Source organism: Schistocerca piceifrons, chromosome 6 (genome assembly GCF_021461385.2).
Source record: "Schistocerca piceifrons isolate TAMUIC-IGC-003096 chromosome 6, iqSchPice1.1, whole genome shotgun sequence".
NCBI classification, from domain to species: domain Eukaryota; kingdom Metazoa; phylum Arthropoda; class Insecta; order Orthoptera; family Acrididae; genus Schistocerca; species Schistocerca piceifrons.
The window spans coordinates 45,115,677-45,187,765 of NC_060143.1; the positions used below are offsets into that span (position 1 = coordinate 45,115,677).

Here is a 72,089-nt window from a genome sequence, read left to right on the forward strand (position 1 = left end):
AAGGGCGTTCACTTTCCTGGTGTGTTATTGCGATGTTAGATCTTTGGCCAACCTCCGTTCGAATCCTGCCTCAGACATGGGTGTGTGTGATGTCCTTAGGTTAGTTAGGTTTAAGTAGTTCTAAGTTCTAGGGGACTGATGACCTCAGAAGTTAAGTCCCATAGTGCTCAGAGCCATTTCAACCATTTTGAAGCAACCTCCATTCTTCCTCATTACCTCAAAAATTCTCTTCGGCATTAGTATTGTTAGAGTTTCTAGTTCTTGCAGTGAAATTGTCCACAAGCATATTGCTATTTCAGCTCACATTCGGACTCAAATTGCCGTCGATTACGATAAACACGCCTTGAAAGCATTCCTCAAAGATTTTCCACGCAGTTCAAATCAGTACTACGAGCAGGCCAGGGCAAGAAACCTAGCTTCATCTTCGGACCACTTCTTTGTTGTAGCCAAAACCTGTCCAGATGCATTATCTTGTTGAAACACTAGACTTTCGCCCCGTAAGTCCTCATCCATTCTAATTCATTCTGTCTCTAACATCTCTGTTTACATATTTTAGTTCATTCGCCCAAGCAAAGCATGATTCAACTTTACTGCAGAACACTGCCCAAATCATAAGACTTCCGCCACCAAAATTTCTGCTCATTCTTACCTGCTGCTCTGTTCTCGTATCATGTCTATCATAATGAAATCCATGTGGAGCATCTAAATTAAACTTCTTCCCATCACTGAAAAACAGTTTTTTCCCAGTCTGAAGTCTATGACATTTATGTTTTCCAGCACACTCCAATCTGGCCGCTTGATGTCTGGGTGTTATAGAAAGTTCCTGCAGTCGTTTCAGGAAAGGAAGATGTCTGTTATTTGCAAAATAATCATCGTATACATCTGTCAGTTACTGACAGCTGCAAATAAGCATCAAGATGAGAAGAATAGCAGTTTGTACTCTTTACTCTGTGCAAAGGAAACCGTTTCGATGCCTCAAATAATTTTCTACGTCGTCCATTTTTTCGATTATGTCAATATTGTGCGCCCAGTCTGACGAAATTATTAATCACTGTACTTGAACGGTTCAACTTCTTGGTGATTTGACGATTAGGCAGTCCCATTTCCTTGTACTCACAGACTTTTGCTTTTTCATCACATGGTAACTGTTTTCCACGTGGCAGTATCACAAGTGCGTTTTTTTTACACATTAAGCACAATCACTAACTGCATCTGTTTCCTATTTGCAGTAAAGGCAAATAAGAGAACATTAACACCACACAGAAGGGACTGCCTTTATTCTGAGTTCCACTCTCTACCAACTGAATTGTTGATGTTCTGTAATATACTGTACTACTGACATCAATTGCGTGCGATACCATCTGACTGAATTTATCAGTATGCTGCATCTCATACCACAGCATATACACTCTGCACAAGTATTCCAAACAACAATGTTAAATGTCCTACAAGTATTCATGCCTTTATACTGAACTCCACTTCTGAATTTCGTGAATAGTTCCGTCCACTTGTCGCGACACTAGCGCGACACACAACTTGCGAGGAATTTCTTGAGTCGGGGAAAATCAGCTGTGGAGTGTTAGATGGTACACTGGTTAGAATCGCGGTGGAGAATGGGAACGAGAATGTAACTGCTTTTAATTTAGGTTAAACATCTGAAAGCCTTCTGTACACGAACGTGTATTTGTTGTTATGTGTGCAGATTTAACTCGGCATTTGCGGTACAACTATGACGCCGCCAATCGACGAATCACTCATTAATGCACTGAAACAGTGCCACATTAATTGTATCACTGTCGAAAGTGCAAGTGCGAGTCAATGTTCTGGCGTAGTTCCAACTCGTTCGCAGACTCTTACAGAGAGTCGTTATGTTTCGCTAATGCTAGTGATTCGCTGATACATGGCCAATTCGGAAAGTAAGCTGTGATGTTAGCCACATTGAAACAACAGTGAAAATACTATGAAGCTTTGCACAGATATGGTGGGCATAGAAGGATGTGCTACGATTACTTGCCTCTCTTCGCGTATCGACCAGACGAAAATCTTGAAAGCTACAGAAACTTACAAAAAACAATTGCAACAATTATATTTTCGTAGAAGTCGTCTTAGTGATGTGGAATATTGCTCATAAAGTACTTTGTACCACTTGAAACCTTACTTTCACTATCTTTCGACTTGAATTGTAAACAGATTTGTTGCTGTCAATTTTGTACTTGCCTTGTAACATTTTTAGCAATGTTATATTTTACTCATAAATTTCAGAACTCTGAAAATTTCTCGTTTATTTCTCCGTTTCATCGCATTCATCTGAAGGTTACTAAAATCAGTTCGCCTTGTGTAAAGCGTTTTATGCGTCTGGAAATATTATGTAAGTATTCTAACGTAGGTACTATCACTCTTCTCTGTATTGCTTTACGTAGCTGCACAATGGCTTCTCTGGTGTCGTCAAATTTCCTTAAGTTATACTGTGCGTCGTATATCCTCTCCTCGCTTTCATTCCCTGGTCGTCACCATAAAATTAAGAAAAAGAAATCGTATTTTGATATGTCAAACTGATCATCATGACATCTCACATCTATCTATGCCTTCGTTCTTTAGCAATGAAAACTTAGTGTCCTTCAATAAATCAAATCAGTCTCCAATTTCGAAAGATTACATGCTAAAAGAATGAATATCGTTCCTATTTTCTGACCATCACTCACTTCCTAATTGGCTGTATTGAAGCATGGTACTAATGATCAACTGAAATGGTAGCTACTGCCTTACGTTTTCATTCTGTACCCGCTAACATTCCCGGCAGGCTACTAATAGTTTACAGTGAAACAAAATTGAATCTTACGCATTCACCAGATATAATTTTTACGCATAATGTTTGTTCTATCGAAAATACGATATCAGGCTTTTCAGACAGGCTGACGTGAATAAAAATTGGGCTCATATGGATAAGAAACGCTGAACGCATATCAGTCGTTCATACTCTACATCAAAAGCAAGCGTTTCAACTGTTGGAGGAGACTTTAGTTTGGGACCAAACCCTTATTGTGAAGAACTGCTAAATATTGATGTTTGGGTTCCACACATCATCTACATTACAGTACTTGGAGACTACGTTGCTAGCATCTGTTTTCTGTTCTTTATACAGTTTTGGGGTATCGTAAAGGCATTGTAAGACAAAGAAAACGCTGCACCACAAAATAGTTAACCGAATGTGACAGAATTCGGTAGATTCGATGTACATGCACAGATGAACAAATGATTACAATTTCAAAAGAAAAAAATGGATGATTGATTCAAGAGAAAGAGCTCCACAGATTGAGCAAGTCAAGGTAGCAAGTCCACGGTAGGGTTTGGAAACCACGAAGACAAGGAGAAGAAACTCTCGCCATGTGTGACCGGGCACTACCTTGCTGAAATGTAAGCCGAGAATGGCTCGCCATGGAGGGAAACAAAACGGGACAAATCGTTGACGTTCCGCAGTGCGTAATGATGCTGCGCATGCCAACCAAAGAGGTGCTCACAAGCTGCGACCTGGTCGTGGATTAAACAGTGACCCGAGTATATAATAAATTTCCTTTGCTTCACGTCTATGGCCACAATGTTTTTGACAACAGACTACCGGTTTCGGCCTATGATGACATCTTCAGATGTGTTTTAATAAAAATATGTCCTAATACACTGCCACTATGGCTCCAGTATATCAGGACACGTTTCTATAAAACAGATCTGAAGATTGTCATTAGAGACCGAAACCGGTGGTCTGATGACGAAAAGTTTGTGACCATAGAGGTGAAGTAAAGGAAATTTATTCAAAGAGGTCCCGTTATAAAACCAAGTGACAGTCCGGACCACCATTCCCTACTATCCAGTTGTATTTCAGGCGACAGTGAGGAGACGTACCTTCGACCGGGACACTCACTGGTTGGAGTATAACTGTCTTCAGTGATGAGTCCCAGTTCGAATTGACCCTCGATGGCCAGCGGTCTTTGGCCTGGAATCTCGCTGACTGGAGTATAAGTGTCTTCATTGACGAAGCCCGCGTCGAACAGAGTCCCGATGACCGATGAAGACGTGTTTGGAGACGTCATATGGCCTGACAACTGGGAGTGGTGGTCTGGGACGCCATTTTTTACATAGCAGGACCCCTTTGGTTGTCATCCGTGTCACCTTTACAGTACAGCGGTAAGTGAACGATATTCTACAACCCGTCTTGTTGCTATTCATCCAGCAAGATAATGTGCGGCCGCAAAAGGAGTGAGTTTCTACTGCATGTCCTCGTGTTTGCGAAGCCCTACCTCGGCCACCAAGGTCGCCTGAGCTGCCCTCAGCTGAGAATTTTGGAGGATTAATGGTGGGGACCTTCAACCAGCTCGGTATTTTGACGACCTAAGGCGCCAGTCGAACAATGTTAGGATCGATATCCCTTAGACGGACATCCCCCAATGCCAAGCCGAATAGCTACTTGCATATGCGCCAGAGATGCACCGACACATTAGTGACCTTCTCAGTTTTGTGAAGCTCTTTCCCTTGAATAAATCATCAAATATTTCTATGCATGTACATCTCCGATTTCCGTCCCATTCGGATAATTCCTTCACGAAGAGTATTTTTTGCTTTTTTTCTTGTCCTTATCTCACCAGAACGAAGTTTCCATTCTATCTCGAGTGCAATGGGTCAGAGAAAAGTAAACGCTGGGAAAAACGAGAACTATCTGTAGAGATAAAAGATGAGCACTTCTTACTGATAAACCCTAGTTTTTTTAACTTAAATTTATCTCTTTCTCAATCAGTGTATCGACACGAGAGCTGATACGCGTCACCACACATTGCTATATAAAGACAACAGCGCTAGTTGGTACAGTAGTCACGAGCCATCTTCTGTTCTCGTCACGGCACAGATATGACGTCACTTGTTTCCTCAGTATTTCTGCTAGTCGTCGCCCTGGCTGGCTACACGGTGAGTTCAGACATTGCGCCGTTGTCCAGCAAAGGGTACATAGTTCATTTTAACAGAATATTCCGTCGGTTCTTGGTAGAACGACATTATAATAATAAATGAAAAGCACCAGTTTGCTTTTGTTCTACAATATTACTTTTATTGCTAACCGGTTTTCGCCTTACAAGGCCATCTTCATATAAATGTCTGAAGATGGCCTTGTAAGCTTTAAACCGGTTAGCAATAAAAGTAATATTGTAGAACAAAAGCAAACGGGTACATAGTTCCTTGTTTCGTTTAATACAATCTTATTTTCTTATTCCTGTCAAGTTCAACGCATTATCTACACTAACTGTAATAAATTACACGTATAAGATCGACACGAATTTTCTTTAACTTGTCAGATTCACCTGTAAAACATCAATTATCCATACGTTCCAATGCATTTTCACTTCAGATTGCATCATTCCTGACCATTTTAATTTTCGTCTTTTTTACGATATTTCAGAGAGTTACAGGTTTTTGTGTTTCTCCACTGTCTACGAGTCAGTTTCATGCAGGTGTTTCTTCCGGATGAACAGCTTCAGGAAAGGATTGTCAGTTCATCATCATTACTGTCGACATTTTGCCATTCACTGCTGAATGATCGCCTCGCTCACTAGATGTAGAGGTCTCGCTCTGTGCACATCTACGTTGTTTCTGGATCACCTGCCAATAGTCGTCTTCAGCTATCACTTGGAATCGAGAAAGGTGCAACAGCGGTAAGACACTGGGCTCGCATCGGGAGGACGGCAGCTCTAAACCCTGTCCGGTCATCTAGGTTTAGGTAATCCGTGATTTATATACTTAAGCCACATGCTGGATGGTTTCTTCGTAAGGACATGGCCAATTGTCCTTCGCTATTCTTTCTCACACCGAGCCTGTGTTCTATCACTTACGACCTTGCCGTCGTCGGGAAGTCAAGCTATAAACTTCCTTCTATTCTCATTGATACGTGTGTCAACCAGTAGGTTGGCTAGATGTTCCGTCTATATTCAGTTAATTTTCACTATATTTATATCTATGTATTCAGCCTCAGTCTCTTTCCCAGTCCGTTTTTTGTTACTCTGTTCTGTTGGTAATTCAAAATACGCATTTCTCTACAGAATGTCCAGAAGGCCTCACTTATTTAATAATTTTCACACTACTTGTTCATGCGTCAGCACCGTAAGTTACACGTGTCTGCCATTCCCGATAAAGCTGAAACATTATTCCAAAAATGTACAGAGTGGTTCATGGATGTGGAACCACTAACCTAAAAGCAATTAAGATGGATAAATGAAGTCACTTAGTTTAAGACTGATGGGGAGGGAGGAAACCTATGAGGCTATGTTACCAAAGTTTCGGCCATTTTGGTAACCACTACCTTGGATACAACACGTAATTTCCGTACTGAAGAAGCGATTCATTTTCCATATCAAACACGTAGAGATTTACTCGAGCAAAACGATGGTGTCTTGGACAGAGTATTGCTTTCCTCAATATCGAGTTACTTCGCGTTTTGTACCAAACAAAGCAACTGCTGGTGATAACTCATAAAGGCTGCAGTATGTGCTCGACTCGACATGTTGGCCAGCACGTTGTAAGGTCTTTACTATGCGCTTCGCACGCTGCTCAAGGTCACTTAGCAAAACATATATGGCAATGCTGGAACGGGCAGCGACTATCCACTGTTCGATGTGTGTAGGGTTTATGATCTTCACTGCATACACAGCTTCACATGACGTCAAAGACAGCAATCTAATTAACTTAAAACCGAGGAACACTGCGGACTCTAGACCTCGACGACCTATAAATGTGTGCTCAAAAGTTTTGATATTGAGCTACTACTGACCCCAGTTCCCTGAGAGAAGCGATGAGCACTGTGCTCTGAACTGTTCCTGAAGGATGCCGGAACAGCTATTCACGTGGTTTCATGTGTAGCCGTTTTAGACCACCCAGCCTTCAGGTTACCGCGACAGAACCAGTTTCATGCAGCTTCTCGAGAAGTTCCATGACCGTATTGCGGATAAAGGCTGCTCTGAAACTTCCTGGCAGATTAAAACTGTGTGCCCGACCGAGACTCGAACTCGGGACCTTTGCCTTTCGCGGGCAAGTGCTCTAACCAACTGAGCTACCGAAGCACGACTCACGCCCGGTACTCACAGCTTTACTTCTGCCAGTATCTCGTCTCCTACCTTCCAAACTTTACAGAAGCTCTTCTGCGAACCTAGCAGTACTAGCACTCCTGAAAGAAAGGATATAGCGGAGACATGGCTTAGCCACAGCCTGGGGGATGTTTCCAGAATGAGATTTTCACTCTGCAGCGGAGTGTGCGCTGATATGAAACTTCCTGGCAGATTAAAACTGTGTGCCCGACCGAGACTCGAACTCGGGACCTTTGCCTTTCGCGGGCAAGTGCTCTAACCAACTGAGCTACCGAAGCACGACTCACGCCCGGTACTCACAGCTTTACTTCTGCCAGTATCTCGTCTCCTACCTTCCAAACTTTACAGAAGCTCTTCTGCGAACCTAGCAGTACTAGCACTCCTGAAAGAAAGGATATAGCGGAGACATGGCTTAGCCACAGCCTGGGGGATGTTTCCAGAATGAGATTTTCACTCTGCAGCGGAGTGTGCGCTGATATGAAACTTCCTGGCAGATTAAAACTGTGTGCCCGACCGAGACTCGAACTCGGGACCTTTGCCTTTCGCGGGCAAGTGCTCTAACCAACTGAGCTACCGAAGCACGACTCACGCCCGGTACTCACAGCTTTACTTCTGCCAGTATCTCGTCTCCTACCTTCCAAACTTTACAGAAGCTCTTCTGTAAAGTTTGGAAGGTAGGAGACGAGATACTGGCAGAAGTAAAGCTGTGAGTACCGGGCGTGAGTCGTGCTTCGGTAGCTCAGTTGGTTAGAGCACTTGCCCGCGAAAGGCAAAGGTCCCGAGTTTGAGTCTCGGTCGGGCACACAGTTTTAATCTGCCAGGAAGTTTCATATCAGCGCACACTCCGCTGCAGAGTGAAAATCTCATTCTAAAGGCTGCTCTGTTTTGGTCACATCAGTTTTAACTCATCTACTTTAACACGGGCGCTCCTAAACCCTGATATTTGTACGACCTCAGTGCGCTCGGCTTGGATTAACACGATCAGCTTCACGTCACCCGTAAGGAAGAAGTATCAGTTATGACTCGAGAATAAATGAAGCTATGCACAAATAAAAGGCGTCACTATTTTTTATCGTGTTATTCACTGTTTGGTATGAAAATCTACGAGTTGCATACAACATGGTGAGTTACTAAATGGCCATTGTTCTGTTTAGCCACCTGTGTCTGTTTTAGAAGGCCGATTCCACGCCTGTGAACGACCATGTATTTCGTTTTACAGCTGTACTGCAGGAAAATATTTAACCACAGTGCAATATTGAGGTATGGTCTCTAACTCTGTGTTCATATTTTTGTAGGTGGGGCAATACGCAACTGTGCAGACAACGTACGGTGCTCTGCGGGGCGTGGCTAACACCACACTCAACGGAACGTCGTACTACCAGTTCTCTGGCATCCCATTTGCAGCGCCCCCTCTCGGTGAACTTCGCTTCAAGGTGAGAACCAAGTCCTTTAGAATACTGAGTGGCACATTGCATAGTGGGTGTGCTATAGTGAGTTGGTGGTTCTGTGATTGATATCAAAATCGAGAATGTGAGGCTTACAGTTATTCGCCTACCTAGGACGCCCGATTAGAGAAACCACATTTCGTCCCAAACGCGCTCTTATATTCTACGGAGGAAATAAAAGAAATTTCACACCAGCAACAAGTATGAGGTGTTTTTGCGCAAACAAACAAAAATGTGTGTGAAATCTTATGGGGCTTAACTGCTAAGGTCATCAGTCCCTATGCTTACACACTACTTAACCTAAATTATCCTAAGAACAAACACACACACCCATGCCCGAGGGAGGACTCGAACCTCCGCCGGGACCAGCCGCACAGTCCATGACTGCAGCGCCCTAGACTGCTCTGCTAATCCCGCGCGGCTTTGCGCAAACAAATCTTCTGCAATCCATGCTGCTACAGGATCTAAATGACAAAATAGAATTACTCGTACATGTCACGAATGCTCTTCCTGTGTCTCTCTGAAGTGCTTTCAGAAAATGAGGCCGAATCCGGGGGAAAGAAACTTCCAGTCAAATTTACCGCATCGCATACTTGGGGGTGTGGAGGATAAAATTTTTTCATGACATTACTTGTCAGTATGGCTTATATCAAGGGGACTGTACGCTACGTACAGGGACGACGTGTCGATTACTAGCATCATACGTGTTTTTATAGTCCAATGAATCTATTGTTACTGAGCACTTAATTGCTACTAGGCACTGGATGAGGACAGTAATGTAATCTAGGCCTTCACGTCAAGTTTCTAGAACAATGATACCAAGAAAACTCTAGGAATACGGCTAGAAGATAATGCAACCATTGTGTTGGTTTTTGCTGATTTAAAACGTGATTCTCAACCTTCTCCCAAGGAAGACTTCTGAGTGTAATTTTACAGCAATTAATTTTTTGATAATTGGAAAGCACTGCCTTCAGCAAAAGGTATTGGTCCTTCGTAACAGAATATAGCAGCTATTTTCAATTCTGTTCGTATACATCTATGGATAATATATGAGATGAATACGATCCCCCTCCCCCCCCCCCCCTGCCTGCCTCTCTCTCTCTCTCTCTCTCTCTCTCTCTCTCTCTCTCAGTAACAGTAATGGCTGACGTGCAGGAAGCTCTCCCCAGATACCTCGTATTCACTGCAGGTATGATGACGAGTTTCCCATCAGGGAAATAAATGGAAGAACAAAGTCAATTTAAGCAGGATTCATACTCAAAATTTAATACATCATTCAGTAATAGCTCCCTCTTTACAATTTGATTTAGATGTTGCATAGTCTGTGTTTACAGAGAGCTACCAGAGTTTTTGGGGTATTTCATTTGTAGTCGAGCTTTTATTTTAATAGACCGCTTCAGCCTCACGCTACATCATCTTACATGCACTTGAGACTTGTTGAATATGACCTTGTATGTAGCCGAAACTGGACCTTTTTTTAAAATTAAAAATGAGTTCTTACGACTGGGACTGCTGCTACTGACACCGCATTGTAGTCAGCGCAGCGGTGAAACATCAGGCTAAAGCTTCTGTGAACGACTACACAGGTAATTAATACATCGATTCTTCCTTGGTTGATAATCCATGTTTGATAGCGTGTTATACTTCATCACAGAGTGTCTCGTTCAAAATTTTCTTTCTGTAATTTATGTTTTTTTTTCTATTTTTAGGTAATGTGCGTGAAAATTTACCTTCTTTTTATTTTGTTTCATGGTTTTCCTGCGTACGATAAACCGTCTGCCTTAATCTCATCTTCTTCTTTCATTCTCGAACGCAAGTTTCATCTAATTCCATCGAATATACAACAGAATACTCGCTTTATATACATCTTTTCGTAATAAATTTCTTACTGCCGTTTCTTGTTTTTCAAGGAAATGAAATAAAATTTATGTAGTATGCAGACACAACGTCCATGAGTTGTGGTTTACCTTTCAGCGTAATATCCATTCTCTTGGACAATTTTCTTAATATTTCCACAAAGCTGATGGGAAAAATCCTCGTCTCTGTTTTTCGGCTACTGGAGAATGTAAAATTTCTGTCTCGGCATTTCCAAAGCGTCGGCGACGTTTCACGTGCTTTAGTGGTAAGGACAGAAGGTAGGCCTGTACGAAATGTAGTCTTGTCAAAACCATACATGTCAAGATAACGTGGTAGTGTATGTGTATGAATTATACTCTGAAGTGCCAAAGAAACTAGTAGAGGCATGCGTATTCAAATACAAAGGAATGCAAAAGCCGCGTGGGGGAGACGCACTGTTTGAGGCGCCAAGTCACGGATTGTGCAACTCCTCCCCCAGCATGCCTCCCTCACGCTCGTGTGTGTGTGTGTGTGTGTGTTGTTCTTAGCATACGATAGTTGAAGTTAGTTTAAGTAGTGTGTGAGTCTAGGGACCGATGACCTTAGTAGTTTGGTCCCTTAGGAATTTACACATATTTGCAAATTTTTGGGGTATATAAACAGTCAGAATACGGGGCTGCTGTCGACAGCGCCTAAATAAGACAACAAGTGTCTGGCGCAGTTGTTACATCGTTTACTGCTGCTACAATGGCAGCTTTTCAATATTTAAGTGAGTCTAAACGTGGTGTCATAGTCGGCGCACGAACGACGAGACACAGCATCTCCATTGTAGCGTTGAGGTAGAGATTTTCCCGTAATACCATTTCACGAGTGTACCGTGGATATCAGGAATCCGGCAAAACTTCAAATCTCTGATATCGTTGCGAGGAGAGAAAGATCCTGCAAAAATGAGTCCATGGCGGGCCATCAACAAGTGTCAGCGTGCGAACCATTCACTGAAATATCATCGATACGGGCTTTCAGAGCCGTTGGCCCATTCGTGTAACTTTGATGACTGCACGACACAAACTTTACATCTCGCCTGGGCCCGTCAAAACCGACATTGCAATGTTGATGACTGTAAGCATGTTGCCTGGTCGGACGAGTCTCGTTTCAAATTGTATCGAGCGGATGGACGTGCACGGGAATGGAGACAATCTCATAAATCCATTGACCCTGGATGTCAGCAGAGGACTGTTCAAGCTGGTGGAGGCTCTGTAATGGTGTGGGGTGTGTGCAGTTGGAGTGATGTGGGACTCCTGATACGCCCAGATACGATTCTGACAGGTGACACGTACTTAAGCACTCTAATCACCTGCATCCATTCATGTCCATTGCTCATTCCGACGGACTTTGGAAATTTCAGCAGGACAATGCGACACCCCACACGTCCAGAATTGCTACAGAGTGGCTCCAGGAACACTCTTCTGAGTTTAAACACTTCCGATGGCCACCAAACTCCCCAGATATGAACGTTATTGTATATATCCGGGATGCCTTTCAACGTGCTGTTCGGAAGAGATCTCCACCCCCTTGTACTCTTACGGATTTATGCACAGCCCTGCAGGATTCATGGTGTCAGTTCCCTGAAGTACTACTTCAGACCTTAGTCGAATCCGTGCCACGGCTCATCTGCTCGTTTACGGGGTCCTACACGATATTAGTCAGGTGTACCAGTTTATCTGGGTCTTCAGTGTACAGTATAAGAGCAATCAACCATTGGTAATTTGTTTGAAACTAAACTTCTTGATCAAGAACTGGAGACCACGCTGCACAGCATGTGCCTTCATCTGGGTGCGATATGTAGTGGCATAGAGTCAGTACTTAGCTCTTCCGGTCGTTGTCGACTTTCCAGACCTTGGAGCTTCGACTTCCACTTAAGTAGTTCTGTGTTGGCATCATGAAGCTGAGTGCATCTCATTCCATTACTTCTTCCAAAGAAAAATCCTTGTCAGTGCCAGGAATTGTACGTAGGTTCTGCACATGAAAATCGGACTTGCTGACCACTCGGCTCACGTGGCGTGTAAAGTAAAAGTAAAGCTAACTCACTCTTTGATATTTGTTGATACTTCCATTTATCAACTTCTTCGAGGTAGTTTCCGTGGTTTCAGTTAGAACTATAGTGTAGAGGCTGCAGTTTTCTTAAACACACGCACTGTTTGGATGAGACCAGGCAGCAAGCTCTTTTTAGAATATTTGACGGAGACTACAAGTTAGTCGACAAAATGTTATGTAAAGAAATATAATAGTTTACTTTTTGACGCCTGTAACAATTTTCATTCATTTGTTAATAGATTTAACTTTTTTCTTTCTCCTTATCAACACTTGCTAGCGTCATGTTTCGATGAGATAAAACGCAACAATATTCTACTTTTCTGTCGATTATGGAGCACGTAATTGCACCCGTGATTTCGGAAATTAGCGTTTCCCCAGTGCTTAAAGGTTGTATAATTCGTATTCAGTAAGAATTGTTTAGTTGGAAATTTTAGAGAAAATACACAAGTAACAATCTTGTCGAGGATGCGTGACTCTCAAGTCAGCGTAAATAATTGATTTGTAAAGTTTCTTTCTTAAAAATCTGAAAATTGAAAGTCCTGGCCGTATTAAAAATATGTCAAGACTTGTCATCCATATCTTTAGGTCTCGTTGCTGCGGCGCGGTTTCTTTCGTCCATTACCTGCTCCTACCTGTGAACACGTTGCAGCAGATCGCTGTTAGAAAAGCCGAGCAGAAACCTACCGTACTGCAGCTCGTATCAGGCTGCATGCAACGTTACTATCCTAAGAACCGGAAAAGGTCTGAATTCTGAATGAAAAGTAGAAATACTGGCAAAACTTCGGTACATTCTGAACATTGAGATGTACACGTTCACTGGCAAGCCGGTGCTAATCTTAACACAGTCACGCACAAACCCTTTCATTCACGTTAGCAAGTTTATGGCAACGTATTTCGCAAAATCTGAACAGCTACTAAACAAGGATTCTTCTTCAATGAAAATGCTCGCCATATTATTAAATTTAGCGGTGTCTAATGCACTCAGGTTTTTAAGCACCGATGTGCTCAATATACCACACGGAATTACTGTCTTTTCTCATACACAAAATTACTTAAAATCCGTAAATTCTAAAAACAGAAACACAGGAATAAATATGCCTTCACCTTAAAACACTTTTGAAACATGTAGCACAAATAAAACCGACAAATTACAACTTCATTGGTAGCTCATACTACACACAACCGTACCATCGAAAGGCTGGGCTCCGAATCCCTTAGACTGCTGTAAGCATTCTATATCACCAAGAGGAAGAACACTCCGTTGTGATCGGTCAATTTCCTTTAAGGCCAATAGAAAAACATTATTCTCCCGCTTTATTCCGCACTTTTCATGATTAACCAATCAACAAATAACACACTTTCGAACTGTACTTTTTTCCCGAAATAAATATTAAAAATTCTGATATTCTGTTTATACTTAAACGTAATTAATATTTTCATTTGCACTCGAATTAGCTTTCCATTTACCTTAAACTTATTTAACATATTATGATACAAAATTCCCCGTAGTTTGTATTCACATTCTCTTAAAACTTCGTACAGCGTTCATCAGTATAACAATGATCTACATGTTTACTTTAGACCACATTCACGCATCAGTCAGAATAGTAAAAGCATATGCAACACTGTACAAACATAAATAAACAAAAAAGCCTTCAAGAAGTCAAAAGAACAATTCACAAAATCATTCTCTTGGCCTGTTTCTTGAATGTTTATGTGCATTACTGGACGCTGGTGGTCAAAATTTTTAACTACATCATAGTTCTTTCTGTTTAGCCCTGTCCGCTACTACCCTCTAGCAAATGAAAATTAGAACTACGTACTCGACTGAATCCGCTTCAGACCATCTGTCACTCTGCACGCATGAGTCATTCTCCCGATACACAGGCACTAAACGGGTGCGATATGAAGCGCCACACCTCACCGAGAGTCTGGTTCTTCAGTGTCATGCGAGAGGACAAGGTCATTTGACGTGGAAACTATGTACAGACATTCTCAATTTTTCATCGGGGGACTATTGTGTACTACAGACCAGATTTTTAAACTTTCTCTAAAAAGAAAAGTAAAGGCCACCATGACCATATCTTCCTTAGCCGACGAAACACAATCACCGTTACTTTTCCTGAGGGGTGCATGGTATTTTCCTTGGTGATATTTCATGACGCCACCAACCGCCTTTGCAACTCAGGTTCAAAACTACGAACCGACGTCTCCGATCTTCTACTCTGCGTAGTATAAGAGATTAGCGGTTGCTTTTTCCGTCTTTCACTCTGATCGGTCAGCATTTCCGGTAATCTACACGCGCAAACTTTGGAATACCCCAGTCGTCATTTGGCAATCAGATTAACTCTACCAGTGAAATGTCAACAACACATCTATTATACGATATACACTGTGGTGCAAAAAGTCGTGGGATACCTCCTAACATGGTGTCGAATCTCTTTTTACCCGGTGTAGTGCAGCAACTAGCCGTGGCAGGGGTTCAACAAGTCGTTGGAAGTCCCCTGCAGACATATTGAGCCTTACGGCCTCTATATCCGTCCGTAATTGAGGTAGTGTTATCGGTGCAGGGTATTGCGCACGAACTGACCTCTCGATAAAGCCCTATAAATGTCCTATGGGATTCGTGTCGGGTTATCTGGGTGGCCTAATCATTCGCTTGAATTGTCCAGAATGATGTCCAAAACCAATGGCGAACATTTCTGGCCCGGTGACATGGCGCATTGTCATTTCCATCGTTGTTGGCGAACATGAAGTCCATGCATGACCGAAAATGGTCTAGAGGTGTCCGAATACAACAGTTTCCGATGATCGGTTCAGCTGGACCAATGGGCCAAGTCCATTCCATGTAAACACAGCCCACACGATTGTGGAACCACCACCAGCTTGGACCGTGTCTTGTTGACGACGTGGATCCATGGCTGCGTCTAGTGTGTGCCACGCTCGAATCCTACAATCAGCTCTTACAACTAAAATCGGGACTCATCTGACGAGGTAACGGCTTTCCAGTCGTCTAGGTCCACCCAATATGGTAATGAGTACAGCAGAACACTACAGGTGATGTCATGTAATAACAAAAGTTCGTCGGCCATCTTCTACCTTTGCCCATTAATACCAAATTTCGCCGTTTTGACATAAGGGATACGATTCTCGTACGTCCCACACTGATGTTCAAATGTTCAAATGTGTGGGAATTTCTAAGGGACCAAACTGCTGAGGTCATCGGTCCCTAGGCTTATACACTACTGAAACTAACTTTAGCTTATGCTAAGAACAACACCGACAGCCATGCCCGAAGGATGACTCGTCGAACGTCCGGCGTAGGGGCCGCGCACTCTGTGACATGGCGCCCAATACCACGCGGCCTCTCCGCGCGGCCCAACACTTATTTCTGCGTTTACTTCGCGCAGTGTTGCTTGCCTGTAAGCACCGAAAAATCTGCGTAAACGCTGCTTCTCTCGATTATTAAGCGAAGACCGTCGCCCAATGCGTTGTCCCTAGTGAGAGATAACGCTTGGAATTTGGTATTGTCGACACACTCTTCGCACTGGGATTTCGGAATGTTGAACTCCCTAACGATTTCAGAAACGGCATGTCCCATGTTTCTACTTCCAACTACCATTCCGCGTTCAAAGTCTGTTACTTCCAGTTGTGCGGCCATAATCGTGTCGGAAACCGTTTCAAATGAACCACTTAAGTGCCAATGACATCTCCGCCAATGCACTTCTCGTATATTTTTTGTACGCGATACTACCATTAATCTATGTATATGCGTATTCGCATGACTGCTGTCACGTCAGAAAAAATGTATCTGGGCAGTAATGCGGTGGATACGTGCGCATTAAACGCTATGTTTTCTGCTACAAGGAAGATACAGGGCGTATGCTCTCTCTTATCAAAAAAGGACATGCCATCTCACCGTGGTTGGCACAAATAGTGTCTCGCATAGTACGGTTGCTATGTGGAACTACAAGAATGTTAGACCGGTCTCCGCGCTTTTCATCAGAGGACAACATTCACTTCCAGTTGCATACAGTGAAAAATCCAACGACATGTGCTGCTTTTTCCAGACTTTAATGTCAGTTCGAGTTTTACCCTCAGAATTGAAGTCGTTATTCATTATGTATGGAGCAACGGTAACCTGTTTGCCGATGATACAAACATTGCAATAAATAGCAAATCAAGTGTAGTCTTAGAAAGATCAGCCAATAAAATATTTGTGGACATTAATCACTGGTTCCTAGCCAATTCTTTGTCACTAAACTTTGAAAAAACACACTACAAGCAGTTCAGAACATGTAAGGGGTGTCCCAACAGTATATGTCTAACATTCGATGACAAGAAGATACAAGAAGTGGACAGTGTTAAATTCTTGGGATTACAGCTTGATAATAAATTCAACTGGGAGGAGCACACCACAGAACTGCTGAAGCATCTTAACAAATCTCTGTTTGCAATGCGAATTTTGTCAGACATAGGGGATATAAAAATGAAAAAGCTGGCATACTATGCTTACTTTCATTCCATAATGTCATATGGGATTATTTTTTGGGGTAATTCATCAAGCCAAGCTAAAGTTTTCCGGGCACAAAAACGTGCAGTAAGAGTTGTATGTGGTGTGAACTCAAGAACATCCTGCAGAAGGCTGTTTAGGGAACTAGGGATACTAACTACTGCTTTCCAATATATTTATTCCTTAATGAAATTTGTCATTAAAAATATATCACTTTTTCAAACCAACAGCTCAATTCATGTAATCAATACTAGAAATAAGAATAATCTTCACAAGGATTTAAAGTCACTTAGTCTTGTACAAAAAGGTGTGCATTATTCAGGAACACACATTTTCAATAACTTGCCAGCAGCCATAAAAAGCTTAACAACCAATGAAATTCAGTTTAAGAGAAGCCTAAAGGATTTATTGGCGGCCAACTCCTTCAACTCCATTGATGAATTTCTTAGTAAAACCAACTGATTTGAATATAAGTACAACATAACTTCTGCACAATTTCAGTGCAGTAATGTGTTCATTGAAAATTTGTGTGTGTGTGTGTGTGTGTGTGTGTGTGTGTGTGTGTGTGTGTGTGTGTATGTGTGTGTGTAAGTATAATCCAACTTCTGCACTATTTCAGTGCAGTAATGTGTTCATTGTAAATAAGTATTACAGTAGTTGTATTACATGTTTATTACCTTATAAATAAATAAAAAACTTTTTTATTTTAAATTCAGTGCATTAGTATTTGTAAAATGACTCTTAGTGTTCATTAAAAAATGACGATCGTTCCACTTGGGACCTGTGGAATGGTACATTAGCTTATTTGTTCTAGTTGTAAATATTTGTCATGTATTGTTGTTTTTCTGACATGTTCCACATCCTGGAGGACCTCCTCACTACGGATCAATTGGAATGAAAGTAAATCTAATCTAATCTAAACAGCCGCCACAGCCGCCAGCTGCCTGGGAAGGAGTGAGGGACGCTGTGGAGGAGGTTGGCACCACTTGTTACCAGGACCGAGATGGCTACCTGTTCGGAGAGGAGGACTGCCTCTACCTCAACGTCTACACCCCTCAGGTACGCTCGCCACCTGCTGACTTTCCTCTGTGTTCACGAACCCAGCGAACTCTTGAGGTGAAGCAAGTGTTAGATTTACTAAATGTCGCATTATAACAACTGTGTCTTACGTCAGTCTGTAGGCTTTGATGATAGTTATCATCGAAGGTAAAATCTTCTACTTTGCTACGCCAAATCATATTTCTCTTCAAATTTCTTCTTCACAGGCGACGTTTCGACTCATCTGGTGGCATCTTTTTCTGTAAATTGGCTTTTCAATTTCGGAGAAAAAATCTGAAGATGAGCATTACGTCGCCTAAGAACCGACAATATTTTCCCTTCTATTGTTTTTTAGCTTACAGTAACTTAAACATATGCAATGGTCAAAAACTGTTTTTAATTCACCTACATTCCATTTGGTGTTATGTGAATAGAGAATAATTTATAATTACACTGCACAAGGCACGTGTGACAGAGTCACGTTCGTAAATTTCAGACGCGGTTGCGTGTGACTGTCATGGGGAATTAAAACGTATTTTTTCAAACTCAAAACGGCCAGAGAGGTCTTTCACATCTGAAAGATAATGTCTATTCAAATTTCGCATCAGTCGCATAAGAGTGCGGCTAGTAGCGCCACTATGAGGATGAAAAATCAGGTTTGCTGTAAGTACACGCTGTAACGGTCGTGAGCGATAGTTACCTTTGAGGTTATACGTGGTGAGTTGATGTTCGTCAAGATTGCCTTTAAAGCGACAAAGACACCATTATTAGCACATCACTGAGTTTGAGTGAGGTCGTGTTATAGGGCTAGGAGAATTTGAATGTTCATTCTGCGAAATTGCATGAAGACTTTGCAAGGACCTAGTCACTATACACGGTTGCTGGCAGCGGTGGTCATGAGAATGTACGGTCAGATGAAGACCGAGCTCTAGACGACCATATGGCCCTACCAAGAGGGAAGACTGTCATGCTCGGCGCATTGTACTGGAACTGAAGCTACAGTTGGCACCAGAGTGACATAACGAGCTGTTACCTATCGTTTACTTCAAGGACAGCTCCAAACCAGGTGCGCTGCAGCGTGCAATCCACTGATCGCCAACCACCGCCATTTTCTCCGTCAGTGGTGTCAAGCGAGAGCTCACAGGAGGGCAGGGTGGAGGTCTGTTGTGTTTTCCGACGAGAGCTGGTTCCGCCTCGGTGCCAGTGATGGCCGTGTGCTGGTTAGTAAGAGGACAGTTGAGGGCCAGCAACCAAATTGTCTGCGTGCTAGTTACACTGGACCTACAACTACAGTTAGGGTCAGTGGTGTGATTTTGTATGACAGCAGGAGCACTTCTCGTGGTTATCCCATGCACTCTGACTGCAAATTTGCACATCAATCTGGTGATTCGACCTATTGTGCTGCCATTCGTGACAGCATTCGAGGGGGTGTTTGCCAACAGAATAATGCTGGCCCACATACCACGTTTGTAACCCTACATGCTCTACACAGCGTCAACATGTTGTCTTGGTCCGCTCGATCACAAGATCTGTCTCCAGTCGAGCACATATAAGGGCTTATTTCAATAGTGGTACAAGTCCATTTTTGTTCATATTAAGATGCAGAGTCCTAAAGTTAAATGAGCGCTGAAAAATCTGCAGTTGAGATACCAGAAATGTTCAAACGTATAGCTTCTTGCTAGAGATGAACCTTTATTTCTGTTTGCTTGGATCATTAATTTCAGAAGCGTTATAGGCAGAAAAGTGTAGCTAATGGACTTGTACCACTGTTGAAATAAGCCCTTCATATGGAACATCAACGGACAACTCCAGCGCCATGTACAACCAGCCTTCGCCGTCCCTGTACGGACCAACTAAGTGCAACAGGCATCGAACTTCAACCCACAAACTGTTATCTGGCACCTGTACAACACAAAGCATGCACGTTTGCGTCCTAGCATTCGATATTCTGGCGGTTACGGTAGTTATTAATGTACCAGCATTTCACATTTGAAATGGTTTATCTCGCGCTTACATGAACCTCTGATCTTGCAATGATAATCACTTAAATATATTACCTATACACAGGTATTTTCGAAATTTCAATTCTCAGATAAATTTTTCGGGTTTTAGGTAACTGTCTCCGTTAACCTGCTCATGCGTTACTACTTCTCACTGATGGGTTGGAGAAAGTGAGCACACTCAGAGGTCTTAACTGCTGAGGAAACTGATAATGACAGCTGTCGAGAGCTCGAGAATTTTATGTCACTTGATGAGACTTCAAAACCGAGAACATTTTATCTAATGATCATATTAGTTTTTAATACATATCGTAAATACAATAAACTTGGTTGCTTTAAAAACCTTCAGTACTACGGTTGTATTTCTGTATATGACAGGTGTCGGAGGACGCGCTGCTACCGGTCATGGTTTGGATCTTTGGGGGTCACTTCACCGGTGGCAGCATCTCTAAGGAAGACTGGGGACCCGACTTCTTGCTGGACCAGGGAGTCGTTGTCGTCCTCCTCAACTACCGACTAGGGGTCCTGGGTAAGTCCCACTCTGCACACCAACTGTGTCGCCAAATAAATACTACGAGGGCGTGCTGAAAAGTAATGCCTTCGAATTTTCGCCAAATACGTACTATGAACGAGGACCCAAAACTATCGCCTCCAAATTTTTTATGCGAAAACTCTTACAGCTTTTTAAATAAGAGAACCGTTATTAACATTCTACATCTTTGTAGAGCTATACCGCCAGGAGTCTCTGAACTGTAGCGTATAAAGGGTGGTGTGTAACGTAACTATGTCGGTGCGTGAGAAACATCTTTCTGTAATCGAGCTTCAAATTCGAAGAGTTCGACCGCACATGGAGCACCCTATCCTTCAGCGTGACAATACCAGACCATGCATGAGCGCTGCGACATCTGACGCCTTGTGTTCACTTTCATCGATCTCCCTCCATGCAGTAAAGATGTGTCCCCATCTGATATTCATCTGTTTCCCAAACCTAAAAAAAAAGAAGTCTTCGCGGACTTAACTTTCTCACTTTGATAGTGGTATCAGTGACAGCTATGGTGAGCTTGTGGCTCCGTCAACAAGATCAAACACTATACAGTGACGGAATCAACTGACTGGTCACTCGTTGGGAGAAATGTGTTCGTTGCCGTTGTGACTATGTTGAGAAACAAATATGTAGACCTGTAGAATAAAGATGTAGAATGTCAATAACTTCTGTTCCACTTAAAAAGCTTTAAGAGTTTTCACATTAAAATTCGGAGGCATTATTCTTCAGCACGGCTTGGTAGATACGACGCTATACTACGGGTACGCACCTAATAGTATCACGGTAATTGTAATGCCTGAATTTATTATGTTAGCTATAAATTAGCATTACACATAATTAGTTGATCTGTTTACTCACAAACAAGTGGTGTAAATAAACTTATGTGTCCCCAATTAATATACAACTCTGGAATGCAAATTTAGATCTTAGAAGGAAATTAGCCTATTCGTTGTAGAAGATTACTGTTCGCCGAGGATCAAATTGTATACTAAAAGTATCTCTTCAACGTTTCTGTCTATGGACAGAGAGTAGGAAATATTGTTGATAATAGGTGAGATTATTGTCTGCATGTATTACATTTGGCATTCTACCGAAATAATGATTAAATCTCTTAGTTGCGTGGTGTGATAACACCTCCTTAACCTATGACGTAACTCTTTCTGTTTAGCTTTACGCTCTTTTGTTTTCTTTTTGTTACTACTCGTATTTCTTAATCAGTGATTGGCGCTCACTTGAGCAACTTTCATCCCTGCTGCCAGCTCACTTTCGGGCGCTGCAAAGTGAATGAGGATAGGAACAGGCCACTGTATCTTATCTTCTCGTAGTAGCTGCGAGATAGAGCGGCCGCAAACAGGGGAGTGGCCGCTTCTTTCCACCATACTTAACAAATAACTACTGACTCTTACACAACAATAGTGTGGACTACGTCCTTACTTTAAAACCTGCATCTGTATATATCTACATAAAGCAACGGACTATTTGGCCCGTTCCGTCTTCTTCAAAATTGGTTCAAAAATGTTCAAATGTGTGTGAAATCCTATGGGACTCAACTGCTAAGGTCATCAGTCCCTAAACCTACACACTACTTAACCGAAATTATTCTAAGGACAAACAGAGACACCCATGCCCGAGGGAGGACTCGAACCTCCGCTGGGACCAGCCGCACAGTACGTGACTGCAGCGCCGTAGACCGCTCAGCTAATCCCGCGTGGCTCAAAATTGGTCAAGCCATCTCCTCACTGATCTTCCTAAAGGTCTTTCGCTTTTTGGTTTACGTTGTTTTATGGCTTTAATGATTCTTGCATCTGGCATAAGCTATGTGTGTTCTTCCCTCGTAACTGATATTGTGTTATTATGTTAATTATATTTACATATTAATTTCACCACGGATGTCGTCATTTTTCTTTTTATCCATCAAAGTAAATTCAGCCACGTATCTAAGGAAATTCATGTCATATGTTTCTATTCCCTTCTCTGCTCTCTTTTTAAGAGTCGTGTTTTCGCTTCCACACAGCATTAAGCGTTTCATAAATTATTAGGGAGGAGGAAAAACAATGTGCAGGCAAAGTAATTTCTAGATTTCTTCCGCCAATCTCAGCAGAACTATCAGAAAAGAATGTGGGCCAATATAAGTGGAAGTGCATGCCGTCCTTTCTTTGTTTTTGGCAGGTCTAACACTGCAAATGAAAATTTCTTTGCCCATAAATATTAGAAGTTGCTCCATCTCGGATTGCAGACTACAATAACAGATTATGCCACGTGATGCCCAAGCTTCAAGATCAGAACGAACTATACTCGTAAAAAATTCGTGTTCTTCAGGATATGGATTAAAGTGTAGTGGGTATTAAGGTTCTACAGTTCATTTATTTACGGTGTGTCCACTGCTGTGATCAGCACAGAATATGTTACACACTGTTGTGCTTGATTTGTAATTCAAGTAGAGCGGTGACATTCTTACAGACAGCGTGCGCTCAATGTTTTGAAGACCTATCAAAAACCGTAGGCTTGTTAATGTAAACGTTCAGTGAACATCCCTCTCTAACCGGACCTAGGTACATGACCGCACAATCACTCTGTATGACTTATCTGTCATAGTTTCCAGTCAGATTCAAGTGAATTTACAAAAAATGGTTCAAATGGCTCTGAGCACTATGGGACTTAACATCTATGGTCATCAGTCCCCTAGAACTTAGAACTACTTATACCTAACTAACCTAAGGACATCACACAACACCCAGCCATCAGTGAATTTACATGTTACTTAAGTTTTACGTAGAGCCTGTATTTGAATTCTTTTTTTTTTTTTTTTTTTTTTTTTGCCATCCCCGATATCATGAAATGAAATAATCGTGATAGCCTAGAGTCAAAATTGTCATCTCCACTGCTCCATTCTCCTCTATGTTAACTATTGCTGTATGTAGTATTATACACCGTCCGCCCAAAAAGTTACGAGACTGATTTTATCCTTGACGTGCAAGCAATATCGGCGCAGTAACTACTGTGGCAGTTTGAACTAATGACTCTAACACTAGATGTGGTATCGACCCGGCAATGTTAAGTAGTGGACGAGCGACAATAGCCTGTGAACGTTGGTATGACACAACTCACAATAGAGCAACATCTCAAAATCAAGTATTTAAGACATTCTCCGGAATTTCTGAAGACGAAAAAAGTGAGTTCACAGTTTGTCTCGCACACCTTGACTCCGTAACCAAAACGATGACTCGCGAACAACAAAAAATGGTTCAGATGGCTCTGAGCACTATGGAACTCAACTGCTGTGGTCATTAGTCCCCTAGAACTTAGAACTACTTAAACCTAACTAACCTAAGGACATCACACACACCCATGCCCGAGGCAGGATTCGAACCTGCGACCGTAGCAGCAGCGCGGCTCCGGACTGGAGCGCCTAGAACCGCACGGCCACCGCGGCCGGCCGCGACCAACAGACACTACTTGATCGAAACGAGAAACGTAATCGTATCTTTTCTGGAAAGAATCACCACGGGTGACAACAATCGGCGCTATCGATATGGATCAAACACAAAACGACGAAATGCAGAAATTGACATAAAGGGGCAGCCCTTGGATGAGCAAGAGGACATTCAAACCAATGTAACGTACGAGCTGAACAACACGACAGATGGGTTTTCTGACTGTTTCACATGGTTAGTTGAACGTTGTGTGAGGTGTACTCAAGTCGGAGCAGACCATATAGAACACCCGAAGGATTAAAATCACCATTTTAACTTTTCTCTGTTTCTGACTAATCGAGTCTTGAAACTTTATGGACTGGGGGGTTACATATCGTGATGTACTGTAAGTAGCCTGTTTGTATGTTGGCAGCCCTATAGACTGTATTAATATCACTGACAGCGCTTTGCGCCCTCGGCAAGAGATTCTATGGTTGGACGGAGAGTTGTTAGCGAGTGGATAGGGAAGCGTATAGGCATGATATTCTTAGTGGAGGCTCTGTGTTGGTAAGACATGCATTGTAAAGTGAGATGAAATGATGTGTTTATAAGAAAATATCTAAGGAAATGTATGATGATGGATATTTGGTTGATAATGTTTGGGCAGTGGAATTATTGACAACTACGTATTTTTTGGAACTGGATATCGCATGAATAAGATAATATTTTCTAAATACGTCCATGTGAAACTACCTCTATAATTCTTTTTATTAAACACTGACCTGCAGAATTTTCCGTGACAAAGACAGCTCAAACTTAACCTATTCATTTATTATCCACAATATACAAGCCCAACGCTATTTGACTGCTATACATTGACTACATGACTGCCAATAATTAACACAAAAGAATGGCCGTGAATTGCAAAAAATCCTAACAATAATACGAATCCAAAAAATACGAAATTAAAGAAACATGAAACTACCTCCAGCTCTTCTTAATTCCTTAAATTCATCTTAATCACGAATCCCAACAGTGCAAACACTAGTCTTTTTCATAAGTCACTTACCTCACAAAAAATCTTCATAACACGAACTACAGCAATTACAGCAAATAGGAACTACAGCCAGCTAAATAAAAAGATTCTGCTATAGACTCTAACTACTTAGGAGGCATATGGCTAACGAAATGAAGATTTTGTTGACGACAAAAAATGTATTTAGAAAATTTTACCCTATTCATGTTACATCCAGTTCCAAAAAATTATATAGTTGTCAATAATTCCACTGCCCAAACACTATCAACCAAACATCCATCATCATACATTTCCTTAGGTTCAAATGGTTCAAATGGCTCTGAGCACTATTGGACTTAACTTCTGAGGTCATCAGTCCCCTAGAACGTAGAACTACTTAAATCTAACTAAACTGAGGACATCACACACATCCATGCCAGAGGCAGGATTCGAACCTGCGATCGTAGTGGTCGCGTGGTTCCAGACCGTAGCGCCTAGAACCGCTCGGCCAACCCGGCCGGCACATTTCCTTACGTATTTTCCTATAAACACATCATTTCATCTCACTTTAAAATGCATGTCTTATCAATACAGAGTCCCCGCTAAGAATATCATGTACATACACTTCCCTATCCTTTGGCTAACTACTGTTCGTCCAACTACAGAATCTCTTGTCGCTGTCAGCGATGTTAACACAGTCTATAGCGTTGCCAACATACAAACAGGCTACTTACAGTGCGTTTAACTTCCACTCACCGATATAACATAAAGCAGTCTATTTATTTTCTAAATAAGTTCAATAATGCTACACTGGTATTGTTACCTAGTACGATGTGCGCTTCGTTCCTTAGTTAATTTCGTCTTTCTCCGTATGCAGCAAACCAACTATTAGTTTGGAACTTTATTTCTGGCATTGTTCTATGTGTTTAATTTCACTTCAACGTATTTAGAGACGTACACTCACAAGAAATGAAGCACCCAGAAGGGAAGGAGGAAACGAAAAAATGAATTCACGTGGTGGGAGGGTATGTGATGATACTTCAGCAAACATCGAGGCAAATGTATAAATATTTTGGCGGTATGAAGCCATTTATTAGTAGTAGTTTTTACCCTCTTTCGCCTGTGTGCACGTTCTGATTCGTTTGGGAAAGGTGTCATAATGCCTCTACTGAGCCAAAGAAGCCCCGGCCTTGATTTCCCTGATACTGGCGCCGGAATGGAGCTGACGACGGAAGTTGTCTGACACACGCTCTGTCAGGGTCAGATCTGGGATGTTGCTGCCCACGGGAGTACGTCAACATACGAAAACAGTTCACAGACACGTGCTACATATGCGGACGAGCATTGCCCAGTTGAAATACGGCGCTGCAGCACTATTACATGAGAGGCAGGTCTTCAAGACCCAGGATTTCCGTGACGTATTGTTGTACCCTTAGAATTGCTTCAATCATTACGAGCCATGACCGAAAGTCATACTCGACGTCTCCCCACACACTGACGCATGGAGTAACACCGCTGGGTCTCTTCAAAATGGATGAAGATTGGACCCTTTCCCTATGTATCCATCGTACTACCCGTTGACGGTCAATTGGGATAGTGCAGTACTGTGATTTGTCCACGAACGCAGTGCGACCGCGTTATAAACAGTCCATGATTGCCGATCACGGCACCACGGCATCCCAGGGAGTCGATTACTGGGGCTCGGATGGCAGGTGAAGATGTAAAGGTGTTAGAGTGTGCCTGGTGCACAATACAGCGATCTTCCCGTGGTGGTCAGACGTGATTGACCGGAAGCTTGACATCAACTATGTCTGTCTGCCCTCACTTTCCCATGCAGCCCAACATCTTGTTACTGTCACATCCGAATGCCCCATAAATGTAGAAGTAGCATGATTTGACCTTCCGATCAAATGGAGACCCATAATTAGGTCCCTTTCACACTTTGCAAGATGATTATATTGCTTTCTAAAGCGACATCTTCGTGCCCTTACAGTGCTCATTCAACATCCAACGTTGTTCACGCTCCTTATATATCCTACCAGGCTTGGTAACAACTTAACACAAAGAACACTGCAGCACTCTGGTGGACATTCTAGATGTCACAGAGAATTTCAATTCTGATCATATACATACCAGCAAATGGCTTGTACAAGTTACATTTTACATTGATATCAGACCTTATATTCTGGGTGCTTCACCTTTTCTGTTAGGCGGTTTATTCACTTTTGACATATTATTCATTAACTCTAATTTCAGAATCGAGTTTAAGGAGTTTCATTTTTATATCCTAGTATTCGTATGTTTTCCTCGTTTTCTCAAAATGAAACAACCGTTAAAGATGACATCTCCTCGGCGAATTGTGTAAATTTGCGACTAATTCGTTATTAAAATAGAGCTATGTGGTAGCAGTATAGCTCTTCTTGACGAAGGCGTTATATATCTGTGTCCCTTTCCCTATGGAAACCTCCTAGCTACGACCATCTCACGTAATGTAACTGAGTGATGAGAGAGACGGGGCACTGGACTTGTATTAGAGAGGGTGGCGGTTCAAACCCTTATCCAGACCCCCACGCTTACTCTAACTCACTCGAGGGAAGTGGGTGGCTAATTTGGAGACGCTTTTGATGATTTACTTCGCCATCCTTTTCCAACCCGAGGTCTGTTGGGTCTCTTATGACTGACTCTTATGAGTGACTGTAGGAGGATACAAGATGACTCAGACCAAATTCGTAGTTGGTGCGATGGACTGCAGATAACCCTAAATGTAGAAAAATGTAAGTCAGTGCAGACGAGTAGGAAAAACAAACCCATCATGTTCCAGTACAACATTAGTAGGATTCTGTTTGACTCAGTCACATAGATTAAGTATCTAGGCGACACGTTGCAAAGCAATATGAAATGGAATGGGCTTGTAAGAATTGTAGTGAAGGCGAATAGTAGATTTCGCTTTTTTTTTAGGAAATTCTGGTTCTTCTGTAAAGGAGGAAGCATGTGAGACACTCGTACGACCCATTTCTGCGCACTGTTTGAGTCTTTGAGATATTCACCAGCTCGGATTATAGGAAGACATCGAAGCAATTCGGAAGCAGATACTAAATTTGTTACGGTAAGTTCCAGCACCACGCAAGTATTACGGAGATGCTTTGGGAAGGAATGAAAATCGCTGGAGGGAAGGAGACGCTTTTTTTGAGTAGCAGTATTGAGAAAATTTAGACAGCAGGCATTTGAGGTTGACTGCTGAATGATTCTTCTGCCGCCAACATAAATTCCCGTAAGGACCATCAAGAGACTAGATTCACTAGGGCTCTTAGGGAGGCATATAGACAATCGCTCTTCAGTTGCTCTGTTTGCGAGTGGAACAGGAGAGGAAGTTACTCCTAGTGCTACAGGGTACCCTCCGCCACGCACCGTACAGTGGCTTGCGGAGTACGAATGTAGATGCAGATGCAGCTGTATACCTAGTCGCCGACGAGGCGTTAAATCCTAATATTCTGTCCTACCAACGGAATCTTGCCTCCGGCTTCTTTGTCTTACCCAATTTCAAAGTTAAGTAATCGACTATTTTCCCTTCTGCTACTTCGCATGAGCTCCACTTTAGTTACTTTCAGCTCACGTTCCACTATGTAGGTTTAGGTTTACCGTGAATTGCCTAAATCACTCAAGGCAAATGCCGACGTAGCCCCTACGAAATGGCACGGCCGATTTCCTTTCCCATAATTACAAAACCCAGTCCGACAATCTGCTCCATCTTAAACAATATCGTTGCCGATGGGAAGTTAAACTATCGTCTCACTTCCATGCATGCTTCTTTCCTTATTTTTATCTTAACCCATGTTTCACGCTATGACGCCCATTCCACGTGACCCGTCTTACTTGCTTTGCATTTTCCACAAGAATTCACATGTAATCAGCTATCTGTGAAACTTCATGCTTATCGTCTTCTAATTTTTTTCTCTGTTCAGAGTGTATTTTGCAGCTTTTATCAGGTTTTGGATTTGGGTCTTTACTTCACGCGAGATGTTTTATGTGCTGTGCAGGACTGCTGAGTTTGAGTGACCCGATCGCCATGGGCAACAACGTTTTCAAGGACCAGGTGGCTGGCTTACAGTGGGTGCAGAGCAACATCCGCGCATTTGGTGGCGACCCGGACAAGGTGACGCTGTTCGGACAGAGCTCCGGCGGCATCAGCGTGGAGATGCACATGTACTCGCCGCTCTCCAGAGGTATGCATCTAGTGTCGTCTTACAGACTGAGCTAGTTCTTTGCTGGTTCATCTGACAGTCAACACGGTCTAGTTTTATGGAGATTTGCATAGCGTTGGTCGCTTTTCGCATCTTTCAGGGAGAGTGTCGCGAATGTATCTTATTATGTTTGACTTATTTAGTGCACCAGAGGGCAATATCTTAAAAACTCAAATTTAACTTACTTACATTTAAGAGAAAATTCGTATTTCATATTAAAAGACTGCTTTAGGACGTATAGACACCGATAGACAGTAATGAAAAGATACATTCTTATTGGTATGCTGTACTTTTACTGTAATGAGAGAAGCCACCATTTAATTTTTTGCATTTATTTTTTTACTAAAGCAGATTTACTTCCCTAATACTGTCTGTAATTCACATTACCAGGTAATCACAGAGTTTCTAGCTAGGCCTCCATTTTTCTGATATTAAATTGCTAGTATGGCCATTCCAAATCGTTATTCGCCCTTTAAAGTATTCCTTTTTCCTCATTCTTAATGCTTCAGCGGGTCCGTGTGTTACAATTTCCTTAATAGTATTCAGTTCATAGAACAGATCTCCTCCTCTATTTTATAGCAAATTTTTCCATACTGAAATACACTACTGGACATTAAAATTGCTACACCACGAAGATGACGTGCCACAGACGCGAAATTTAACCAACAGGAAGAAGATGCTGTGATATGCAAATGATTAGTTTTTCAGAGCATTCACAAAAGGTTGGCGCCGGTGGCGACGCCTACAACGTGCTGACAAGAGGAAAGTTTCCAACCGATTTCTCATACACAAACAGCAGTTGACCGGTGTCGCCTGGTGAAACGTTGCTGTGATGCCTCGTGTAAGGAGGAGAAATGCGTACCATCACGTTTCAGACTTTGATAAAGGACGGATTGTAGCCTATCGCGATTGCGGTTTATCGTATCGTGACATTGGTACTCGCGTTGGTCGAGATCCAATGACTGTTAGCAGAATATGGATTCGGTGGGTTCAGGAGGGTAATACGGAACGCCGTGCTGTATCCTAACGGCCTCGTATCACTAGCAGACAAGATGACAGGCATCTTATCCGCATGGCTGTAACGGATCGTGCAGCCACGTCGTGATCCTTGAGTCAACAGATGGGGACGTTTGCAAGACAACAACCATCTGCACGAACGTTTCGACGACGTTTGCAGCAGCGTGGACTATCAGCTCGGAGACCATGGCTGCGGTTAACCTTGACGCTGCGTCACAGACAGGAGTGCCTACGATTGTGTACTCAACGACAAACCTTGGTGCACGAATGGCAAAACGTCATTTTTTCAGATGAATCCAGGTTCTGTTGACAGCATCATGATGGTCGCATCCGTGTCTGGCGACATCGCGGTGAACGCACATTGGAAGCGTGTAGTCGTCATCGCCATACTGGCGTATCACCCGGCTTGATGGTATGGGGTGCCATTGATTACACGTCTCGGTCACCTCTAGTTCGTATTGACGGCCATCCTGATTTAGGTTTTCCGCGATTCCAGTAAACTGCTTCAGGGAAATACTGGGTGATTCCCAGCCTTTCCTAATCCGATGGGACAAATAACCACGCTGTTTGGTCCCTTTCCCCAAACCAACCAACCAACAAAATAATGGACGGACGATGCGGCTGATAGCAGTCGGATTTCTGCGCGTTGCGAGTTGCCCGTTCGCCCTCCATATAAACTATTCGCGCCCAACATGCTGCAATCTGGTAGTGGCCACACTACCGCGCCACCGCCCTAAAAGCCCACCACCCTAGTTGGCACAGCGGCTCTCATTGTTAATGTGATCTGTGGCCAGCGTCCCTCCATGAATCACGGAAGCGGTGTGCTAACGCGCCCAGGTATCCAGGCAGGTCATTATATTCTCGCCTCTGATCACCAAAATCGTCCTCAGACAATCGATTTCAGTCAGTTGCAGCTCTCTACAAAGCAGTTCAGAAAATACCATCCATGTGGCTCTCTTAAATAGGTCGTCACTGACATAAACCCATAGTCTTGCCACAATTTTAGTGGTCATGGACGGGAGTAAAACAAACGAACTGGAAACTATGATATCAAAGTAGTTTTGCTTAGTAGTTTGTTGCGCTTAGACATCCTGCATTGTTTCTAATGAACGGAGAACAAATTAACAGCTCCCAAGAGGGCTAGTCTAAACTTAATGAGTTTCAGTTTCTTACAAACCAACGATATTTTTTTTTTGTGCCCTTAGATGTACCTTTCAAGACAACAAAGCTTCAAATATGTTACTATCTGATTTTTATTTGAATAACTGATACAGCCTGATGCTGTCACTCTGTATTTGTACACTACTGACCAATTTAACTCTTAGACCGGTTACAAACTACTTGGTAAACAGGAGTAGTAGGAATTCGTGCATTAACAATCGGTTAAAAGATAAACACATTAGAAACCAGGTCATAAGTTGTGCTAGGATTAATAAAAAAATACTGCACAACAATTCAGCGATGGTACTTGCTGAACACTACATTACAAATAGAATGAAGTACCAGGAAAGGGAGGAGGAAACTAAATGGAATCCGTTGACAAGTTTCAGCAAACAGAAAACAGCATGTTGTTCTCAATGGAGAGACGTCTACAGACGTTAAAGTAACCTCTGGCGTTCCACAGGGGAGTGTTATGGGACCATTGCTTTTCACAATATCTGTAAATGAACTAGTAGATAGTGTCGGAAGTTCCATGCGGCTTTTCGCGGATGATGCTGTAGTATACAGAGAAGTTGCAGCATTAGAAAATTGCAGCGAAATGCAGGAAGATCTGCAGCGGATAGGCACTTGGTGTAGGGAGTGGCAACTGACCCTTAACATAGACAAATGTAATGTATTGCGGATACTTAGAAAAAAGGATCCTTTATTGTATGATTATATGATAGCGGAACAAGCACTGGTAGCAGTTAATTCTGTAAAATATCTGGGAGCATGCGTACGGAACGATTTGAAGTGGAATGAAAATATAAAATTAATTGTTGGTAAGGTGGGTGCCAGGTTGAGATTCATTGGGAGAGTCCTTAGAAAATGTGGTCCATCAACAAAGGAGGTGGTTTACAAAACACTCGTTCGACCTATGCTTGAGTGTTGCTCATCAGTGTAGGATCCGTACCAGGTCGGGTTGACAGAGGAGATAGAGAAGATCCAAAGAAGAGAGGCGCGTTTCGTCACAGGGTTATCTGGTAAGCGTGATAGCGTTACGGAGATGTTTAGCAAACTCAAGTGGCAGACTCTGCAAGAGAGGCGCTCTGCGTCGTGGTGTAGCTTGCTGTCCAGGTTGCGAGAGGGTGCGTTTCTGGATGAGGCATCGAATATATTGCTTCCCTCTACTCATACCTCCCGAGGAGATCACGAATGTGCGCATGGAGTCTTTCCGGCAGTCGTTCTTCCCGCGAACCATACGCGACTGGAGCAGGAAAGGGAGTTAATAACAGTGGCACGTAAAGTGCTCTCCGCCCCCACATCGTTGGGTGGCTTGCGGAGTATAAATGTAGATGTAGATGTGTTAACGCCAGCCTGCACATGGTACAGTAATTCCATTCGCCACCTGCTGCAGATCTCCGGCCAAAGGTACTCGATGACACAGAATGTTGGAGAGATTGCATTACTTGTTATCGGATGGCAGACGTGAAGGACTGCGGTGTGCTTGATGCACGGTAGGTCGATCCTTCCTTGTGGTGGTCAGAAGTGTTCGACTGGAGCCTAGACAACGAGTGTATCTGCCCTCACCTTCCTGTGGAGTTCAACATCCGGTCATCGTCTCAACCAAATGCCCTACAAATATGGCCAATGCACGATTCGACCAGCTGGCCAAATGCAAACTCACAATGAGGCCCCTTTTAGACACTCTGAGGTAGGAATAACGCTGAATCACGAGTACCTGTGTCCTTCAGTGACCAATCAGCATCTGAAGCTGGTCACACCTCTGTACGTCCTGCCACGGCTGATAATAACACTAAACACGAACAACCTTAATGGACCCTGGTGACCGTTCTACTCGCCACACAGAGATTTGCAGCTGGTAGCTCATTTACCCGATGACTGTGTCTCTGTGTACAGCGTGGCACTGGTATCCCCCCATGTCTTCTATGTGCCTCATGTCCTTTGTTAGGCAACACTGTCAAGTTTGTGAGAGAAATTTTCGTCGTTGTCGTTAAGTTTCACTAGCTTCATTAATACACCTGCACACATTTAATATTACATGTACCTCAATATACCGCCCCACTGGACTAACACTTCACGACTGGACGATCGTTACTGTGGCATGGCACGACGAAAACGCTACTACAAACACATTACAGTGGTTTAATGTGTCGTAGCTGAATTATCGTACTTTTAAGCGACTGGTAGGTGGGATGCATTGGGTTGCTCCCGCTTCCGTTTATCAGGATATTAGAAAATGATCTAAGTTCTAAAATATACAATAGTGCACAAATAACAAATGACAGCTTCAGGTGGTAATACATTAATCCATGTGTCAAAGCTGTGGACCAAGCCCACTGAAGGTCATTCAGTACTTTTGTATCATTCGTAAGATTCTTACGTGAGATGTTGAAAACGGGTAACATTCATCTGCGTCTGAGCCGGAGCCACCAAAGCTCTACTCACTACTCAGGAACGTCGTGTGACTTCCCACTGCCCTCTTTTTGTCGCAACGTGACATTTGCTTTCAGAGAGTGTAGGCAGTCTTCTGTGGTTGCTGCAGGGCTGTTCCGGGCGGCCATCTCTCAGAGTGGATCGGCCCTCGGCGGAGACCACATTGCTGACACGAACCGCGAGATCGCCTTCTGTATCGGCGCGGAGCTGGGCCTGCAGACAGAGGATCCTCAGGAGCTGCTCAGCTTCCTGCAGTCGGAGGAGATTTCCTCGCTATACACCACGGTAGGCTATTCCCATAGCTCCGCACTAGGTAACCCCAAATTCTCTAAAGAATCTAACACCCATATACAGTTTCAGGTCACTTTACAACTGAGTTATTGAGGTAAATATTTAATGTTAAGCATGTAAGCGAGAGCAGTTACAGAAATTTAAGATTATGTGTAGAGTGTGTTGGAAGTCCATAACTCATTTACAAATACTGGGTAATTTGGGTATTTTAGTGCAGGGATTTACGCACCCTCAAGAAAGGTTCATAGTTTCTGACTATAATACATGTATTAATGCGTTAAACATTTCTCATAAGGTCACACTGAGATGACAAAGTCATGGGACAACTCCCAATGTAGTGTCGGACCTCCTTTTTCCCGTCTTAGTGCAGTACCTCGACGTAGCATGGACCCAACATACTGCTGGAAGCCCCTTAATGAATATTGAGCCATGCAGCATCTATAGCCATCCATTACTGCGAGAGTGTTGCCGGTGTACGATTACGACCACGAACTGACCTCTCGATTATGCTCCTATAATTTCGATGGAATTCATGTCGTGAGATCCCTGTGGCCAAAACATTCCCTCATATTGTCCAGAATGTTCTTCAACCCATTCGCGAACACCATATAAATTTCAGCGTTGTTTGGGAACATGAAGTGTATGAAGGTCTGCAAACCGTTCCCAGGTAGTCAGACAGAATCATTTCCAGTGAATTATCGGTTTAGCTGGACCGGGGGACTCAGACCATTCCATATAAACACAGCCTTAACCATTATGGAGCCACGACCAGCTTGCACAGTGCCTTGTTGACAGCTTCGGTGCATAGCTTCGTGACGTCTGCGCCACATTGGAACCCTACCATCAGCTTTTACCAACTGAGGTCCAAACTCATCTGACCAGGCCACATCAGTCGTCTAGGGTCCAACCGATATGGTCACGCGCCCAGGAGAGGAGCTTCAGGCGATGATGTGCTGTTAGCAAAGGCAGTCGCGTCGGTCGTTTGCTGCCTAAGCCAATTGTCACCAAATTTGCCTCACTGTGCTAACGGGTACGTTCGTCGTACGTCCCCCATTGATTTCTGCATTAATTTCAGTGTTGATTTTTGTTACCACTGACAACTCTGCGCAAACACCACTTCTCTCAGTCGTTAAGTAGAGGCCATCGGCCTCTACGTTGTCCGTGCTGTAAGGTAATACCTGAAATTTGCTATAATCGGCGCATCTTGACACTCTTTATTTCGGGATATTGAATACCCTAACGATTTCTGAAATGGAATGTCCCATGTTTCGTTCCAACTTCCCTCTGCATTCAAAGTCTGTTTAATTCCCGTAGTGGGACCATAATCACGTTGGAAAAGTTTTCACGTGAATCACCAGAGTAAAAATTACAGCTCCACCAATTCACTGTCCTTTTATACCTTGTGTACGTGATACTACCGCCTTGTGTATATGTGCTTATTATACGACTGCTTCTGCTACCTCAGTGTGTACTAGTTAATGAGTAGGTTATGAGACTAATTTAAATTTTCATATTTGGACAGTTTTGACACGATATTTTGAAATTCAAATTTTTGTTACCTGTAAGCCTTTAGTAAATTTGACCGTGTTATTGTTCCTCGGCCTAGTCACTTACTAGTACAAGTTACTGTAACAGTGTTCGCTTTTTCTAACCCAAACGGAAATAAAGGGGCATACTACTGTAGATAGCTCATGCAATTTTATTGATACCATCTTCTTTTGAGGAGGAACAAATTCTTATTGGTGTTCAACACTTAAATACTGGGACTGCTACCGCGTTTGTGATGCATAAATGGACATTCAGTCTCTCACTGGCAGGGCAATACTTTATGCTGATCACTCACCTGCAATACTGTAGGGGATATTAGCAAATTTGAAGCTCCTTCACTTGATGAAAAAAGAAGCAAAAATCTACTCCATGTTTTGAAATACAGACATACTTAATACCTCGATGGATATAAATTACTCGTTATTGAAGGAAACGCAAATGCCAAAAGGCCAATTAGAACTCAGAGAAAATGGCGTTTTTTTAAAGACGTTTCTAGCTTGGTGCAGTTGTATATCAAGAGAAGCTTTCCTCGGCGCACTGTGTAGATCTAAGTCAACCAAGTGGGTCACCAACCTTCGCTAGAAGTTGACATCTGAAAGACATGTACAACAACAGAATTTATGTTAAATTAAACATTCAAAAATTGTCGATCATTTATCGGTAAAGAGCCTATAACTTAGGGACGAAAAATGCTAGTTACATGTGGATCAGAAATGTAACTCAGGAGAACATATTAAAGATATTCTTAAATGATTGGGACATTCAGAACTTACATATAATTGCTGATTTTGGGGAGGAGGGGACGAAACAGCGAGATCATCGGTCCCATCAGAAGAGGGAAGGTTCGGGAAGGAAATCGGCCGTGCCCTTTCAAAGGAACCTTCCCGGCATTTGCCTGAAGCGGTGTAGGGAAACAATGGAAAATTTAAATCTGGGTGGCCAGTCACGTGTTTGAACCGTCGTCCTCCCGAATGCTGATTTAAGCAAAAGCGCTTACTTTTCATTCTTCCATTTATCAGTGTCTTGTGGAATATTTTTTGAGATAATTCTAGAAAGTGACACAGAATATTCATTGACCATAAACATGCTGTCCCTCATGCTCGATAATTCATGTAGGTTGCTCAATAGGGGAAAAAAGCACGTTAAAGAGAGTCTAACAGTAGAGCTTATCTCTAATGAGGCTTCTTTGATAAGAATCGTATACAGTTTAAAGTTAATGCCAGCATTTTCAAATATAACGCTAGTACCAAAAGTAGCCTCCACTATTCATAATTTTGTCCTGCACTTGAAGAGAGAGCAGCAATAAAAATATTTGACCGCCTCCCTTGTGGACAAAGATTGTCGAAGACAATGAAAATTTTGGAAATGAGTTGCTTGACAATATATTCTACTGACGTAGAGTTACGGATGGATAAAATCGATATGTGTTTGTATTACTTTTGTGAACTTTTTGGTATATTAAGATTTAAAGATAAATAATAATTATTTAAACGAGCAGCCTCTAACCATGTTTTCACAGAAATATTCAACAAGTCTGATTGGTATTCTTATACATCTATCAGAGAATACCAGTTCGCAGTAAATCGCTGTATTTTTGTTCTGCTGTTCAAATGACGGCTAGTTCTCAGAGGTTTCCTGTGTGGTGTTGATCTTTTACACTGTGCCATAATACCATTGTATTAGCATTTTTCACTGAGTTGAGAACATTGCATTCGTTACAAGAATGATAGGTATTTCCTCCTAGATTTCCGAATAAATCATTCTTAATGAACGAGAATTAAGTAGTAATTATTGGCATAACTATTATTTTGAAAATTAGTCAGACATTGGAAGTAGGTAAAAAATAATTATACAACATCTAACAAAATACAAATAAACTATGGAACATCGCTGAACCACATTCAAAGATTCATGCTGTAACAGTCTACCGTAAGAGCAGAGAATTGAGTAGTGGCAATGAATCGAAGAAATCACAAATTTTTTTTTTTAATACTGCCCAACGCGTCTCATCCGTTCATCTCATCATCTGATCGCTACCGATGTCCAGAGGTCGATGGTGGTCAGAGTAGCAGCACGAAGATACGATACATGCAGCAATACTAGTGATAAAACAACAGTAAAATTGGAAGCGTTACGTTCTCTGTCATCAACAAAAGACAGCCATTTTTTGCTCTTTAACTCGACGAAACACAACGCTAGGAGGTTGTTGATATAGGTGATAAAAGGGAAATCTATAAGTAAATAGCCGCGCGGAGTGGCCGCACGGTTTGAGGCGCCTTGTCATGGACCGCGCGGCCTCCCGCCAGAGACTCGAGTCCTCCCTCGGGCATGGGGTGTGTCTGTTGTTCTTAGCATAAGTTATTTTAAGTAGTGTGTAAGTCTATGGACCGATGACCTCAGCAGTTTGGTGCCTTAGGAATTCACACACATTTGGACATTTCTATAAACAAATAAATGAAATATTTCCACATGTTCAGTGAGATAGACTAGTATATATATTTAAGAAATATTTTGACGGGTAACTTGTAGTCATAATCAGATTGTCTTAACGTTCGCTTCTGGACTCGTCCAGTGACCGGACCGTCACAGTATCATAACAAGAAATGTCGAAGCTGATGTTAGCTTATTTACCACCAGAAGGACGTAGTGCTTGGTACAGGATGGAAATTGTTCCCATGAGTCAGCCACTTTATGTTTACGTGTTTTTGTGTGTTTCAGAGTTGTGGAGTGGGTTTCATGATCGCCATAGAGCCTGAAGCAGAGGGGGCATTCATGACGGCGGACCACAGCAGGCTCGGAGCGTGGGCTGTTGCGGGCAACTATACTCCTATGCCACTCCTTACCGGTGTCACCACTGGCGAGTACAACTTGCAGCTGCAGAATGGTAAGTGTCACAACCTGTCCTTCAGGTGACTCAAGACTAAGAAATAAAGGCTTGAAAGTGGTGATGAAACAACACACTCTGTTATCGACAATAGTAAGGGAACCGCGGATGACAACGAAAGAGGTCCCACTATGACATAAAGGGCACATACTCCGCAAGCCACCGTAAGGTGTGTGGTAGAGTGTAGCTTATAGTCATTTTATTTCTCATTCCATTCGCAAATAGAGCAAGGTAAAAACGACTATCTATATGCCTCGGTATGAACCCTAATTTCTCGTGTCTTCCCTTCGTGGTCATTACGCGCAGTGTATGTTGGAGACAACAGAGTCGTTATGCAGTCAACTTCAAATGCCAATTCCCCAAATTTTCGCCATATGTTCCTCGAAAAGAACGTCGCTTTCCTTTCAGAGATTCTCATTTGAGTTCCCGAAGTATCTCCGTAGCACTTGCTGTTCGAACTTACCGGTAACAAATGTTGCACTCTGCCTCTGAATTGCTTCGGTGTCTTCCTTCAATTCGATCTGATATGGCTCTCAACTACTTCAGCAGTACTCAAGAATAACTAGCAGCAGCGTTCTATATGAGGTCTGATTTACAGATGAACCACACTTTCCTAAAAGTGTCCCAATAAACCGAAGCCAATCACTACTCTTCGCCATCACAATTCTCACATATTCGTTCCATTTAATATCGTTATACAACGTTACGCTCAGATAATTAAATGATGCGTGAAGCAGGATACTTCTAATGTTGTATTCGAACATTACAAGTTTTTTCCCTACTCATGCCCATTTTCCACTTTTAGAGCTAGCTGCCATTCATCACACCAATTGCAGATTTTGTCTAAGTCATCTTGTACCTTCCTACAGTCACTCAATTCCGACGCGTTACAGTAGACCACAGAATCATCAGCAAACAACCGTAAATTGCTTCCCACCCAGATTCGGCTAATCATATATGTATATACGTAAGCAACAGCGGTCCTATAACACTTCCGTGGGATACTCTGACGATACCCTTGTCTCTGATGAACATTCGCCGTCAAGGACTTATTGCTGGGTTCTGTAACTTCGAGCCACTCACACACCTTTGAACGTATTCCATATGGGCGTATCATCGTTAATTGCCTGCAATGGGGCACCCTGTCAAATGCTTTGTGGAAACATAGAAAAATGGAATCAACCCGTTGCCCTTCATCCGCAGTTTACAACATGTCATGTGGAGAAAGGGCACGCTGTGTTTCGCACGAACGACACTTTCTAAGACCATGCAACTTCATCGACGTACGCTTCTCAGTATTAATAAAATTTATTATATTCGAACTGCGAACGTGTTCAAAGATTCTGCTGCAAAACAAAATTAGGGAGCTTTCACACTTGCGAATAATAGCAGGAAACTCTTGCGTTTGATGATGATGAGGAAAGTTCCCTGGAATACAAAATAACTACAATAATTATATAGATTTTCCTACTTGTGAGTGTAAAACGTGCTTCCATCAATAGTAATTGCTTTTGTTACATAAAATAGCTGAAAGTTACGCGGTTCAGTTTTTCTTACATAGAAAATGCAATTTGCAGTTTTTAAGCACAGAAAATACGCAGTGGATTAACACTGAACGATATGCGGTTCCAGTCATGCGCAAAACATATAAACACACGAAGAAGAAACAAAGAGAAGTTGTCGGCTCCCAGTTCCTCTCTCATACATTCATTTCTCTGCCAATGTTACCAATACGTGATTTACGTACATTACCAAAACTACTGAACCGTAGGATTGACAGAGAGCAAAACTATTTGCAGACCTGATTTCCTCAGTGTATCAGTCGCTAGTGGAGCATAAAGAAAGGAAGTTAAGGTAAAACGAAAATTACCCATCGCTGAGAGTAGGTGTAGAAGAACAGGGAGTTAGAATGTAACTTACTGACTACGCGATTCCCGTAGCGTACTTTTTCTTCTTACAGATGCGGGAGGCGAGCCCACCATCGCCGAATCTGTGCTGGAACAGCTGAACTCGGACTTCGAGGCGGCCATCGACTTCGTCCTGCGTCTGGGCGACATTGAGTCTAAGCGGCAGGCGGCGGCCGCCCTCAGGCAGTACTACTTCGGCAACGTCACCAACATCACGGCTGACAACACCGTCCAATACGCAGCTGTGAGTACACACGTACCGCAACCAACTAAACAAGAATTTCGAACTTAAACTGGGTCGCATGATTAATGCTTTCGCTTCGTTTTTCTCTCAGATGATGACGGACCTGAACAACGGAGAGCCGGCAGACACGACAGTGCGACTGCTGAGCACCACCATGACGCAGCCCATCTTCTACTACCAGTACGACTACACGGGGAAAAGTCCGGTCGAATTGCCTGGTGAGTGAGGGGCAGAGGTGGTTCATTTGTCGCTGACATACGAGTGTACTATCGAAATCTTGCATGGCAATAACTTAACTCTAACTCCTCCCGAACAGGCCATGCAGGCCCAAAGGTACCGACCGGCCGCAGTGTCATCCTCAGCCCACAGGCGTCACTGGAAGCGGACCGCTCTTCCGGTCGTATGTCAGTTTCCGAGACCGGAGCCGCCACTTCTCAGTCAAGTAGCTCCTCAGTTTGCCTCACAAGGGCTGAGTGTACCCCGCCGACAGTGCTCGACATACCGGATGGTCACCCAACCAACTGCTAGCCCGGCCCGACAGCGCTTAACTTCGGTGATCTGACGGTAGCCGGTGTTACCACTGCGGCAAGGCCATTGGCATGGCAATAACTTAATCGCTCAAAAAATGTTTGGCACTACCCTCAATGAAAGGTTCCTTTCTTAGGCCTCAGAAATCATGAAATTTCATTTGCGATCCTTGTGGGATCTTCCGCACACGTTGCTTATAGGGTGCCTAGAGGATGTTGAATTCTAGAAAGCAAACTGACAATGCTTAACTTTTATTACAGCAAATGTCGCTAGCGAGAGACGACATGAAAACAGAAACGTTCTTACTACGCATAAAGTCCAAGTAAGCACTTGATACGAATCACGACAATCTGATAGCGTAGCACTAACCCCGCTGCAGATTGGGGCCATCTGAGTGGCCGAAGCTGGCAGGAGCGACGCGTATATTCATTTGTTCCCGCTGTCGGTCTTGGCGCGGCGCGATCCAATTCCGCGCACCATTGGCCTACGTTTCCTCACCGCCTTTTCTGTGCTTGCGTTCCGCATCTTCTTTCCGACTCTTGTGGTTACGCCAGAACAATCCTGGCCGGATTCTACACACTCCAAGCGACAATCAGTGATCGACACGCATTGCGCAGCGTACTGCTCCTCGGTATTGTTAAACTGTCAAATCGGTATAAATAATGATTGCCAGCTTCGCTGTGATTGTGATATGGTGTTAACATTGTCTTTCATTTCAATCAATAATTAAAGAACGCCGTATTGGCGTGAACAGACCGACGTCATTAAAGCAGTTAACTGCTCCCGTGAGGCAGAAATCTTTGAAGGTATTGATCCCGTGCTTGACCTCCGCAGTCAACAACATTCGGCCTATGGCCGCTGTTTACCACTTACGGCTCGCTCGTACACTAAGCAGTACTTCATCGGGCATGGTGCCCAAAGAAATTGGGCAAGAGAAGAACTCGAATGGAATCTACATTCACGGTATTGTCGTGTGACTAGGGCCTCCCGTCGAGTAGACCGTTCGCCGTGTGCAAGTCTTTCGACTTGACGCCTCTCTGGCAACTTGCGCGTCGGTGGTAATGAAATTATGATGATTAGGACAACACAACGCCCAGTCTCTGAGCGGAGAAAATCTCCGAACGAGCCGGGAATCGAATGCGGGTCCTTGGGATTGACATTATGTTGCACTGACCACTCAGCTACCGGGGGATGGTAGAATTATAATGAGACAACAGCAGTACTAAGATATAGGAAATATGGTTATTTTTTAAGAAGCTTAACTACGCATAAATCAAGGAGAAGGTATGAGACATTTTCATTGTGAGTTACCGTCATACACTTGACTGTTTTGAGAAGCAGCAGCAGTATTCCCTTCAATAGGCCGAAAGCCGTGAGAAGATTTGTGACGAATTACATGTATTAGCCTTTTGAGGCAGAGGCGTTCGTCGATGGAATATTAATGTTCCGGAACAGAAGTCCGTATTTAAATCCCAACATCAGTTTCAAGCTAGGAGCCAATACGATTTTTCATGTGTATTTTAGCAGACAGTATGCAATGCTCACGAAGCAGGCTGGATTACGTAGATTACTTTCGATATGAGAGAATGTCGTCCCTGGAGATAGAAGACGTTTTTCAGCAGATCCATGAATACGCATAAATACCACAGATCATTGTTGCTGAAGACTTTAAAGCGATCAAATATAAAGAAGAAAATTCTTATTCTTCAGGTGCCACGCACACTGCAGACCTGGACTCCATCTGGCGGGAGCCCGACCAAAACCTGGACCCTAACTCTGACGAGCAGAAGGTGCGCACCACGGTCGTCAAGCTCTGGACAAACTTCGCCAAGTACCTGTGAGTATTCGCTGACACGCTGGCTGCATAACTTTTGTTGACTAACTACAGCGTTACCACACTTTGAGGACGCACCTGTTGTGGACTGGCAAGACAGCCAATCCACTATGATAGGAAGCCGAAAGGCACGCGTTTAAGCTCACGCAGGCTGGCGTGAGGTCTGAAACAGGTAAAGTAATTGAGACTAGCAAATAAAGTACGTAGCTGCTGGAATACTTAAATTTAATCCATAATTGGTGAACATCGCTCTTGACAGTACATGTTTTGCAGCATCAATAGCAACTGATAATGGCGCCTTGCTAGGTCGTAGCAAATGACGTAGCTAAAAGCTATGCTAACTATCGTCTGGGCAAATGAGAGCGTAATTTGTCAGTGAACCATCGCTAGCAAAGTCGGCTGTACAACTGGGGCGAGTGCTAGGAAGTCTCTCTAGACCTGCCGTGTGGCGGCGCTCGGTCTGCAATCACTGATAGTGGTGACACGCGGGTCCGAAGTATACTAACGGACCGCGGCCGATTTAAAGGCTACCACCTAGCAAGTGTGGTGTCTGGCGGTGACACCACATTCCTACCCCGCAAATCGGCGGACGGTTGTGGTATAAGGCTTCCGCCCGCCGTGGGGAGGACCACATGTTGACGTACGCGACGAGGTGGGGAGCCTAACAACAGGCGAGGCTGTGCCACCCGCACCCTGCCATTCGGTCCGAGGGGAGCTAGGAAACGCCCGAAAACCTAGTCCAGGGTGCACGCCAACCCGACGGGCGAAGACGACATGTGGTCCGGAGCGGGCAAGAGTTCCATGGCGGAGGACAACTGGTCACGGGAAGCGATCGGCGGCGCGTGACCCAGGGAGGCGACCGGCGGGTGCAGCGACGCGTCCACTACGGGCGGCGCCGGCGGGAGAACAGGCGGCGGCGGCGGCGGCGGCGGCGGCGGCGGCGGCGGCGCGTCGCCATGGGGCAAAATGGAAGGCATCGTCGGTAACACCTGGGGCTGAGGCGAGCCAGTAGATGGGTCCCAGGGCGCTGACCGGACGGCACCGTCGCTGAAAGCAGGCGGGGAGCGGCAGAACCCGTGCGACGACAGAGGACCAGCTGATTGAGATGCCGACGCACCTCACCAGAGGCCCCCAAAACCAGATACATAGCGCGGCCGAGGCAGCGAAGAATGCGCCCTGCGAGCCAACGCCGTGAACCTCGATAGTTGCGATAGTATACAAGGTCGCCTGGGGCAAAAGTAGGTGTCTGCCGCTGCACAGGAACCTGATGCGGCGGATGTAGCAAAGACATCAAGGTGCGATGAGGGCGACCGTGCAACAACTCAGCCGGCGAACGACCATCTTGGGGCTGAGAGCGATACGAGGACAAAAAGAGCAATAACGCGTCCTCCCGAGAATGCGACTCCTTTAACTTCAACATCTGTGACTTGAAAGTCCGGACCAAACGTTCAGCGGCACCGTTTGACTGTGGCGAAAACGGCGCGGACGTCAGATGTTGAATACCTGTGGCCGTGCAGAATGACTGAAATTCTGCGGATATGAATTGTGGGCCATTGTCGGAAACAATAGTCTGTGGAAGACCTTCAATGCAAAAGATAGCAGATAACGCCTGGATGGTGGCAGAAGACGTCGTGGAAGACATCCGGACAACAAAAGGAAAATTACTGAATGAATCTACAACAACCAACCATCGAGCATTCCAAAACGGACCAGCAAAATCGATGTGTAAGCGTTGCCAAGGGGAAGTGGCTTTTAGCCATGCGTAGAATTTTCGCGGTGGTGCGGATTGTTGTTCGGCACACGCCATGCAGGAAGAGCACATATGCGTAATCGCAGCATCGATTCCGAACCAAGTACAGTGCTGACGAGCAAGTTGTTTCGTTCGCACTATACCCCAATGTCCTTGGTGGAGAAGCCGTAAGACAGAGGACTGTAGCGAACGTGGGACCACGACCCTGGACTGATCATTATCAGAACGCAACAGCAAAACACCACGTCGTACAAAAAGTCTCTCCTTGTGAGCAAAAAATCGGCGAACCAACGGATCTCGGATCCGTGACTTTGACAAGGGTCATTGAGTAGCAACGAAACGCAGAACGGTAGCAAGTACAGGGTCGGCAGCTGTGGCTATAGCTACACGACGAAAATCAATCGGAAACGATTCTACCACGTCATCGGTTTCCGAATCAATGAACATGCAAGCAAGTTCGGAGGAATCGAATGCTCTATCCTCAGCAACAGGCAAACGGGACAACGCATCGGCGTTTCCGTGCTTAGCAGTGGACCGATACAAGATATCGTAGCGGTACTGCGAGAGGAAAATAGACCAGCGAATGAATTTCTGCGCTGTACGTGGAGGTACAGGCTTGGTCGGATGAAAAAGAGATTTCAAAGGTTTGTGGTCTGTGATGATGGTAAAGTGACGACCATACAAGAAATCATGAAACTTAGTAACACCAAATACGAGAGCCAATGCTTCTTTCTCGATCTGTGAATAATTTCTCTGCGCCAACGAGAGCAATTTGGATGCAAAGGCAATAGGGCGATCGTGCGAACCATCTTTGTGCGCGAGCACAGCACCGATCCCGAAATCCGATGCATCCACCATCAACAAAAGGGGCTTCCGGGGATCGAATGGCGTAAGGCAAGTATTGGAAAGCAACGCCGATTTCAACTGGCGAAAGGCGCGTTCGCATTCCGTCGTCCAGACGAACGGAACGCCTTTACGGCGTAAGCGATGAAGCGGAGCTGAAATGGAAGAGGCGTGGCGCACAGAGCGATGATAATAATTTATTTTTCCCAGCACGCTCTGTAGCTGCTTCAAATTCTGCGGCGAAGGCAAGTCTTGTATTGCACGGAGGTGCTCTGGACTGGGATGTATGCCTTGGGCATTGAGTACATGTCCCAAATATGGTAAGTCACGAGCAAAAAACACACATTTGTCCTTCCGCAAGCGAAGACCATTTTGTCGAAATACCTGAAATAATGTTCTGAGATTGGCTAAATGTTCTTCTTCCATCTTTCCGGAGATCACAATATCGTCCAGATAGTTTGCTGCAGTAGGGACCGACGCACAAACAGTTTGTAGATATTGCTGAAACAATGCAGGGGTGGATGCACACCCGAATGGCAGTCGTTTGAATCGGGACAAACCAAGATGCGTGTTAACCACCAAAACGCGCTGGGATTCTTCGTCCACCGGTATTTGCAAGTACACATCGGCTAGGTCCAACTTCGAAAAATATTTACCCGGGCGCAGTTTGTCAAAAAGACCTTCCGGGCGGGGTAAAGGAAAAGTGGCAGTCACTAGTTGTGGATTCACTGTTGCCTTGAAGTCCACACAAAGTCTCAATTTTCCCGAAGGTTTTTGCAAAGTTACTAAGGGTGATGCCCAGAGAGAAGCCTGCACACGTTCAATCACACCTTGTGATTCCAAATCGTTTAAGGTTCTTGCGACCTCATCACGCAAAGCGTGGGGAACATTGCGCGCTCTGAAAAATTTCGGTTGCGCGTTTATTTTCAGTTCCAAATGTGCTTTATAGTTCTTAGCGCAACCAAGGACCGGTGCAAAAATGTCTGCAAACTCTTCACATAGACGAGAAACACTGTCTGAAGGCACAATCTGGTTCACTGATAGGACCTGATTGACTATAGACAAGTTAAATAACTGAAACAAATCGAAACCAAACAAGTTCACTGCAGAAGAAGAACGAAGGACATCCCTTGTATGTTGCAAGAAGGCTGCACTGTCCTAACACAGGGAGCCCGTGACCTGAATAAGTAGTTAGCTTAACATTTGCGGCATGCAACGGAGGTGTGCCCAGCAGTGTGTACGCGTCCCGATTGATTAGTGAAACTGCAGCTCCTGTATCGACCTGGAATGGGATCACGTTGCCATTAATGTCCAAGTCTACAAAAAGTTTATTGTCCTGCTGACGACAAGAGCGATTGTCTCGTGCAACGTGAACTGACACTGGTACAAAATCACGTGTGACATGACGGGATTTCCTGCGACGTCGACGCACACTATTTGTGGGACGAACACAGTCACTGTTAGAGAGATGGCACTGGGCGGAGTGGAATGAACTACAAGAATTTCCATGGGCGAAGTGTCGCGAGCCTGAGTATCCTTGGTTCGATTCCGATTCCGGCGTGAAACAAAGAGCCAGGAATGGTTGTGAGTGTCCGATCTGAGCTTTTTCTGGCAAACACTTTGAACATGTCCCTTTTTATTACAGAAAAAGCAAATAGCTTGGCGTGACGGGCAATTCTCACGCGAATGTCTAGTAGCACACCGCGGGCATGATTTCACTGCATTTGCTTGCCGACGCGGGACACGTGGCTGAGAGCCAGGCGACTGTTTACTGTTCCGTGCAGCTCGCCCGACGGGCCAGTTAACATGACACACGGGTGGCGAAGTTGCAAATGATTCCTGAGCAAAGTCAAGTGTGTCCTGCCGATCCAATATGTCCATCACTTGTTGAAGGGAGGGATTGACCAGTTTCAAAATCTGTTCCCGTATACGAACATCAGAAACGTTCTGTGCAATTGCATCATGTACCATAGTATCTGAATAAGGGAGTCCAAATTGACACTCAAAAGCACAATCCCTAGTAAGGCCTTGAAAGGTTGCAACCCACTCCCGATTAGTCTGTCCCGCCGTACGTTTGGTACGAAAGAAGGTATACCGTTTGGCAACTACATTGACTGATTCTTTGAAATATGCATCTAATACAGACAAAATTTCTTCGTAGGACAGCGTTGCCACGTCGCGTCGGGGAAATAATTTCACTATCACACGGTAGGTGGACACTCCGACACAAGAAAGCAGAAAAGGCTGCCACTCATTACCTTGAATTCTGTAGGCGGCGAGATGGAATCCAAATTGGCGTGACCACTCCGTCCAGCCTTCCAGTGCCGCATCAAAAGGACGAAAAGGTGGTGCAACAGCGTGTTGTGGCTGCGGTAGCGGTGGAGCGGCGGCAGCCGCATCGTTGTGCATTGCACGTTGACCCTGGACGAGCTGTCCAAGGGCATCCAGTAAGGCCTGCGTCTGCTGGTTCTGTAAACGATAAAATTCGGACAGTACATCTGGTGATTGTCGCGAAGCCATTACACAAGTAAATCACGGCGGTATAGTTACGAACGCGATTTGGCCTCGTCGCCAAACTGTTGAGGACTGGCAAGACAGCCAATCCACTATGACTGGAACCCGAAAGGCACGCGTTTAAGCTCACGCAGGCTGGCGTGAGGTCTGAAACAGGTAAAGTGATTGAGACTAGCAAATAAAGTACGTAGCTGCTGGAATACTTAACTTTAATCCATAATTGGTGAACATCGCTCTTGACAGTACGTGTTTTACAGCATCAATAGCAACTGATAGTGGCGCCTTGCTAGGTCGTAGCAAATGACGTAGCTGAAAGCTATGCTAACTATCGTCTGGGCAAATGAGAGCGTAATTTGTCAGTGAACCATCGCTAGCAAAGTCGGCTGTACAACTGGGGCGAGTGCTAGGAAGTCTCTCTAGACCTGCCGTGTGGCGGCGCTCGGTCTGCAATCACTGATAGTGGTGACACGCGGGTCCGACGTATACTAACGGACCGCGGCCGATTTAAAGGATACCACCTAGCAAGTGCTGTGTCTGGCGGTGACACCACAGCACCCACTGTCTAGGGGTGCATCCAGGACTAGTAATCAAAATGTACTCGTCCCGGGTCGAATCTCGCCACTGTTTAAATTCTGAATAAAAATCATTAGCAATGGAGGCCGAGTACTTCTTGTATAAGAAGTCATTCTCGTTTTGCCGACAACTTTGTCAAAGCGGGTGGAGGGCCGACAGAGGTTCAGGGCACTCTCTTGTCCTTGCGGTGGGTAACTGTCCATAAAGGCATAAGAATCAGCAATGATCCACCGCATGAGGATGCAGAAGGGAATGGAAACCACTGCACTAAGGACATATAACGTGAACCCACAGGACATGTGACCTGTAATTGAGAAAGTCTCATGATGATCCCTCCAATAGCAAAAGTTTCCAGATCAGTCCCACATTCGGATCTCCGGAAGTATGCTGTCAAGCGCAGGTGACCATGAGAAAAACATTGAATAACCAACGGAAGGATAACGTTCTACGAGTCTGGGCGTGGAACGTCAGAAGCTTGAACGCGGTAGCGGAGATAGAAAGTCTGAAAACGGAAGTGCAGAGGCTCAACCTAGATATAGTGGTGATCATTAACGCGAAATAGAACGGAGACAAGGATTCTCGGTTAGACGAGTGTAGGGTTATATTAACAGCAACAGGAAACGGTATAAAGGGAGCAGGATTCGTTATTAACAGGAGGGTATGGTTAGGAGAGTGAGTTACTGTGAACAGTTCAGTAATACGGTTGTTTTCAACAGAATCGATAACAAATCGAGAGCGACAACAGTTAATGAGTTATACATGCCAACGTCGCAAGCAAGGGATGAATAGATACAGAAAGTTTATGGGAATATTGAGCAGCTAATTCAGCACCTTAAGGGAGATTGAAATTTAGCAGTCACAAAGGACTGGAATGAGTTTGTAGGGGAGGAGAAGTAGCAAAGGTTATGCGAGAATATCGACATGGTCCTAGAAGTGAGAAAGGAGAAAGACTTAGTTCTGCAACAAATATCGAATACCCTGTTCAGGAATCATAAGAGGAGGAGGGTATTTGGAAAAGGACGGGAGATCATGGGAATATTTTAGCTAGTCAAGTAGATAGTACGAAATCAGATACTTGGTTGTAAGGCGTACCCAGGAGCAAATATGGACACTGATCACAATTTAGTAATGATGAAGAACACGCTGAAGATTACGTGACTAGTCAGGAAGAGTCAACGCCCAAGGAAGTGGGATACGGAGCTACTAAATAATGAAGAGATATGCTTAACGTTCTCTGAGGCAATAGATACTGCGATAATGAATAGGTCAACAGGCAGTTCAGTTGAAGAGGAATGGCATCTCTAAAAAAGACAATCACAGTAGTTGGAAAGAAAAAGGTACATACAAGCAAGGCAGCCGCGGAGGAACCATGGATAATAGAACAAATACTTGATCGATGGAATAGGGAAGTACAAAATTGTTCAGGGAAGTTCAGAAATACAGAAATCAAGTCACAGGAACGAAATATGTAGAAATTGCAGGGCACCTAAGACGAAATGTCTTCTTAGGAAAAGAAATGTTTGCCGGAAGGACTGCTCAGCGAACAGTAAAGTCAAAACAGCCTTCGGTAAAATTGAATGCGAGGGCGATAACGTTAAGATGTCAATGGGAGTAATAATTTTAAATGCAGGGGACAGAGCGGATAGGTGGAAACAATTTATTCAACGTCTCTTACAGGGAGAGGACTTGCCTGGCGTGCTAGAAGAAACAGGTTTCCACAGGAAAGGGTGGGGGATCTAGTACATAATCAGAATTTACAAAGATTTTGATGGCATGAGATCAAATAAGGCAGAAGGGACAGAAAACATTTCATTGGGTTTTCTGAAATCACTCGGGGTGGTAGCAACAAAACGACTCGTCACTTTGGGGTGCAAAATATATCAGACTGGGGATATAATATCAGAGTTTCGGAATAATATCATGCACACAATTCCGAAGACTGCAAGAGCTGGCAAGTATGAGAATCATAGCACAATCAGATTAACAGCTCATGCTGACAATAATAGTACACAGAAGAATAGAAAATAGAATTGAGGGTGTGTCGATGACGATCAGTTTGACTTAGGGGAGGTAAAGGCACAAGAGAGCAGTTCTGCCGTTGCAGTTGATAATTGAAGCAACGCTGAAGAAAAATCGAGACACGTTCATAGGATCTACCGACCTCGAAACAGTGTTCGACAATGTAAAATGGTGCAAGATGTTAGAAATTCTAAGAAAAACAGATGTAAGCTATAGGCAAGATGGGAATATGCACTACGAACAAGAATCATTATGGAACAACGAATGGCTCCGATTAAAAATGGTGTAAGACAGGAATGTAGTCTTTCGCCCCTGGTGTGCATAATATACGTCGAAGAAGGAATGGCGAAAATAAACGAAAGGTTCAACAGGAGTGGGATTCGATCTCAAGGTGAAGGGAATCAGTAATAAGATCCGCTGTTCACATTGCTATGCTCTGCGCAAGTGAATAAGAATCACTGGATTAGTTGAATGGAATGAACACTGTAATGAGTACGGAGTGTGGACTGAGAGTAAATCGGAAGAAGATGAAATTAATGCGTAGTATCAGAAATAAGAGCAGTGAGTAATATAAGATCAGGACTGGGGATCACGAAGTAGACGAAGCTAAGGAATACTGGTATGTAGGAAGCCCATGACGGGCGGAGCAAGGAGGGCGTAATAAGCAGACTAGCACTGGCAAAAATGGGATTCTGACCAAGAGGGGCCTACTAGGATCAAACATACACCTTAATTTGAGAAAGGAATTTCTGAGAAAGTACATTTGATACACAACATTGTGTGGTAGCGGAACACGGACTGTGACAAAACTGAAACAGAAGAGAATCAAAGCATTTGAGACGTGGTGCTACAGACGAATGTTGAAAATCAGGTGGACTGATAAGTTTAGGAATGAAGATGTTTTCCGCAGAATCGACGAGGAGAGGAGTGTATGTAAAACACTGACAAGCAGAACGGACTGGATGAAAAGACATTTGTTACGACATCAGGGAACGACTTCCATAGTACTAGACGGAGATGTAGAGGGTAAAAAATGTAGAAGAAGACAGAGATGGGAATACACCTAGCAAATAATAGAGCATGTAGGTTGTAATTCTTACTTAATTGGGGGCATCAAACGCAGAATAAATTGGTAACTAAGCAGTGTTCTACGACTAAAAATCCATGATATTCTCTTGCGGTTACTGTCGGGTCCGAAAATCGTAGTGAAGTAACAAGTCCACAATTCAACTCGCCACCGTACCAGATAGGGCGATAGTGCTGAGTCTTGCGGGACTATGAGGACACTTTCATGTTCCAACATCGGCTGCTGATTAAGGAACCTGTATTTTCTTTGTTACGGTTCGCACGATTCACCAGTCACCAGTTTCGGCGTCACTGGCGAACCTCAAGAAAGAACACACCACGAATTCAGTGGGTTTGTGTGTGACTTACTAACAGATAAAAATATTTCAATTAGTACAACTCAAAAATTCGTACTGTAAGTGGTGGACATGATAATTCCACGTATCATACATGTGCAAGCGTCAAGTTTAAAATACACTTAGTGAATTAAAAAAAAAAAAAAACAAGACTGACATGCTGAGAGTTGTCAGCGTGCAAGCTTGCTAAAAGGTTGTATAATAATTTGTTACGTCACGATCCCCTAGGTATACGTTACAGGTTTCGGCAAGTAGCTGCCATTTTCAATGTTCTTAATTCACTGAACAGTTTCCCACAATTAAACAAACAAGTGTAATTATGCACTCTGAACATCTTGAATGTATGTAATATATTTCAATGAATGTACATTATGTCGTCACATGATAAAAAAAGTGACGGACGATGTCTGTACCCAACTTCTCTGCAAATCCAGTTCATTTCAATCCGAAGTTAATAACATTGCTGTATCCCTGTCTGTGTGTTATCATAATACAGTGGAACTACAGTCACCTCGTGTCTCCAGGCCTGTTCGAACCGTACTTCCTATTCTGTGATTTTCAAAAGAATATTCTCTATCAACTAAAATTTGTTGCAGACCTCTATTAGTACTCTCCTTCTCTCATTCCTACTACTATACCATTTTCTGCTGCAGTTGACGTTAACCTACACTCGTCTCACCAGAAATCGGTACTTATTTCCATTTTACTTCACTGATCCTTACAATAGCTGGATTGAGTCGTTCCATATGTCCTTTCAGATTTCCTAGTTTTCCAACCACTTTCAAACCTACGACATCCAACGCCACTATTAACATATTACCGTTTCGTTGGTTGCTCAATAGTTTTTTCATGGTTACCTCCCTCTTGGTCGTTCTATTCAGGAGATTCTTAAAGGGGACAGATCCAGCCAGAACCTTACGCCAGTGGAGTGGTTATGAAGTCCCTTTTTCAGTTACAGGCCACATTTCCTGTGGATAAACATTACATGTATTTAAGACAATGGTTGAGGTTAGACTTCCATCTTCATGTTGTTTACCATACCGACTCTTTCATCTTTTACAAACAGCTCCCCATCCCAAGATCAAGAGACTGCTGTGACAGCCTGTCCGCTCCTCCACCTTCTTTGACAGGGCCGTTGACAGCACTAGGGTGATCTATGACAACAGAAGTCGTCACCTGTCATTGCTGATCATTTGCATTCAAATCGGGACCCAGGACGTTTTAGTTTTGTCAAAAACCCTATCTCTAGACCACAGACCACTTGGTTTGTCACCGATCTTTAACTAACACAAAGAAGTGATGATTTGCAAAACCCAATCCGTGCCTTGACGTGGTTAAACTGATAGACAACCAGCAGAAAGGAAGTCCTTAGACGCAGCATAAACGAATCAGCCAACAACTACGGGGTAGACGAGTTATTTTACACCAGCTACCACCAATGTCTGCTAGTAAAGAAGAACCAAAGTCAGTTTTTGTAGCTTTTTCTATTAATGTCATATTTACGTGAATGGTAAACTGTGGAATACTTCTCTTCAGATGTTGACTAGAGAAGTTGCTTACCAAATAAAAGAAGCAGAGTTCACATTAAAAAATAGATATAGTGCTATTCACATCATCGTAATGGACGAAGTTACAAGAACAATTATACTGTTTTTGCCAACGTGGTAGCTAAACAACATTTGCTTGATACATTTTGATATTGCTCCTGGATAAGCAGCTGCAACAGCAAGTCGTATACTCCTAGCTCACTCATTTGTTACATAGTTTAATTCTTAATTTCTTTGCGTGTTTTTGGTACTTGCATTGTTTAATTCATAAATTTCGGGCGTATTATAGTATTTGAGAGTTGTAGCATCGTGTTTTAGTACCTGAATAGTGTAAAATCGCGTAGTCTCCTTCCGCCGCCGAGCAGTGTTTCAGCAGTGCGCAAGTAGCAGCATTACTGCATTTACTAGGCAACCTTGTATTTTAATAACCGTTTAAATTTTGTGTCGATTTGTTTGCGCTCTCTGTAGATTAGTTCAGACGTTCATCGCACAACAGTTTTTAGCATGAATAGGGACTGCAACTGCTGTGTTCCGATGCAGGCTGAGTTGGCATCCCTTCGCGCCCAGCTTCAGGCAGTGTTGGCTTCGGTCACACAGCTTGAGGCTGTTGCCAATGCGCATCACTGTGGGGGTCCGGATGGGGGTTTGTCGGGGACGGCCAGCTCGTCCCACGCATCCCCCGATCGGACTACGATTGTGGTTGCCCGGGATACTGCCCGCATTGCGGCTGATCCCTCACCTGTGGCAGAGTGGGAGACCGTCTCAAGGTGTGGCAGGGGACGAAAGACATTCTGGAGGGCTGAATGTAAGGCCTCTCCAGTTTGTCTGACGAACCGGTTTCAGGCTCTGTCTCAGGCTGATACTGATCTTCGGCCTGACATGGCTGCTTGTCCTGTTCCAGAGGTTGCCCCTCAGTCTGCAAGATCCAGGCGGTCGCAGAGGGTGGGCTTACTGGTAGTTGGGAGCTCCAACGTCAGGCGCGTAATGGGGCCCCTTAGGGATATGGCAGCAAGAAAGGGGAAGAAAACCAATGTGCACTCCGTGTGCATACCGGGGGGAATCATTCTAGATGTGGAAAGGGTCCTTCCGGATGCCATGACGGGTACAGGGTGCACCCATCTGCAGGTGGTCGCTCATGTCGGCACCAATGATGTGTGTCGCTATGGATCGGAGGAAATCCTCTCTGGCTTCCGGAGGCTATCTGATTTGGTGAAGACTGCCAGTCTCGCTAGCAGGATGAAAGCAGAGCTCACCATCTGCAGAATCGTCGACAGGACTGAGTGCGGACCTTTGGTACAGGGCCGAGAGGAGGGTCTGAATCAGAGGCTGAGACGGTTCTGCGACCGCGTGGGCTGCAGATTCCTCGACTTTCGCCGTAGGATGGTGGGGTTTCGGGTTCCGCTGGATAGGTCAGGAGTCCACTACACGTAACAAGCGGCTACACCGGTAGCAGGGGTTGTGTGGCGTGGGCTGGGCGGTTTTTTAGGTTAGATGGCCTTGGGCAAGTACAGAAAGGGCAACAGCCTTAACGGGTGTGGGGCAAAGTCAGGACATGCGGGGACCAAGTAGCAATCGGTATTGTAATTGTAAACTGTCGAAGCTGCGTTGGTAAAGTACCGGAACTTCAAGCGCTGATAGAAAACACCGAAGCTGAAATCGTTATAGGTACGGAAAGCTGGCTGAAGCCAGAGATAAATTCTGCCGAAATTTTTACAAAGGTACAGACGGTGTTTAGAGAGGATAGATTGCATGCAACCGGTGGTGGAATGTTCGTCGCTGTTAGTAGTAGTTTATCCTGCAGTGAAGTAGAAGTGGATAGTTCCTGTGAATTATTATGGGTGGAGGTTACACTCAACAATCGAGCTAGGTTAATAATTGGCTCCTTTTACCGACCTCCCGACTCAGCAGCATTAGTGGCAGAACAACTGAGAGAAAATTTGGAATACATTTCACATAAATTTTCTCAGCATGTTATAGTGTTAGGCGGAGATTTCAATTTACCAGATATAGACTGGGACACTCGGATGTTTAGGACGGGTGGTAGGGACAGAGCATCGAGTGACATTATACTGAGTGCACTATCCGAAAATTACCTCGAGCAATTAAACATAGAACCGACTCGTGGAGATAACATCTTGGACCTACTGATAACAAACAGGCCCGAACTTTTCGACTCAGTATGTGCAGAACAGGGAATCAGTGATCATAAGGCCGTTGCAGCATCCCTGAATATGGAAGTTAATAGGAATATGAAAAAAGGGAGGAAGGTTTATCTGTTTAGCAAGAGTAATAGAAGGCAGATTTCAGACTACCTATCAGATCAAAACGAAAATTTCTGTTCCGACACTGACAATGTTCAGTGCTTATGGAATAAGTTCAAGGCAATCGTAAAATGCGTTTTAGACAGGTACGTGCCGAATAAAACTGTGAGGGATGGGAAAAACCCACCGTGGTACAACAACAAAGTTAGGAAACTACTGCGAAAGCAAAGAGAGCTTCACTCCAAGTTTAAACGCAGCCAAAACCTCTCAGACAAACAGAAGCTAAACGATGTCAAAGTTAGCGTAAGGAGGGCTATGCGTGAAGCGTTCAGTGAATTCGAAAGTAAAATTCTATGTACCGACTTGACAGAAAATCCTCGGAAGTTCTGGTCTTACGTTAAATCAGTAAGTGGCTCGAAACAGCATATCCAGACACTCCGGGATGATGATGGCATTGAAACAGAGGATGACACGCGTAAAGCTGAAATACTAAACACCTTTTTCCAAAGCTGTTTTACAGAGGAAGACCGCACTGCAGTTCCTTCTCTAATTCCTCGCACAAATCAAAAAAAATGGCTGACATCGAAATAAGTTTCCAAGGAATAGAAAAGCAACTGGAATCACTCAACAGAGGAAAGTCCACTGGACCTGACGGGATACCAATTCGATTCTACACAGAGTACGCGAAAGAACTTGCCCCCCTTCTAACATCCGTGTACCGCAAGTCTCTAGAGCAACGGAAGGTTCCAAATGATTGGAAAAGAGCACAAGTAGTCCCAGTCTTCAAGAAGGATCGTCGAGCAGATGCGCAAAACTGTAGACCTATATCTCTGACGTCGATCTGTTGTAGATTTTTAGAACATGTTTTTTGCTCGAGTATCATGTGGTTTTTGGAAACCCAGAATCTACTATGTAGGAATCAACATGGATTCCGGTAACAGCGATCGTGTGAGACCCAACTCGCTTTATTTGTTCATGAGACCCAGAAAATATTAGATACAGGCTCCCAGGTAGATGCTATTTTTCTCGACTTCCGGAAGGCTTTCGATACAGTTCTGCACTGTCGCCTGATAAACAAAGTAAGAGCCTACGGAATATCTGACCAGCTGTGTGGCTGGATTGAAGAGTTTTTAGCAAACAGAACACAGCATGTTGTTATCAATGGAGAGACGTCTGCAGACATTAAAGTAACCTCTGGCGTGCCACAGGGGAGTGTTATGGGACCATTGATTTTCACAATATATATAAATGACCTAGTAGATAGTGTCGGAAGTTCCATGCGGCTTTCCGCGGATGATGCTGTAGTATACAGAGAAGTTGCAGGATTAGAAAATTGTAGCGAAATGCAGGAAGATCTGCAGCGGATAGGCACTTGGTGCAGGGAGTGGCAACTGATCCGTAACATAGACAAATGTAATGTATTGCGAATACATAGAAAGAAGGATCCTTTATTGTATGATTATATGATAGCGGAACAAACACTGGTAGCAGTTACTTCTGTAAAATATCTGGGAGTATGCGTGCGGAATGATTTGAATTGGAATGATCATATAAAATTTATTGTTGGTAAGGCGGGTGCCAGGTTGAGATTCATTGGGAGAGTCCTTGGAAAATGTAATCCATCTAGAAAGGAGGTGGCTTACAAAACACTCGTTCGCCCTATACTTGAATATTGCTCATCAGTGTGGGATCCGCACCAGATCGGGTTGACGGAGGAGATAGAGAAGATCCAAAGAAGAGCGGCGCGTTTCGTCACAGGGTTATTTGGTAACCGTGATAACGTTACGGAGATGTTTAACAAACTCAAGTGGCAGACTCTGCAAGAGAGGCGCTCTGCATCGCGGTGTAGCTTGCTCGCCAGGTTTCGAGAGGGTGCGTTTCTGGATGAGGTATCGAATATATCGTTTCCCCCTACTTATGCCTCCCGAGAAGTTCACAAATGTAAAATTAGAGAGATTAGAGCGCCCACGGAGGCTTTCAGACAGTCGTTCTTCCCGCGAACCATACGCGACTGGAACAGGAAAGGGAAGTAATGACAGTGGCACGTAAAGTGCCCTCCGCCACACACCGTTGGGTGGCTTGCGGAGTATAAGTGTAGATGTAGATGTAGATAAATGTTCGTGATGGTGTAGATAGACGCGACACCCTGAATAACAGTCGGAATACGCAGGTGAGTCCTATCTCATGGTCTGGTAGAACGGAGCACAGTCGTCAGCAAAGAATAGCACTGTCCGAAGTGATTGTGCGTTGCTCGATGGCGAGTTATATCAAGTATGCCAACAGTTCTGACGATGTGATAGCCATCCTACGTCGTCTTGCAACGGTCAGTGGCGTCTGTAGTAGCGATGATATTGGGCTATCGATCTCACTTTTACGAAAACGGGAGCCTGTATAATTGCGATCTTAACCGCATGGGACGTACTTGTCGTACAGTGACAGTGTTCTTCTCTTGTAGCATAACATCTTTAATAGTCATAAGGGTCTTATCTTGGCTGATGAACGAGATATGATACTCCTATTAAATATTCTAAAATTTCCCTCAAATTTAAGCCATGTTCTCTCAAAGCACATTCGTAGGTTCCACCACGTTCCAACTCAATGGACAGATCGATCTCATTTTCAGAATATCCGTACTGCTTGTACATATAGTTTTGTTTCCTGTGCTGAACTGTCAATTTCGAAGTTGGTGCACGCTTTTCAACCTCCAAAGATGTCCTAAGTTCATACACTCTCAGCACTTTCACTGACTGTCATTTGATGCTTCTCAAAGGAAATTTGAAGTAAAACAGATGTAAGTTAGCGATGATAGCGATTAACCTTCCACTGAACTCAGTAATAAATTTTATCTCCGTTAGTAACAATTCTGACAATATTATGGAAAGGATAGACAGTTAATTACCATATACAAGAGATGTTGAGTCTCAGACGGACACAACAAAAGAGTGCTATACATCTTAGCTTTGGGACAGGAGGTGTTTTTCTAAAGTAGGAAACACACGGACATTCATGCGGGCACATCGCTGACTCTCTTGACTACTGTTCTGGTCAATGAGACCTTTGTAGTAGGACTGGGATAAGAACACGAAATTGAGACTCACTCCACAAAAGCCATCTTTACTGAAATTAATTTACTCTGAAAACTTTTGAATGGCAGATATTACTTCTGTATTATTTAACAATGCATGAAGCTGACGTTTAAATGTCTTCGTCACCCTTATTGAGGAAGAAAATTTGACACCCAATAACCGACAAGTCAATAAACCTGCAGCTAAGATTCCTAAGGTTCCCCTATCGCAGATGATGAAACTAAATGTCAACAACTAATGGGACATGCCCAGGAAACACTATATCATCATTGGTGTTTAGTCAAAACCACTGTGTTGAATTGTAGATCATTTTAGTCACTGTCTTGGCAGCGTTTGCAATAAATTTGTCATTTCTCACAGCAGTCAGAGAGTAGGGGGAAAAGGAGAAATACCGTAACTTTTCTAATTTTTTAAAGATTAACCAGCAGAATTGTAGTGAATGTGCCGATATCCCGTCGCCAATTGTTTTAGAAATGTGGACAAGAACCTCTGTACGTATCCTCACTGAGGAAATTAAGAATTACGTTTACCGAAATGGAACCACAATTTAAATAAATTACAACAGAACATGCTGTCTACTGAAACATAATGCTTAAGCAGAATAACATTATTCTAGAAACGTAATGTATGCTAACTTACAAGTTTTAGGTTTTCTTGCCATAATTAAAATTGGAAGGTGGTAATGTATGAAGCAGGCTATATCTGAAAGCTGTGCTTGTCATTCTGGTCACTTTTTATATTTCTCACTCTTTACTCTCTCTTACTCTTCCTTGGAGTTTTATTTCCTTTTAAAATTAGTGTCTTGACTGCCGAACTTAAGACACAGATTTCCTGTCTCTCGATGCTTGTTAAGCCGTATGCTCTGACTTCTAAGTTCTGATGCTTGCAGGAATCCCACCCCTGAGGATGATCCTGTGATTGAGGGCGGCTGGCCTACCTACAACCTGGAAACCAAGTACTTCCTCAACATTGACGTCAACTCTACCGTCCAACAAAACAGGAACGCTGAGCGGATGGACTTCGTACACTCAGTGATTCCTCCTTACTACTGAAACTCGCTGTGATTAAAAAACTGTTGACTACATGTCGCATTATTTAAATACCGAATGTTAATTACAGACTGGATGTATTGTACTGTAGGAATACTGTATTAATAAAGTATTGTAAATTAACAACCGTGTAGCATTTACATAATACTTGCTTGTGAACGTGAGCAGAGCAATGACCTAAAATGATGGATAGTATGTATTTACTTATCCCTCACTGTATTAGCTGTAAACTCTGAAACGTGCCTATTCTCCAAGTCTGCAGGAGCAAGCACTGGCGCTTCAAAGTCGAAAGTATGTTACCTTCTTTGTTCACTTCCGTTGTTTCGTCGTACCACTTTCACCGTACCTTTCGAACGTCTGCATCAGCTGATGAAATGCGAGAAAGATGCGTAGATCCCCTCTAGTATCGTGTGGGTATTATTGTCCACGCACTCGGCGTCTATTGTTTGCAATGCCTTGCTGGAACTTGCAGAGTCTACGAAATATTTGGAAAATGGGGTTAGACAAAGAAAGTGTAATCGGATGCTTAAAGATTCAAGCATCCGACCACAAGACCGATCTTCATATATGGAATGGAAAATTGTGTTTGTGCGGAACTGACGGTTATCAGAATTAATAAAGGAAGCCGAACCACAACCTGTTAACTGAGTTGACAATATGCTGACATGCCTCCAGTAGGAAAAGTCAAAATTCTTTGTGAAAAACTGCATTGCCTAGTTGATCAATTTGATGCAAAGAAGCCACTGAGTCATAACTGCACCCTATCTAATTGCTTTAACTGAGCCCTTAAATCTCACTCACAAATTATCCCACAGAATACTCGAGACTTGCTGTGGCTCCTCACTCACCGAATGTCTGACTTCTTGGCTTCCTCTGCTCGCCAGTTTCGTTTATTTACCCCCCACCCTGCCCTTTATGACACTGAATTTTCCATCTCATCATCTTTGTCATTGCTGGGATCAGTTTGCAATATCACCTAATGCACTACCGAGACTGGTTAACCACACCTACCAACCTTCCTACAATGAAATTTCCGCTCTTCCAAGTCGGTAACAGCCTGGGCGGCAGCTGGTGAATCGTACGGGAATTTCCGAGTCATTTTGATGCTGGCTTCTTGGGGCAAAACCTAGCGAGGACTGTACATTCGCTAGTGGATTTCATTGCGGATTTGCTCATAAACGTGGCTCAGAACCCCTTCAAGTGTTTAGTTGCAGACTTGTGTTGCCGAGACGGCTGCTAGAAACAACAAAGGCAGTTTTTTGTAATTTTCCAAGCCACTGGGACTCAGAACTGTGTTTCTGCTGCTGGGATGAAAAATAAGGGGAAGGCAGCTGCAAAACTCATTGCCGAAATGACTATCGCAATCGCGAACCCTGTCAGCAACAAAACAACATGGAGAGGGCTCCATAAGCGTGGTACTGCACGGTGAGCTGGAATTCCAAAACCACTCGTCTTCTGTGCAAATGACTTCAACATGAAAAAGTTCGTTTTACTGCCAAGGATTGTGTCATCATTTTGGTTGATTCGATCCATCCCATGACGAAATGTTTTCTCCCCAGTGGCACTACTCTTTCCAAGACTAGAGGGTCCTTGCATTAATAGCACAAGGTTTTTGTGGATGAATTTCCGTCTGTCCCCTTATCACCACATCTCAATACGATTGGGTTTTTGTAGTGTACTTCGGAGAGAAGTGTGCTTGATGGCTGCCCACCTCTTTTATCTTTACCTGAACCTTCCACTTCTTTGCGGGAAGAATGGTGTAAAATACTCTCTAAAACCATGCAGAACACGTACTTATCTATTCCAAGACGACTGGAAGCTGCTTTAAACCCCGATCGATTTCCTACATCGTGTTAGGCAGGATAATACGTTTCGTTTTTGGAGCTTTCTTATTCTGCCGAACCGCTGTACGTTTCTTTTCTGATAAGTATTCAGTCCCCTTTCGCACCTCATCTGGCCCGTTACACTACCCGATCTTACTCACATGGAAAATTTCTGGAACTATTTGGGAAAGTAAGTGAAACGTAGAGATCATATCTGCAATTTGGCTTCTCTACGGAACCTAATATCCTCAGAGTGGCTTGATATGTCACATGTGCATAAATTGTTGGGATTCTCTCATCACTGAAATTAGGCTATTATGAAGAACTAGAGCTGATGTTGAACGGAACTGGCATTATACACAGGCGTTTACACTTATACGACCGGATACGCTCAGTGGGTTGCTTCTTGCAACATAAGTCAGCTCCGTCTGTGACATTTTCTGTCACCGTTTTGTGCTTCTGCTAGTAACAGGCCTGGGCAAGGTCCTGCTTCCTCCAAAATGGTTCAAATGTCTCTAAGCACTATGGGACTTAACATCTGAGGTCATCAGTTTCCTAGACTTAGATCTACTTAAACGTAACTAACCTAAGGACATCACACACAGCCATGTCCGAGGCAGGATTCGAACCTGCGACCGTAGCAGCAGCGCGATTATGGACTAAAGCACCTAGAACCGCTCGGCCACAACGGCCGGCTCCTGCTTCCTGACAGGGCTTCTAGAAAATATTCAGATCAGGTGCGGGGAAACTACTACTATTGTGGGAAGGTCGCCAACTATTACTCCTGCATAGTAAGTTCCGGCCGCAAATCATTCTGAGGAATTATGGAACGATCGGGCTGCCATCTCCAGAATGGGTGAAGCCCTTTTACCATAGACGTCAGAAGCTGCTTTTGGCGTGCACAACAGCCCACATGCATGGACAAGTATGGCAAAGATTGGGCAGGAATGCCTTTAGACAGGTTGTCCCAGGAGGAATGGTCAATATTGAGGGATATGACAGGAACGATCATTCGAAGCAGAAACATCTTGTGAAAATGGGCTACAAAGTGCTTGCTTAAGAGCAATGAGCACTTCTTTGCCTTCGATGCAGTGAAACATATCTCTTCTACTGCAAGCTCTTAGTTTGAGAGGTGTTAGTACGGACCAAAAGAAAAAAATAATTTCCAGTAAATATAGTCTCTAATATACATACACTAAGCGCTAAGACAACTTGTTCATCTTCGTTATTGTGGAACACATCTCTTCTGCTGGACAAGTGCATATAGCTGTTCAAGAATGCGTTTTGTAGACCATTTTTACTACAGCTTTTTGCTTCGAAGGATGGTTCCTGACATACTCTTGAATATTGACGATTCCTTCTGGAATACACAGTAGAAGCGAGAGTGTGTGTTTGTTTTCTAGTGGGAAAAGATGTTGAACAACAGCAACGAAAGTCGGCAAATCAAATAATTGGCGAAGCAAAGAACTGTGCTCCACAGTCAGCTGTATAGCCCCATACATGGTAAATTTTGGAGAATAGTGTTGTGAATCGTTTGTGACATCGGCTGGGAAGTACAAGACCTAACCGAGCGCTTTGAGCCGCTGCTTCTGGGGAGAACCTGATCCACCGGATCGAATCCGCTGGCCGGATTAACGTAGAGGGCTGGTGCGCGAGACAGCTTGGATGAGGTTTTCAGGCTGTTTCCCACGTACCACTAGGCGTATACTGGGGTGGCACCCTTGTTGCGCCACAGGTGAACGCAAGGAAGACGTTTAGAAAAAGTTCTCGTACTTGCAAACCAGATATACTCCAGATGCACACAGATACCTACACAGATATCGTCCTGGGGTAGGCGATGAATAAAAACTGATGGCCTTATCTGTTTCATTTTTGTACATCCACCTTCAACTTCAGATGCGTGGTGGGACAACAGCTGCTGAAGATATGAGAAATAATGATAGTACGGTCAGCCGTGTGTCGGCTTCCAACTGTTTACATGCGCCTGTGTCGGTGGTGTAATACACCTTCATCCGACAAATTTTGGTTCTATAAGCAATTGTACACATTGCCACAAAAGGAAATAAAAATAGGCTTCCACAGACCAACTCATTGCCTGATGTGACCAGTGCGACCCGTCAGCCGACTACTCTGATTAGTCTCTTCAAATCCATAATCAGCAGCAGCAACAAGAACTTACTGTTGCGTGTTATCATTTTGGAGACGTGGGGCAACGCAGGCATACGATAGCTGTCACGTTCACACCTGCTGCCACTGCCTTGGGATTCGTGATAGTTTAATATCTCTCTGGAACACTAAGAATGTCTTAGACGTGCCGTTCATTGTCAGGAAGGTGGTGACCCCTTACGCAAGCAGGCGGCCAGTCCCAGTGGAAGTTAGGCTGAGAGGGATCTGACAGATCTCATACACCGCCCTAGTTTTCTTTTCTCTGTAGTCTTTCTGTGCCACGAGCGTGTCGGAGGGGAGTCGCTTCTTTATTACATTACTAGTAATTGTGCACCTAAATAATTCCCACCTTTTTGTCCTATCATTTAACATGTTGTACGTGGATATGAGTTTTGTAACAGTAGCCAATACCTGTCTGCTACTGCAGTTTTGCCAATAGCTGTGGTGGAAGCAGAAAGCCTGACATACTAGCTACGTCTTCAGGGCAGGTGTATAACAGAGAAGGAGGTAGGTTGGCCGCTAACTACTGTAGCTGCCACCCCCTCTCCCCCCCCCCTCCTCCTACCATCCGATAGGTTCAGCCGAAGAGGTAAGCGCACTAGGCCTAGGCAAGGCACTTTACTGCCACTGGTACTGGATGAGGACACTTTCCTTTGGTAATCAGGAGTACTTATGCCAGTTATGAATGATTTTGTGTAGGTATTCAACATTATTGTTGAACATCAGAAATGAATACTGTGTGTGAGTGAGTTAGGCTCCACCTGTGGGTTACGATAAAGAGACTATATTTTCCCAATACAGGTAGTACATTGAATGTATGGGATAACTTTAGTAAGTGTAATAGCGAGAGGCGTGAAGCTGAATTTTAGACTTAACGCGCGTTTTCGGAACATGTAAGTCAGTGGTTTTTTACTGTTTCATTGGCACGTGGAAAGCGGTAGGATTTAAGTCTACTTCTTGCTAGTTTTCATTAAATGTATACACATACAGTGAGTATGGTCCATCCACAACACAGTGAGTCCAAAACGTGTTCGTCTAGGTGCATATTGTGTAAAAAAGGAAGTCTGTGGCTTGCGAAAAGAAGCGAATACAAAATATCAAGAGCTAATTTTATGGAAGTGTCTTAGTTCAAGCCGGCCGAGTTGGCCGAGCGGTTCTAGGCGCTACAGTCTGGAACCGCGCGACCGCTACGGTCGGGTTTGAATCCTGCCTCGGGCATGGATGAGTGTGATGTCCTTAGGTTAGTTAGGTTTAAGTAGTTCTAAGTTCTAGGGACTGATGACCTCAGAAGTTAAGTCCCATAGTGCTCAGAGCCATTTGAACTATTTGAATTTGTCTCAGTTCATAAATATTATTGAAAAACAAGGTACATAATGCTTTCGTGCGATAAGAAGGTTAACAAAATAGGAAATTTCATATAAAAGCTACTTCATAAAGTATTGGTCCATTACCTGAAAGTGCCTAAAACTGGCACCCATAATTGAAACCGTAATGCTGACACATTGCAGAGTCTTGCGACAACTGTTCGCCACCAGTCTGACACCTGCTGTTTTGAGCGACGCTAGGGCAGTGCAGTCGCACCATGGGTCGTAACGGCTGTGAGACAACATTATTTGAAAGGAAATTTATTCTTTTTTTCCTTAATCAGTGAAAATTCTCTTACGAGATCGCTTACGTAGGTGGTAGACCTAGAACGACAGTCCAGTAGATAATACACTCCTAGAAATGGAAAAAAGAACACATTGACACCGGTGTGTCAGACCCACCATACTTGCTCCGGACACTGCGAGAGGGCTGTACAAGCAATGATCACACGCACGGCACAGCGGACACACCAGGAACCGCGATGTTGGCCGTCGAATGGCGCTAGCTGCGCAGTATTTGTGCACCGCCGCCGTCAGTGTCAGACAGTTTGCCGTGGCATACGGAGCTCCATCGCAGTCTTTAACACTGGTAGCATGCCGCGACAGCGTGGACGTGAACCGTATATGCAGTTTACGGACTTTGAGCGAGTTCGTATAGTGGGCATGCGGGAGGCCGGGTGGACGTACCGCCGAATTGCTCAACACGTGGGGCGTGAGGTCTCCACAGTACATCGATGTTGTCGCCAGTGGTCGGCGGAAGGTGCACGTGCCCGTCGACCTTGGACCGGACCGCAGCGACGCACGGATGCACGCCAAGACCGTAGGATCCTACGCAGTGCCGTAGGGGACCGCACCGCCACTTCCCAGCAAATTAGGGACACTGTTGCTCCTGGGGTATCGGCGAGGACCATTCGCAACCGTCTCCATGAAGCTGGGCTACGGTCCCGCACACCGTTAGGCCGTCTTCCGCTCACGCCCCAACATCGTGCAGCCCGCCTCCAGTGGTGTCGCGACAGGCGTGAATGGAGGGACGAATGGAGACGTGTCGTCTTCAGCGATGAGAGTCGCTTGTGCTTGGTGCCAATGATGGTCGTATGCGTGTTTGGCGCCGTGCAGGTGAGCGCCACAATCAGGACTGCATACGACCGAGGCACACAGGGCCAACACCCGGCATCATGGTGTGGGGAGCGATCTCCTACACTGGCCGTACACCACTGGTGATCGTCGAGGGGACACTGAATAGTGCACAGTACATCCAAACCGTCATCGAACCCATCGTTCTACCATTCCTAGACCGGCAAGGGAACTTGCTGTTCCAACAGGACAATGCACGTCCGCATGTATCCCGTGCCACCCAACGTGCTCTAGAAGGTGTAAGTCAACTACCCTGGCCAGCAAGATCTCCGGATCTGTCCCCCATTGAGCATGTTTGGGACTGAATGAAGCGTCGTCTCACGCGGTCTGCACGTCCAGCACGAACGCTGGTCCAACTGAGGCGCCAGGTGGAAATGGCATGGCAAGCCGTTCCACAGGACTACATCCAGCATCTCTACGATCGTCTCCATGGGAGAATAGCAGCCTGCATTGCTGCGAAAGGTGGATATACACTGTACTAGTGCCGACATTGTGCATGCTCTGTTGCCTGTGTCTATGTGCCTGTGGTTGTGTCAGTGTGATCATGTGATGTATCTGACCCCAGGAATGTGTCAATAAAGTTTCCCCTTCCTGGGACAATGAATTTACGGTGTTCTTATTTCAATTTCCAGGAGTGTATATCGCTTTTGCGTAACCAAAACATTAAGAAACCAGCCACGGACCGGACGTCCTCACTCACGACCCGAAGCAGACGTGAGATTTATCGTGAGGGAAATCGTACAACCAGCGCTCCTGTGGTGGATGAGCCGTTAGAATCGAGGAAGCAATATTTCTTTGGTAACACAGTCGAAAATAGCTGCAGGAAGTACAGATATAATATTCGGGGAGCTCACAAGGAATTTTAGGTCGGTGACCAGAACCGGAAGAAACGTCTTGATTTTTCCTAGGAACATATATTCAAGAAGGGAGTCTTCTGGAACAGAGTTATATTTCTCGACGAATGGAAATATAGCATATTGGTGTCGCATAATACAAACACGTAGATGCTGCCTTAGAAAGTTGTGACCACGGTGAAAAACGGTGGGAGGTTCCCTGTTGGTGTGGGCGTGTACGAGTGTGTGTGTTTGGTCATCGATCTTCTGCCTGATTTGATGCGGCCCGGCACGAATTCCTCTCCTGTGCTAATCTCTTCATCTCAGAATAGCACTTGCAGATGAAAAACTACATTTTTTGCAGGTTGCGAAGGGTCTAAATATCGGTAACAACGTCTTAAGGTAAAATCGAAGTGCTAGTACCGAAAGAATAGTTCTACAGGGAAATTACGTGTTTCAACAAGATATCGACCCAAAGCATAAAGTTATAAATACGAAGATGTGTTTCCTATACAGCAGGCCGAAATAATCCAACACTCCTTCTTAGAGGCCAGATTTTAACCTCAATGAACACTTTTGGAATGTCGTTTAAGAGAAAAAATCAGAAAAAATACATATTTTAAATACGAAATACTTACCAGAAGTTCTTCAAGATGAGTGGGACAATATTCCATCCCCTATGACAGCAAGTACGTCAGCTGCATGTCCAGAGGACTGAGTGTACTAATAGCTACAAATAGAAAACCTCACTAAATATTAATTTTTCTAATTTAAAGCACGTTTTCAGGCTCCAAATGTGAAAATAAATAAATAAAAATAATAAAAATTTAAAAAAGCAGTGGACGAATTCTTTACGAAGTAGCTTTTGCATGAAGTTTTCAATTTTGTTAACCTTGCTATCATTACGAATGTTCTTTCTACATCTACGTCTACATCCATACTCCGTAAGCCACCTAACGGTGTGTGGCGGAGGGTACCTTGAGTACCTCTATCGGTTCTCCCTTCTATTCCGGTCTCGTATTGTTCGTGGAAAGAACGATTATCGGTATGCCTCTGTGTGGGCTCTAATCTCTCTGATTCTATCCTCACGGTCTCTTCGCGAGATATACTTAGGAGGGAGCAACATACTGCTTGACTCCTCGGTGAAGGTATGTTCTCGAAACTTCAACAAAAGCCCGTAGCGAGCTACTGAGCGTCTCTCCTGCAGAGTCTTCCACTGGAATTTATCTATCATCTCGGTAACGCTTTCGCGATTACTAAATGATCCTGTAACGAAGGGCGCTGCTTTCCGTTGGATCTTCTCTATCTCTTCTATCAACCCTATCTGGTACGGATCCCACACTGCTGAGCAGTATTCAAGCATTGAGCGAACAAGCGTACTGTAACCTACTTCCTTTGTTTTCGGATTGCATTTCCTTAGGATTCTTCCAATGAATCTCAGTCTTGCATCTGCTTTACCGACGATCAAGTTTATATGATCATTCCATTTTAAATCACTCCTAATGCGTACTACCAGATAATTTATGGAATTAACTGCTTCCAGTTGCTGACCTGCTATGTTGTAGCTAAATGATATGGGATCTTTCTTTCTATGTATTCGCAGCACATTACACTTGTCTACATTGAGATTGAATTGCCATTCCTTGCACCATGCGTCAATTCGCTGCAGCTCCTCCTGCATTTCAGTACAATTTTCCATTGTTACAACCTCTCGATATACCACAGCATCATCCGCAAACAGCCTCAGTGAACTTGCGATGTCATCCACAAGGTCATTTACGTATATTGTGAATAGTAGCGGTCCTACGACACTCCCCTGCGGCACACCTGAAATCACTCTTACTTCGGAAGACTTCTCTCCATTGAGAATGACATGCTGCGTTCTGTTATCTAGGAACTCTTCAATCCAATCACACAATTGGTCTGTTAGTCCATATGCTCTTACTTTGTTCATTAAACGACTGCGGGGAACTGTATCGAACGCCTTGCGGAAGGCAAGAAACACGGCATCTACCTGGAAACCCGTGTCTGTGCCCCTCTGAGTCTCGTGAGCGAATAGCGCGAGCTGGGTTTCACACGACCGTGTTTTTCGAAACCCATGCTGATTCCTACAGAGTAGATTTCCAGTCTCCAGAAAAGTCATTATACTCGAACTCTTTGTTGTGTTTTTCAGTAAAATTGATTTACTGAAGTACTTTCCACGGGATTTGATCTTCAGATTTTGTATTCGCTTTTTTTCACGTGCCACAGACTTACATAAAAATGGACTGCTAGACGAATACTTTTTGGACGCACTATATATTTCAAATTCATGTTGAATTGTTCTTTCGCAAACTCATGATCACAGCGCACTCTAGCACATATCGATGAGCGGTTCGGAAACAGCCCTGCGGCAGTGACTCCCCAGCTCCAATCGCTGCCTGCGCAGAGTGCGTTGGCTGTTGCAGCAGAGACCGAACTCCTCTCGCTGCCCTCCGGCGCCGAATCTCGAGCCACGTACGGTCAGACACTAATGACGCATTGTTCTCTGTGGCAGGCCGGACCGACATCCTGCGCCGCCGCTTACTTTACACACAGCCGCAGAAAATTACAGTGAGTGAGTGGCGAGACCGGGTGCGCGGGAGGGAACGAGAGAGAGAAAGAGAGGGAGAGCGAAACAGATCCGTCGACCAGTGTTTGCTGGGCGCCTCCTGAGTCCATTTAGCTTCCAGTTTTCAAAACAAACCGTCGTAATCACGCAACGCGGGGAACCCCCCGAGCTGCAGCAACAAAATGTTTTGCGTGCGCGGGAAGCTGCATCTGTTGGCGAACGGCGCCGCCGGTTTTCTGCTCTCTGTGCACAAACCAAACTGCGCGGCCCGCCGGCTGCCCCATTGGCTCGCCAGTGTCAAACAGCCCCGCCGGCTGAGCTGCCGGCAAAAGCAAACAAAAGAGCCGCGCTTACAGCAGCGCGAAATAACGCGCGAATGAGTCAGCTGGACAACTGAAGTCTGGCGTAAATGCCTTCCTTGACGCGGTGGAATAATACGTAGCGTTGTTTGTCTTCAGAATTAGTGGACGAAGTACTGGATGATTCAAAAGCAACTTAATACGTCTAAAATCAATAACACTAAAAACTTATGCAGTGGCGGTGAATGTCTTCAGATGTGGTGGAGGAAATAGTGAATTACCCGTAAGAAGTTGACAGTAGCTGCCTTTGCGTTTTTACTGTGCAGGATGAACCTGTAGACCCTCGAGAATCTTTCGGAATCGACACGGAAGGTACTGCTGTTACAAACATAATGGGGGAAACGAAAAATTAATAATTCGAGTAATATTTCTAATTAGTTGCACAATCTGCTTTCATCGTCATGTAGAAGAATCTGCGTTCATCGTCTTAGATGCGGCGAAGTAAGTAATTGCTGAGTCGAAAAGCTTCTCGATATGCGCAAATCAGGAACTGAGAAGAGTTAGGTGACAAAAGTCGTGGGATACCAACCAATATAGTGTTGGGCATCATTTTGCCCTATGTAATGTACCAACATGGAAGTCTCCTGTAAAAATATTGAGTCATGCTGTCTGTATAGCCGCCCATAATTGCGAAAGTGTTTTCAGGGTTTTGTACATGAACTCTGTTATGTCCTGTAAATCGGGAATCTGGGTGCTCAGATCATTTGCTAAAATCGTCCAGAATGTTCTGACATGACGCACTGTGACCCATAAAAACTCCATCGCTGTTTTCGAATTTGAAATCCATGAATGGCTGCACAAGGTCTCCAAGCAACTGAAAATAACCATTTATAGCCAGTCATCAGTTTAGTTGGATCAGACGATCCAGTCCTTTCCATACAAACACAGGCTCTTATGCAGCCACCACCGTGTTGCACAGAGTTTTGTTGACAATTTGGGTTCTTGGCTTTATGCTTCATGAGGTCTGCGCCACAGTCGAACCGTAACATCACCCCATACGGTCTAAAATAGGAAGTCATCTGACCGGACCGCGGTTTCGTTTTAAATACTATATACCCTTTTTTGTAGTCGGCGCTATCACAAATGGCTCTGAGCACTATGGGACTTAACATCTGCGGTCATCAGTCCCCTAGAACTTAGAACTACTTAAACCTAACTAACCTAAGGACATCACACACATCCATGTCCGAAGCAGGATTCGAATCTGCGGCCGTAGCGGTCGCGCGGTTCCAGACTGAAGCGCCTAGAACCACCCGGCCACAACGGGCGGCGGCACTACCACAGAACACCTTCTTTTGTGTCTTTTGTTAACCGGTGATGTAGCGCGCTGGAGCAGCTACGGCAAATACTTGGAAAGGGAAAGTTTCAAATACCCTCCCGTCTCAAGATTTAAGTTTTCCGTTTTTCCATAAAAGCTTAAGGTGCCTGCAGGGATTGTCCCCTAGAAACAATACGGCCGATTTCCGTCCCCAATCTGAGTCTGTGCACTGTCTGTAATCAACTCGTCGTTGAGGACATTTTAAAACTTAATCTTCCTTTATTTATATTTGGTAATGTAAATGTCTTAAGGACAATTTTTAGAAATGGAAGAGGATGTAAGTGAAGATGAAATGGGAGATATGATACCGCTTGAAGAGTTTGACAGAGCAC

At 44.1% G+C, this 72,089-nt stretch overlaps 1 protein-coding gene across 1 annotated transcript; it reads left to right on the plus strand.

Moving 5' to 3' along the window:
• The first annotated feature begins 4,896 nt into the window (after positions 1 to 4,896).
• Positions 4,897 to 60,173, plus strand: LOC124803134 (acylcarnitine hydrolase-like). Its single transcript, XM_047264313.1, has 11 exons — positions 4,897 to 4,953; positions 8,414 to 8,551; positions 17,931 to 18,065; positions 20,423 to 20,573; positions 29,054 to 29,239; positions 33,981 to 34,156; positions 38,429 to 38,594; positions 40,555 to 40,745; positions 40,837 to 40,963; positions 42,984 to 43,110; positions 60,011 to 60,173. Exons 1-11 carry the CDS (start codon positions 4,897 to 4,899, stop codon positions 60,171 to 60,173), a joined length of 1,617 nt encoding a protein of 538 aa, XP_047120269.1.
• The last annotated feature ends 11,916 nt before the right edge of the window (positions 60,174 to 72,089 follow it).

Coding starts and splice junctions, on each gene's coding strand:
- LOC124803134 (XM_047264313.1), top strand. CDS start 4,897: ATGACGTCACTTGTTTCCTCAGTATTTCTGCTAGTCGTCGCCCTGGCT. Junction 20,574..29,053: donor CTACCGACTAGGGGTCCTGG/GTAAGTCCCACT, acceptor TGTGCTGTGCAG/GACTGCTGAGTTTGAGTGAC. Junction 29,240..33,980: donor GTACTCGCCGCTCTCCAGAG/GTATGCATCTAG, acceptor TGGTTGCTGCAG/GGCTGTTCCGGGCGGCCATC.